The following is a 72,089-nucleotide window of genomic DNA, read 5'->3' on the forward strand; positions in this document are numbered from 1 at the left end:
TCCTGAAGTCCGAAAGCAGATCAGCACTTATGCCACAAGCTCTGAGAATTCCCCTGGTCTAGGATCAGAGCGTTTCAGCCATTTCTCGAAATGGTGCACACTCCAGCAAGCCATGACAAACCTTATTGCAAGAGCAAATCAATGCAAAGTAGGAAAGGGCCAGTAAAACTCCCACCCTAGATGCAACCAACCGAGCCACAGCTCTCATAATACAAACTGTTCAGTTAGACGTCTTTGTACCCAAAATCAACGTGTTGGAGAAGGAAAACAACAATGAACAAGAAAACCGAAAGCTGTTGTGACAAAGAAGGGCAGTGCTATGGAAATCCAGCCTCTACCGATTAGATCCCTTTGTCGACAAAGATGGTGTTCTTCGGGTTGGAGGATGCCTACATAGGTCAGATTTGGCATGGGAGGAAAGGCACCCAATAATCTTACTGAAGAAACACCATGTGTCCGAGCTATTGATCTGCCATTATCATAACAGTTCACCACCAAGGTCATCAGATTACACACGGGGCTCTGCGTCAAGCTGGTCACTATCCATATCGAAGTGCTACAAGCTATGGACACTAGCTCCTTCATTAATGCCCTTCGCTGCTTTTTCACCATCCGTGGGTCGGCCGCCCTGCTGAGGTATGACTGTGGGACAAATTTCACTGGAGGGAGAACCAAGTTTGGAGAAGCACTCAAAGAAATGAATCAAGAGAAGATAGAGCGATATGTAAAGAAACAAGGGTGTGAATGTAATGAAGATGCGGACATGTTATTTTTGGATGCACTGTTTAACCCCACACTTAAAATGCGACACAGACTCGATTTTCAGGCACTCAGTGACAGTGAGTGCGTAGAAATGTTCAGGTGTGTTAACAATACTTTAACTGTGAGGTTCATTTGCGGTTGGCATTTGCTCTATAAACTTATACATGGTGTTTTTATACTTATATACAAAAAAGTTTGAGAAGAATGACATAGAGCATCTATGCATGTTGTTACGCTTACCAAACAAGTACATGTGTAGACAAGGGACAACTGCGACTGGGTTAGAAGCTCTAATGATAATGTTAAGAAGGTTGAAATATCCTAATAGATGGTCTGAGCTTGTGCCTCTGTTTGGAAGAAGCGACTCTGAAATGAGCCTGATTTTCAACATGGTTAATATATAATAGTTACGTCATTTAAGAACTTCTAGTTATCGTCTTTTTTTTCCAGTTTTAGTATTTCACTTATTGTACAATTTTATTTCCAGATTGTAGAAGATATATATTTGAAGCACAGGCATTTGCTGGAGTCATTGAACCTTACCTGGTTAGATCTCCAACAATTCTCAGATGCAATTTATGCAAGAGGTGCCCCCCATCCAAACCTGCTTGGGATTCATTGATGATTCAATCAGAGGATTATGTTCAGTGGTCACAAAAGAGTACACTGCATAAAATTCCAAGTATAACGTCTTAAATTGTGCGCCATATCGACCTATTCATCCCAATATAGACAATTTTCTTTTTCAGTCAATTCATGCACCCAATAGCCTCATTTCTCATATGTATAGTCCCATCGAGGGTAAGCGGTAAGGGCAAGCGGTGTGTCTACAAAGTTAGAGCAACTGGAGGATGCTAGAGGCAGGGGGGAACGCTACATCATTTATGGTAATGCAACTGATGGTGTTACCAGATCCATCTTGGCTCCATTCTGTGGTGCCATTTTAACAGAAGATCAGAAGAAATTTAACAAAAGAATGAGCAAAGTTTGAGTAAGCATTGAGTGGGGTTTTGGGAAAATCTGCACTTACTTAGCATATATGGATTTCAAGAAAAATTTGAGGGTCCTCTTGCAACCTGAAGCCAAATACTACATAGTAGGTGCTCTTATGACAAATTGTCAACAAGCTTATATGGATCCCTATCAAGTACATTCTTCAAAGTTGATCCACCATGCCTGGAAACCTATTTACTAAATGAATAAGACATTGTAAAATTTCAAAAAAAAGCACTGTAAGTAACAATTATTATAACTTACTAATTATTGAACAACCTTGTTAAATAATATAATAAGAACAAATGTTAACAAATAAACTAGTCTGTTAAAGTTTACATCTTATTGTTTAACAATTCAAGCATCATACTTCTTCCATTTCCATCTTGAAATGCATTTTCCTTTCTTCAATATCTTCTTTAAATTTTCGTTTTGTGCTGCCTGTTTTGTTCTTCTCTTGAGGAGGATTGTCTTCCTCTTCTTCATCACAGGGCAGCAACATTTTGCGTATACTACTTCACCTGAATTTTAGTTGTGGTGTGCATAGACAAGATATTGTTTTTTCTTCATTTTAGCCATAACATTACACCACACAAGAAAATATCTCATCACCTTTTCGGACATTTGGCTTTAAATTGCCTTAGATAACCTGCTTTATATAATTTATATCCATTTTTTTGTGTTTTATTGCTCCAACAGGCTGTCCATCAGGTGTTTTGTCTCCATCTAATACCAAATGCTCTTCCAATTTTTTGTATGAAAATTGTATATTTTGTATATTTGTATATTTCACAGAGTGACAGAGCTGAAGCGGAAATCTTGTTTTGTTCCCGCCAAAGAAATATAAGGTATCTAAAGCAAACATTGTCTTGGCAGCCATGCTGAAAGCCGAACGATCGGCAAATAAATCACTGTGTAAATATGTCGCACAGATCTAGCAACAACAAATCAACAATTGTTGTTAAAATTGTGAGCAGTAAGTTATCTGTTAAGCTTACTTACCTTAAAACATTGGAAAATACCCTCCCCTTCGAATGATTTTGTGAGGCAAATGCCCGTAGCTTGTATAGTTCTATACGTATTTTCTCGCTCATTTTTTCTTCAATTTCACTCTACTTTTCACGAAATATAGTCTATAATATATAAAAGCCAATTTTGGTTTCAAAAATAGTAATGCTACAAAAAAAGTATATAAAAGAATCGTTCTTTCTCACAAGCAAAATGAACTCCTAGCGGCTGCCATTTCCCTTGCAAGTTAAAGGTTACCACATTTCCCATGATGCTTTGCTATAATGCAAATTGCCTATTGAATTTTATAAAGTCCTGTTTAAGAAAACCTTAATACCATTAGGAATTATGCCATAGATAGTTGCATCCAACAATTTCATGCATACATTAATTATATGCCAAGTTAAGATATTAAACATCGCCTACCGCAATGATTATTGTAGCCTCTTCTTGAGATACGAAAACAGACAAAATCAGGGTTGCCAGGTCTTCTGGGACAGGTAAAGCCAAACCAAATATTAAGATAAGCCAAAAGGAGTAAAACTCTTAATTATGGTGAGGGAATCATAGGACAATTTATACACGAATTTATATATTCGAAATGCTGCTTGAAATGCTCAACTTTGTTATTCTATCCATGAAACTACCAATTTACTTGTTTTTGACTTTGTCTAACTTATAATGGCCCAGTATATAGTGCAGAAAGTTCGTCTTCATAATTCAAAGCATTGGATTACTCATATTTATATTCCACGCTTCTAGGCAAAGTCTTTGACTATATCTATTGTTAGTGGTAATTACTTTAGAGTTCACCCTTGGCAGAGGACCTGTGTGACACCAAACACAAGATTTCATGGGAAAACTCTAAAGTAATTACCACTAACAATCCATACATGGTCATAATTATGCTCTGAATAGTATTCTATTTCCCAACACTCATCTTCTTGCTTAGCTGAAATAAGGTATGGGATGAATCACTGGTCAGTGTGACCTCAGACAAGCTGAGGCAGCTTGTCTGAGGTCGAGAAGCCTGAGCACGCCCACGTGAATTGAGGGTGGGTTCAGGGCGGGGCGTCTACCGGCTTGTACGCCAACCGTGCAACTGAGCAAGAAGACGGTATTTGTGATGCGAAGCCCTTTTATATTCTTCGGTGCATGTACTCCTCCCCTTTAAGACACTTATACTTGCAAATTCTGGGTTATTAAGCCTTATTTCCGCTTTGCATATCATTATGAGTGTTGTGAATAGTATTCTATTTCCCAACACTCATCTTCTTGCTTAGCTGAAATAAGTTATGGGATGAATCACTGGTCAGCCCACCTCCGACTACCTAAGTTCCACATGTCATACCGCCCACATACTCCCTTCCTCACAAATCAAATAACTCTATAGACACATCTATTATTTATCTACCCCTTTTTCTTACATATCTATCATTCTCTTATCGATCCTTTACATTTATATATATATATATTCTTACAAATTAATACTTACTAAGCTACAATTCTTATCCAATACTTATCCATTACTCACTGTTTTACTTATCCACGACTTATTCTTTCCTTATATATTACTTATCAGTTCTTGTGCAAATCTATCCACTTCTTATTGCTTTCACCGATTTATCCCCTTGGTGAGGAACATGCAAACAAAAGGAAGGACACGTACAACAGAAAAATGCTAATTATACCGTTCTAGTAGGCTATTTATCTGTCGGAAAGGCGGAAACAAACCGTCTTAATTGATTAATCTCCTGCCAATCCTGCGATGTTTCCATTGCGTCTGGTGATGCCAGCCTAGCTGATGCCCCAGATGGGTTTAAAACCTTTGCCAACTGCATATAATATAACACCGTATGCCGCCTTGACTAACCGACATGGTCCATGATCTCAGACAATTCCGCACCAGACAAAGCCAAAGTTATAGCACAGCCTGATCGAAAACCATGAAGAGTCTCGCCGTCATCGGCTTTCATCTCTCGCAGGTATAACTTGAGTCGGGCCTCTGCCGCTGAGGAAGTCAGAGGGGCATCTTTCACGCCCATATCAGGTGTAGTTGGTCGAAACAGGTAGCCGTTAGTCAAATCAATCCCCAATTGTCGTGCAAGATCAATGTAGGCTTCAATCCCTCGTATGGGACAAATAATCTCATTGGGATTCCTCCGTATGCCAAACACATTCTCATCACCATCGCGGAGGGTCTTACCCCAGACATGATTGAACAAGAACCCGTCATCGTTGGGAAAACGTAGAATTTCAGGAACTTTAACTTGCCCTAAATCGCCTGGGCGATCACCGCTGAAGAAAGCCGTCTTAAAATAGGCTTGGTCCCTCGAAATCCGAAAACGAGAAATAGCATCACTTGCATCTGTCAGTTGTCTGTCTAAATGAAGACACAACTGCGTTAATTTGTCAACAAAAAAGGGTGTGGCTTGTTTGGGAGTGACTCTCGCCTGGAGTTGTTCCGCCGTTACTAGTCGAAGATAATCCTTTAAGGCTTTATCCGCCGCCGGGTTACCTAGACCCAAACGTTTGTCCCACTCTCCGTCCCGGCCAAGGGAGTGGAAGATGGCGCGAAGTTTTCCAATATATGAATCCACGGTTTTGTATGACGGGCGCAAGGGACATTGACAGGCTTGCTTACCCTTCTGGCCCAGATATGGACAACCCTGACCATGAACTTGCGTTTTACCGTTAGCATCCTTGTAGATAAGGAACCGACATATGTCCCGTGGAGTAACTGTTGCTAATGTCACTTGTCCTGATAAGGCGGCGAGAAAAGTTTCTAATTCTGTTCGCAATGATTCCTTTTGTTTACAATAGCTGGTAGCCTGGTCATAGTGCAAAAGTTGGTGGAGCCGTTGATCGATGCTAATGAGGTCAATGTTGGCAGGTATTATGGTTATTGGTCTTTTAACCTTCCTCCTGTAACCACATCGTTGGCAAAAACGAAAATCGTGGTCATTAGCATGATTACACGTCGGGCAGCGAACAGATGGTATAAACAGTTTTGCGATTATGGGAAGGTCCTAAGACAAACAAAACACATAGTTTAGAACATAATTTACTATGATTTTTTTTTTTTTTTTTTTTCATAGGTTATTTTAATGACAACAACCAAACGACAAGAGAATCCACATGTTCAAAGCTCTAGTTCCGCTCAAACAACTAATTGCTATAATTGTATAGTTCATTTTTAAATGTCATATATGGCAAAAACTGTTACGACAATGTCATATCTTCTTTCACACTGAGAATTAATTAGCGGAGTAAGCAATTACATTACATTTCACGTTATAATTAGGGGAAAGTCAGAGAAAATGCCCACAAGTCGCCCGGAAGATTTAAATATGGCTGCCATCCCTTTCTTGAAGGTAAAAGCAGGGCATCCGACGCACCAGATGATGCTACTTTGTATTTTGCCGTCGAAAAATGACTCAACACCGGCCACCAATATTTCCGCGGATATACATCCAAGATGAGAACGGTACACGATTGGCGCTGTTGTTTAAGGAATTTCACCAGGGGACTTACCAGCACAAGAGGTGGGAAGACGTAAGGGCGACGCATTAATTCGACAAACTGCGACAAGTCTTGCGCAAATAAGTTCACCCCCATAGAGTTGGGGGACGGGTGCGGAGTAAAATGAGGCAGGGGATGTCCTACTTTATCCGTCATGACGTTGGAGTCCAGGGCCATCAAATCGAAGGTATGGCTCTCTGGTCCTCCAAATTCCCGTTGAACGTCGCGCCACAGTCGTGGTGTCAGCTTACAATCTAAGGGGGATAATCTGCGCGAGGGGTCATCTCCTGGATTGTCTTTGGATGAAACATATACCATTTGGAGCATGATATTCAGCCGGATGGTAGAAGAATAACTGCTTTAACACCCGGTTAAGAGTGGGGCTTTTACAGCCTTGATTGTACCATACGTTCTTCACAACTTGGTTATCAATTTGGAGATCTACTCTAGCATCACGAACGTAATCTTGAAAAGCATTGAGCACCTTATCGACTGCCAAAGCTTCTTTGGTTGCAATATCGAAAGCCATCTCATCCTGGGTCCAGTAATCAGAGGTTTGTTGTTGGATGGGGTATACAATTGTACCACCCCATCCCGACTGGGAAGCATCTGTTGCAAGACGTACTGAGACATGTCGCTCCTCGCGCCAGGGAAGAGGATCATCCCAATCTTTGAGGAATAACCAGTGAGCAATCTCCTCCCTTAACGCACCCCGTACCGGGACTGGCTTTAAAGTGCGTAAACCTTTCGAAATTGCCAGATTTATCTCGCGCGTAAACAGGCGAGCGGCAGGAACTGCTATGGAAAAGGAGACACACTTTCCGACAATGCGTTGAAGAGTCTTGACCGAGACAGTGTGCGAGTCAAGGGTTGTGTGTATGAGAAGAAAAAATTTCGTCTTTTTGCTCAGGAGAAGACGGAATACCTCATGAGCAGAATCCGTTCGAAATCCAAGGTAAGGTACTTCTTTCTGCGGTATCAAAATGGATTTACTTAAAGCCAGAAAATATCCCAGGCGCACCAGGTAGAAAGCCACAAGAAATATCGCTGATTCTGCCGCTGCGAAGTTACGCTCGTCGACAGTTTTCAAGTTGGCATAGTCTCCTTGCATTAACGACACTTGTAACTGCCCATTATGACGGTCATCAATATAAAGTAAACACGGAATACCAAGGGAACGAAAAAAAATTAGAAGCAAGAAGGCCAGTTGTATGGTAAACGTACGGTGAAATTTTCCACCCAAATGGTAACGTGTCATAAGTGAAATACCAACCGGCCCATTGGAAACCAAAAAAGGTACGGCTTTCCTGGGACAAAAGGAGGTGGTCGTATCCCGACTTATCGTCGAGAACAGTTTGATAGGAATCTTTAAATACGTAACGTGGCAAATCACTCAATTTATCCAGAGAAAATGGTTTGTCCTGCATCTACAGATTAAGGAAACGTGCGTCATGGCAGAGACGCGGTTTGCTCGGTTCAACAGTGAGAGGAAGCACTAGATGTGGTGGTTGGACCTCGCCGACCCGTCCAACTAAGGAGATTGCCCCATTTCTCAATCATTCCAGTAGTTTTTGATGAATAAAGTGCACAAAGGGTTTGCAACAAACATTATTTTTAAACACACGCTGTGGAGGGCGAATCGAGTCGAAATGCTCCCCCTTAAAATTTCCCTTAAAGTGTCTAAAATAAGGGAAAACAGATACTTTTTCTTTAATCCATAAGAGTACCTCCCGCTGTATTGATGATGGAGTATTACCCGCCATTTCGTGCCAAAATTCTAGATGTCGATGTAGTTCACCAGACTGGAAGTACGCTGGATCACGGAACGTTAGTTTCCGGACATTCCCAATTGTATGTCCCTGTTGGACTAAGTGGACTGTATGCAAGAGTTGCGTATTTGGCGCCCCCTCTCCACTGACAAGAACGGGCTCCCCGCTGACATCCACCCATCGTTTCGCAGATTGTGGAGTAATGTCAGTGAGTAGTTCATCAAAAGTATCAGATTTTTCCCATACCCAAAATTCAGCCTAAAACATAAGGGATAATACTGTATCTTCGGAAGGGAAAACCTTTTGATGGTCTTTATCGCCCAGCAACTGTAAGACTAATGACTGAAAAAGTTCGGTAGGTAAATCAAGTTTACTGCGTACGGTCTGGTATGCCAACCGGTAGTAGTCGCGTTTCTCATGCTGCCCATCCCGGGCAGTATTTTGCAGCGCTTCAAGCATATCAAGCGCCTCATACTTCTTGAACTCCGGGAGTGGATGCGAGGCGTAATCCAAAACTTTTCTCAGCATGTTCTCTAACGAAGGACGGAATAGCTGAATCACAGTTTGGTGAAGCTTTTCTAACTCATCTTTCATTTTCTATGGGAGGAGATAAAAGACATTAACCACATTGCTCCCATTTCGATACCCTGGGTATAAAATCCTGAAATCTCAATACTGCCCTGTATATACGAACCCATGCAATAACAATATTGTTCATCATGAGTCGCACATGAGACTGCATACTCCCACGTCTCATTAATATTAGACTTTGAAACTTCGAGCTTTCATGTTTCATTAATAACCAATTTGGGACATACGTGAGACCTGTGAAACTTCATGCTTTCATGTTTCATTAATGACCACTCTGGGGCATATGTTGGACCTGTGAAACTTCATGCTTTTACGTTTCATTATTGACCACTCTGGAGCATACGTTAGACATGTGGAACTTCATGCTTTCACGTTTCATTAATGACCCGGCATATGTTAGACCTGTGAAACTTCTTGCTTTCACGTTTCATTATTGACCACTCTGGAGCATACGTTAGACATGTGGAACTTCATGCTTTCACGTTTCATTAATGACCACTCTGAGGCATACGTTAGACCTGTGAAACTTCATGCTTTCACGTTTCATTAATGACCACTCTGGAGCATATGTTAGACATGAGAAACTTCATGCTTTCACGTTTCATTAATGACCACTCTGGGGCATATGTTAGACCTGTGAAACTTCATGCTTTCACGTTTCATTAATGACCACTCTGGGGCATATATAAGACATGTGAAACTTCATGCTTTCACGTTTCATTAATGACCACTCTGGGGCATATGTTAGACCTGTGAAACTTCATGCTTTCACGTTTCATTAATGACCACTCTGGAGCATATGTTAGACATGAGAAACTTCATGCTTTCACGTTTCATTAATGACCACTCTGGGGCATATGTTAGACCTGTGAAACTTCATGCTTTCACGTTTCATTAATGACCACTCTGGGGCATATATAGACATGTGAAACTTCATGCTTTCACGTTTCATTAATGACCACTCTGGGGCATATGTTAGACCTGTGAAACTTCATGCTTTCACATTTCATTAATGACCACTCTGGGGCATATATAAGACATGTGAAACTTCATGCTTTCACGTTTCATTAATGATCACTCTGGGCATATGTTAGACATGTGAAACTTCATGCTTTCACGTTTCATTAATGACCACTCTGGGGCATACGTTAGACCTGTGAAACTTCATGCTTTCACGTTTCATTAATGACGACTCTGGAGCATATGTTAGACATGTGAAACTTCATGCTTTCACGTTTCATTAATGACCACTCTGGGGCATATGTTAGACCTGTGAAACTTCATGCTTTCACGTTTCATTAATGACCACTCTGGGGCATATGTTAGACATGTGAAACTTCATGCTTTCACGTTTTATTAATGACCACTCTGGAGCATATGTTAGACCTGTGAAACTTCATGCTTTCACGTTTCATTAATGACCACTCTGGAGCATATGTTAGACCTGTGAAACTTCATGCTTTCACGTTTCATTAATGACCACTCTGGAGCATATGTTAGACCTGTGAAACTTCATGCTTTCACGTTTCATTAATGACCACTCTGGAGCATATGTTAGACCTGTGAAACTTCATGCTTTCACGTTTCATTAATGACCACTCTGGAGCATATGTTAGACCTGTGAAACTTCATGCTTTCACGTTTCATTAATGACCACTCTGGAGCATATGTTAGACCTGTGAAACTTCATGCTTTCACGTTTCATTAATGACCACTCTGGAGCATATGTTAGACATGTGAAACTTCATGCTTTCACGTTTCATGACTAATCAATGGTTTTCATAACCCTAGATTGGGAAACTGCATGCTTTCCGCCACGTTAATGATCAATTCTAAACTGTGAAACGGCATACTTTCACGCTTCATTACCCACCACGCTGGGGCATATTTTAAACATGTGAAACTGCATGCTTTCATATTGGCTTAATGCCTAAAATGGTGTCGTTATCCTACCCTAAACCGTGAAACTTCATGCTTTGACGTCGCCGTAATGAGCAGTAAGAATACGAAATAAGAAAGAAAAATACCTCCAGTTCGCTTTGGGGTTGCTGTATAGCAGGTTGGTCCACGGGCTGTACCTGCTGAACATTCTGCGGTATTTCGGCTAGAACTGGCATGGCGCCATCTTCGTGTCCACCGCCATCTGCATTTGGATATTGAATCTCTGGCCTATCTTCTGCCATAATTCTCGTGGGCGTGCGAAGGCTTCGAGGCAAGGGTTGCGTCTACCGGCTTGTACGCCAACCGTGCAACTGAGCAAGAAGACGGTCTTTGTGATGCGAAGCCCTTTTATATTCTTCGGTGCATGTACTCCTCCCCTTTAAGACACTTATACTTGCAAATTCTGGGTTATTAAGCCTTATTTCCGCTTTGCATATCATTATGAGTGTTGTGAATAGGGACGACAGTGCCTATTTGTTGCCAGAGGAATATAGCATCTTATTAGCAGGTGACATCATCTTCATCCCTTGGGTATTTAAGAAGCTTTGATTCCAGCTTTAAATCACCCCTGACGAAGACAGTAGACTGGCCTGTCAAAACGTAAGGTCCTGATTACAATTTGACCGGGCTTTGTAATCATTTATATAAACCAGAGTAGCGAGCCATAACAGGGTTAAAAGGAGTTATTAAAACTGTTTTTATCACAGGGTTGATTTGCCAAACTTTTTACACCCTATTTTTGTTCTAATTTCCAGCTTTTAGTGCTTATTTGCAGGAAGTTTGCATGAATGCACATTTGAATACCAAGTCACATTCGAATACCAAGTCATATTTGAATACCAAGTCACATTTGAATGCCAACTTACCTTTGAATGCCAACAATGAAGTTACAATGAATAAAGTTATATTAATTAATGAAGTTAATTAAGAAATTTTAGTGAAGTCCTTCTTAGTCATTGTAACCCAATAGGCAAAATAGCTTATCATGCTCTTCGAATTGAGTTTCAAATGAGAGGATCTCCCCACTTACATGCATTAGTATGGACTTCTGATTGTCCAAAACTTACTTCTCAGAGCAAGGATGCCTATGTAGCATTTATTGATGAGCATGTGCAAGCTAACCTTCCTAATAAACAAGATGAACTAGAGTTGCATGAGTTAGTCAAAACGTATCAAAAACATAACCATTTAAAAACCTGCAGAAAGTACAAAAACGTTCAATGTCATTTTAATTTTGGTCAGTTCTTTACCAAACCAACAATTATAGCTGAACCTCTCAATGAGAGTATGAATGAGGAAGCCAAATGCACTATACTTAATAGATGAAAAGAAATCCTAACATTAGTCAATAACATCAGTCAAAAACCAAATTGATGAAGTCTTGAATCCATCGTCAAAAGAAAACTATATTGCAACTGCTATCAAAAAAGATATATTAGATTCATTTGGTATAGCTGAAGGTGAATATTATTTATCATCTTAAACGACCAGTAGCTAGTTGTTTTATTAACAATTATTTTGTTGCTGGAATTGAGGGATTTGCAGCAAATGTTGACCTACAACCAGTTTTTAATCATTACAAATGCATAACATATGTATGCTCATATTTTACAAAGAATGAAACTGAATGTTCTCAGGCTAAATCATGTAACATGAAAATCAGAGATGGTTAAAAAAAATTGCTGCTGCTTTTCTTTCTACAAGAGAGGTTAGTTTACGAGAATGTGTATATAGATGTATGCCTGAACTGTGGTTGAGAAAAATATTCCCAAAGACTGTTTTTGTCAGTACAGATTTACCAGAGAAAAGAGTCCGTATGAATAAAACTCCAAGTGAGCTTGATGAACTTGATGATGACAGCACAGATATTTACAAATCCAACATAATTGAGCATTATAGCCTAAGACAAAAAGGAATTCCTGTTGTTGATAGATTATGTTTAGCACAATTTGCTGCATTCTGTTATGAGCATTATAGGACAGAGAATGTTGAAACAAAGGATTCTCAACTGATGTTTTAAATGATGACTTGCTTGAATCACATCACTCAAAGAAAGATACAGAACATTCTCTTCCACCCAAAATTAAATTAATAAACAGAAATGAAACTATGAAGTGTAGGAAGGTTTAAGCTATTATAAGATATCATACACCAAATAAAAGAAAAGAACCAGAGTTATATTTCCATTATTTGCTTATGCTGTATTTTCCTTGGAGAAACGAAACAAAGCTCCTAAGTTCCCATCAAACGTATACATCCAAATTTTATGAACCTGACGTTCAACCTATCGTGGAAGAAAACAAGATTCATTTGAAACCTGATGCTGATGCTATAACTGACGCACTAGAAGCAATGCGGAATAATCCTGACAAAACAATCCATTCCTATGATAGCAAAAATGATAAGGAAAATTCAGATCTCCAAGATGAACAACCAAATGATACAAATCCTAACGAGTCATTTAATGAACAGCGACCTGATGATCTTCACCTTACACAAATAAATCACTATTATGCTACAATTACTTACCACAATCAACCATCAGAAATTTCCCATGATCAACTGCGCAAATCAGTTAGATCCTTGAATGCAGAACAAAGGTGTGCATATAATATAGTTCTGTCTTGGTGCAGAACACTAATAAAAAACATGAACAGTTTAAAATCTGTTGAAATAAAACCTATATACCTCTTCCTTACTGGAGGTGGTAGCGCTGGCAAGCGTATTCAACACAACTTGGCATTAAATATGGTATAACAACTGCGTAAATAGACCAAAACACTTCTTGACGTTTTGACCTGAGGGCGACACCGCGGAAATTGGTAGACTTAGCCGTAATTCTCAATACTTAGACTTTAAATTCGGCAAGCTAAAAGATTTATAAATACTCAACAAAATATCTCTTGCACAAAAGATTTGAAGCTTGCACACGGCAAAAACAAATCATCTGAAAATGTCTGTAAATGTCTCAAAATGTCCATTTTACGGTGGCAGATGCATACGAAGAGCCTTCAAAAGTTTCCAAAACCGATATTGGAAGAAAAATTGAACTTGTTTTCAACTTATTTGATAGTATTTTCTTTGACAGCAGTTTCTGAATTCTAGGATTCAAATGTGAGCAACTGATGAGATATTTGACTTCCAACACCAATTTCTGCGGTGTCCCTGAGGGCCTTTGTAAGCAGAGTTAGTATGAAAATAAATAGGGGAGCATACATGTTTTGTATGGGGGCAAAACACATGATAAAAATGGGCAAACAGAAAACAAAAAATCAAAACAAATTGGAATACATTACATTGCCAAAGAGGTGCCTGATTGTGGGCTAAGAATAGCCCGCAATGAGGGAGGCCTCATTGCCTCACGACTTCCAGTCAAAATGTCTGGGGATGAGAAGTATTCCTCCCCACTTATTGACACTGCCTTATCTAAGGTTTCTGACATTTCCCGTTTAGACACCCTTACAGACTTTGTCTCTTACAGACTTTGTCTCTAGCACCCCTAGCAGTAATTGTACTTTCTTAGTTCTTACACATCATCCCTTCAATTTTGCTGTTAGGGATATCTTACTTAGGAATTTTCATATCCTGCAGAATGATCCCGAGACTTCTTCCATTTTCACTGATAACTCCCTCGTCTTTTTTCGGCACAACAAAAATATCCGAGACACAATGGTTCACAGCTCTCTACAGCTAAACTGTTCAGAGCCCAATGGCACATTCCCATGTTTCCATTAAAACATGCTCATTTACAGATTCCAGCACTGTTATTTCGGCTCCCAACTCAAATTTTTTCATCAGACACCATTTCACATGCCTCTCCTCCAACCTCATTTATTGCCTCTCATGCAACAAATGTGGTTTACTATATATCGGTGAAACTAAAAAATCTCTAAGGGTAAGGTTTGGTGAACACCGTAAGTTGTTTAACAACCACTATAACACCAAGCTGTTGCCAGACACTTTACCTCTGTACTTTACTACGTAATTGCTTCAGCCTACATAAGAAACAGATGTTTCAACCAACACTTAGAGAAGACACCATTTTAGTCGTTGACAGGTAAGCAACCAAATTTGAATAATATGCATGTATTCAGCTCGACATGCTATCCTATATTTAGGCAATGGCAATAACCTCAACTATCTTGATGAGTTGATGCCCGACAGAAAACCTTTGAATTCCAGTAAGGAAAACTCCTAAATGTAGAGAACAGTTCAGGGAAGTACGAATAATCTTGAAACAAACAGCAAGAATGCAACAAACAACACCTAAGTGGTTACTAAGGGAGATAGTTATCCAACAAGGGTCTGCAATAAGCCAAATTATTTCGATAAAAGCAAATAAGATGACACATTAGGTGAGAATGTTAATTACACTGTTGATTATTGCTATAGAGTTGCAAACATTCCAGTGTGCTATAAACAAGCACTTGAGTTGCCTGAGGCTAACAAATGGCAAAAAGCAATGGAAATTGAGATGAAAGTGTTGACAGATAATGACACTTTTGATTTAGTACTGCAAAGGATAGACAGGTAGTGGGGGCAAAGTGCATTTACACTATAAAACGAAATCAAGAGGGAGAGGAAACATATAAAGCTGATTTGTAGAGAAAGGGTATTCAGAAGTTTCAGATATAGATTAGAAAGAAACATTTGCACCAACTGCATGCATGAGTTCGATCCAAATGTTATTACGTGCTGTTCAAAACGACATTATTATCCACCAAATGGATGTGAAAACAGCATACCTTAATGTGCCAATTGATTGCAAAATATATATATAGAACAACCTGAAGGTTTTGAAAAGCAAAGTGATTCGGGTGAAACGTTAGTTTGTAAGCTGAGAAATCGCTATACGGTCTAAAACAAAGCGGCGAAACAAAGAAAGCAGGAAAAGGAACAACTCCAAAAAAAGAAAGAGAGAGAGGAAAAGTCTTGTGAGGACTACAACTGGAAACAGCTGTATGAGACAAGGCAAATAAAAGGATTGAGAGTTTCTGAGTTAGACAAGTACATAAAAAATACAAACTTACTATAATGAAGCTAAAGAAAAAGGATAAAGTAGCTCTTGTAGAGGCACATGTTGCAATGACACAGTTTAAAGAATTAACTGCCCTTTGTGAAAATCAGGAACTAGAACTACACAAGGACGATGAAGAGAAAAACGAAATTGTACTTTTGGAGTTAGGATCTGACAGTTCAGACGAGTCTGAAACTAGTGATGATGAAAATATTTATTGCGTATGCAGAGGACCTGATGATGGACGTTTCATGATATGCTGTGATGCGTGTGATGAATGGTACCATGGGGAATGTGTTGGTATGGACGAAAGTGAATGCAAGGACCACGCAGAAAGTGATGTACCATACATTTGTACACTTTGTAGGGCAAATTAGCAAATTTTTATAGCGTTTTTAAGCTTTTAAGACGAACAAAAGTTTTTTTTCCAAATGAGACAAACTGATATTTTATTTAAAATGTCGTTCACAATGTAGCATTCTCATATGTGCTGTCTTCATTGTCAGGTTCATTGGAACTTAACCCCTGGTCCATCTCTCTTGTGCTATCTTCATTATCAGCTACAGAGACTTTGTTGACTTCAGAGACATTGTCGTCTTCCAACGAGCTTGAAAAACTTAGTTCCTTGTCCATCTCAAATAGAAGGTCTTTCCCAAGTTCATTTGGCACTAGGTAAGGTCTACTAGAGTGCATTTTGCATGATGATCAAAATATTGCAAAATGTGAACAAAATGTTTAAGTTTTGACTTTGTGATGTCCAGGTACTCTTCTCTGTTGGATATAATTTCATAATCTGGAATAAAAACTCCCTTTGAAACATACATATTATGCACATCCTGGTCACATATTTCACTAAACAATTTTTCAACATTGTTCTTGAACCTGTCATCCACCCTCTTCTTATTTTTCTTTGAGTTTTTGAGTTTTTTCCTCTTAAAGGCACTGGCACTGTCAGAAGTAACTTGATTTAGGCCATATGTAACACGCTGAAAATGGGCAGCAGTTGCCTTGCAATCTTGTCCCAATTTAGTTATACTACCTAGAAGATTAGACAGCACCTCCAATAGTGGTAAATTTTTTACATGTTTAAACTCACTCCAGGGCTTCTTGAAATGCCTACCCTGTTCGTCAAACAAGGACTGGTCATCATACAGCATGTGTGGCATGAGGTAAATAACCCAATTCAATGTCTTTCCATAATGTACTACCAGAATCTGTATCCACCAAACAAATTTTCTCTACAGGTTCTGCATCTATTAAAGCATATTGAGATATACATATATTTTAATGTAAGTTACCACATAAACATTCATATACACAGAATTATACTATACATATATGACAGAGTAACACATGACTATTGGCCCATTTCATTTAATACCTGCACCACCCTGTTGCTGCCAATGCTGGGTATATAAAATGGCATGTACGGCCCAATTAAGCCAATTACTCCGGCTACCATAGGTACGCCAGAGTCTTAAAACACCAGCGGCCGGACATTTTGGGTGTCACAAATGCGACATACGTTCATGGAGTTAACTGCTTTTTTCCTCGAACGGTTCACAGCCTCACATCAAAATGGCCGTGGATTATAAAGGATTTAAATTTTGGTTTTTCCATCAAATACTGCGACTGTTTTCCTTGCATTAGCACTCGTAGTGCGTCGGGTTTTACACATAGGATTTTGGCACAATCAGTTGTTAGATCATTGGTGAATATTGTAGCTTAGCAGGTTGTATGTATCATATACAGTATCTTCGATTTTAATATACTGTATACAGGCTGTGCCTTTTTATTAACTTGATATTTTGCGGAAGATAAACGAACTGAACAAGCTTTAACAATGTGTGGAAATTTTACATTGGAACTCTAAGCCATTAAAACTCCACAAATGTCATGTATCATTGTTGTCTCCGTTTTATAGCTCATCTATTAAAATAATATTGGTAGCAACAGCTAAATTTTGCCCTCAAGAAAGAACAATGTTGCTCTCAGGCATCACAAACCCATGCCCGGTCTTGTTATTTTGACAGACGCATGTATATGGTACGCCCCTGTGCCGTAGCCAGAGTGTACGCCTGCCCAGGCGTCTTGTTTGTATATAAAACACTAATGGTTTTAAACTTAATACTTCAATCGTGAAATCAATTATAAATACTACTAAAAGTTCCGCTAGAATTGTTTACCTGTATTTATAGTTTTGCTCTCCTGGTCACTGTTTTTGTTCCTTGCCTTTGCCTTAAGAATTGCTTCCGCCAGCTTATCATAGTCTATCATGGAATCCACCATGTTTGAAAACTCTAAATCAGAGCCTACGTTCTTTTTGGCCTGGGGTTGAGACTGCAAAAATACGTATGTCGTTATTTAATTTATTATTTTTATTTTTAATAAATATTTATTTTATTTTGCCAAATTATAGTTTTTGTGTTGTTTGGATACATGTGTACAAAACTGTACCCCCCATTTTTTCTTGTTTGATAAAAATGTACCCCCCACTTTTTACTCATTTTCAAATTTTTACCCCCCTACTCTAATCACCAGCCCCCCCTTGGTCATAATTAACGAACAGTCCCTAATGAGACTGAATCTCAACCGCTAGCATAAGTAATGGAATCCCTAAACTATACTTAAGTTGTTACCGAACCCACATTCGTTTCTTCTGGTAGCTTACTATATCATGTGCATGTAAGACCAAATACTTTAAGAATACTGAACAATTCTGTTATAAGTGTTTATTACTCTGATCATGATGCTGTTGTCACTTCGCTACAGTACTGCACATACTAAATTTTTTGGCAATATTGTTTTATTTCCTGCCAACCAAGTGTTTGTATGAATGCTAACTTTTGCTCAATTGGAATTACCAATCTAAACATTAATGACTAATTCATTCAAAACATAAGCTAAAAAGTAAACTATGAACAAACAATAGAATAATATGTGTTTCTGTGCTGTACACGTCACACATACAATTTTATACATTTTTTTCAGTTGGGGGCATCCCGAAATCTTCCTAGCTTTCTCGTAAGGATGCCCAACCCCACCCACACTATCTCATGATGTGTGTCATATGACAGGGTCCGCCACTGTTTTAATCTGTGATTTTTAAATCAATTGTATTCAGAATAAATTGTTGGTTAACACACCTTTGGCATATTAGTAACAAATTTGAGCTGTTACTTGATAATCATTCCTCAAGGAAAAGCTATTTGTATCTGAAATGAAACAAGCTATCATAGTTACATAGTAATAATGGGATTTTTACATTGCAATGTACAGCACGACAACATATAGCGCAATGATGTGAAGGAAGTAATGAAAAAATACTTGGACACACACTGGGAAGTTTTTAACAATGGCAATACCTGCATGTCCCATTTATTTTTTGCACAATTCTCAATGAAGATTTAAAAATAAAATAGTCAACCACGTTAATGCCCATACCTCCTTTGAAAGATACCAGCAGCCTCTCTCTTTTTGCCGTCCAATTAACTCGACTCCATAATATGCGTTGGGGGTCCCTCTTGAGAAATTTCGGTTTTGAATTAAACACACTGGCTGGTATCACAAACATTAAATCAAATCCAAAATTTGTATATGTTAAATTCCCGAGCATTAAGGACACATGTGCAGTCAACAATAAGATGTGATAATTTTCCCAAATATGAATACATTGTACAGCAGCAGTACAATTACATAACATTACTTCACTATACAACAACATATAACACTACAACACCTCTCTTGCAAGTCTTAAAGATCATGGTGTTGACGAGTTCAAGCGTTACTTATTTTATGTCACTGGCTATATAAGACAGATAGGTCTTTTTGGCCGTTCAATAACCCGACCGGATCTAGTTGTCACCGGCAATTTAGTAGAAATTTTTGTTAACTGTTCGTTTGCTGGAGAAACTGCATTTGAGCTAGAGTCATCACTGGAACCTGGATTATTTGCTCTGACCCCTTCTGATTGCTGTGCTTGCCTAGTCTGTGGATGCCCTGGATCCGGACTGGATACTGTACCACTTGCCTCTGGATTGCTGTCCTTGTCAGAATTTGGAGTGCCTCTAATTAGATGGTCAACGTGACGGTTCCACACTCTCCCGCCTGACAGCTGAACACTATACGAGTGGATCGACTTCTGTTGTAGCACTTGGGCTGGCTGCCACCTTTCGAAGGATGTAAAGTCCTTGGCAAGGACATTGTCACAGGGCGCGAACTGTCGGGCCTTAGTGTGTTGATCAAAGTAACTTTTTATCTTTGATTGTTCGTGTGCTACTGTGCAAGTGAGGTCAGGCTTCACCAAGGACAGTCTGGTGCGGACTTCTCTTTGGAGGAAAAGCTTGGCAGGTGTTTCATGTGTGGTGGCATGTGGGGTGCTGCGATACGTTAGCAAAAAATTATACTGGTGCCTGTATCGATTTCCATCAAGAAAGGGTGACCTTGAACTTTGACAGATGTCATGATGGCCTGCTTATTTGAACCAAGCTTATATAGGTGTCCTCATTTTCAGGGCTTTCTTCGACTTGGTGTAGAGACTTTGGTGACTTACAAGCACAAGAAATGTGACCATGTTTGCCACATGAATGACAAGTAAGATTTCGGTACTTACAACTGAATCTACGATGGCCTCCTTCACCACAGCTTAGACATTTCTGCCTGTTATTATTCGGTGGTGGAGGTGGGGAAACGCGGGTGGCACTCGGTGGACTAATCTTGTGTACAGGATCTGTGGGTTTTTTTTGGTTAAGTTCAGCTACGTCTTTCTCAGCAGCCTCATGATTTAAAGCAACTTTGAGCGCTTGTTGAAAAGTATGCTCATCGGCCAACAACTTCTTTTGCAGGCTTGAGCTGCGTAAGCCACACAAAAAAGATCATGCAGAGCAGCAGGAAGGAATGTTCCAAAATCACAAGTGGAAGCTAGCTTCTTAAGATTCGCCGCAAATTCCGATACACTTTCCGATTCATTTTGCTTACAATTGTGAAATAGAAAACGTTCGGCAATTGTTAGTCTCTTCGGAGCAAAATGCAACTTTAGGATGGTCTTTAGGTTGTCAAAACTCTTGGAAGACGGTGAATGAGGAGAGCAAAGATCAAACAAGATATTGTACGCTTCAGCGCCCAAAACAGAGATCAAGATGGCGCGACGTTTATGCGAGTCTTCATCGTCCGGGGAAATGCCATTTGCTTTGAAATATTGTTCCAAACGTTCCAAATAACGATCAATCTTACCACTGCGGATGTCGAACTCTTCGATCTTGCCAAGGGTAGTCATAATTTATCCTCGTCGCCAAAACAAACATTGAAGTTTATGAGTTCACGGCAACTAGGTATATAATCCATCGTAATTATCGTGGTATTGTTTTTAGTAAATGAAAGTAATCACCACACAAAGATTAACTTTCACGACCCAACGTTTCGACACTTCGGTCTAGTGTCTTCATCAGGGGTGATCTGATGTTGAAACTCGGTTCCTTATATACTCTCAAAATGACGTCATCTATTAATCAGATGTAAATACTCTTTTGGCAAATAGCTTCCGTCATCCCTATTAAGGGCACAAAGACTCGCATTAATATGCCAGGCTTCCAAACAACGCCTTTGTCCATAACGATCATTAGTGGTAATGACTTTTGAATCGTTCCACCCAATGTTATGGTTAGTTTGACACACATGTTCCGCCAAGGCTGATTTTGAACTGTTTAAGTTCGATACAGCCTTTTGATGTTCTTTTAAACGTGTGCCGAACTGGCGTTTTGTTTGACCTAGATATTCTTTCTCGCATCGCAATCACCACATGGTATAGAGTATACAGCATGAGTTTTCTGTTTAGTCGCTACGCGATCCTTGGGTTTCGCGAAAATATGTCCCAATGTCTGAAAGGGTTTTAAGGCAACTTTTATACCACAATTATTCAGGATCCTCCTGATAGGTTCTGCAATTCCCTGAATGTATGGAACTATAGCAAAACCTGTTTTTGAGGAATCACCCTCTGAGGAATTGCATCTAGTCGAGACAGGGGATTTTAGACAATCATTTAAAAAGTTTTAAGGATAGTTGTTCTCTCTCAGTACACTGAGGACATAATCACGCTCGTTGTCCCTAGCAACGCGATTGGATGGTAACGATTCAGCTCTTTGAAACAAAGTTTTTGCAACAGACTTTTTATGACTTTTTGGATGGTGTGAGTAGAAGGATAGATATTTGTCCGTATGTGTAGGTTTACGGTAAACGTCAGTTTCTAACTGCCCTTCGATATTTCTATGAACATAAGTATCCAAAAAAGCCAACTTTCCCTCACTCTCGCGCTCTACAGTGAATTGAATTGATGGCTCAATAGAATTCAAATGTTTCAACAAATTATCTATCTCATTTTTGTTAACCGCGGAGATGACAGTATGATTTCATCAGTATGAGATCCAGCAGGAAGGTACAGGTGGTTTGCAATGTTGATTATCGATAATTTATCAGTCTGAATTAGCTGGAGATAGCACCAGTTCAAAGTTCGAATAAGACTATGTGGTTTGTTTGAAGTTCCATTGATCATATCAGTATGACAATCAGTTAACATCGAATGACATAATTCATCACTGATGTAAACGTATATTGCTTAGTAATATATAGCTACTGTACCAGGAAGATATGATTTTTTCCTCTGTCTTGTGAAAGTAGAACAACTTTGCTGTTGTTTAGCATTTGTTGGTGCATCGAACAGATTACAGTTACGGTGGACGAGGACGAAAATGTATGCAAAAAAGGACGAGGATTTCCGATATTTGTCTTGTGGCCTTCTCGTTTTCGAGTTAATTGGGCGTTAATCCACAAAGTTGGCAACACGGAACATCAACATTTTTAAAGCTTTTTTTGTGACTGTAGCTGATTCAGTTCTGTAAAAAGCAAAGACTCCCATTATCAAAAAGACAAAGACATGTAGCTCACATTTAATACTAATCTATTTTATACCTTTAGACAACAATAGTAACTCCAAATAAAGTAAGCATTTTGATCCAACGTTTCGACTTTACTTAGTCATCATCAGGAATGATGATGACTAAATAAAGTCGAAACGTTGAATCAAAATGCTTACTTTATTCGGAGTTACTATTGTTGTGTATTTTATGAAAATACTCAGTGGTTCATGCAAATATACCTTTAGATTAGTAGTGTTTTAGCTTCAACATCATTTGAATAATTTGAAAATATGTTACCGGAACCAAAAAAGGGAAATGGTAAAATTGGAAGGAAGCAGTAAAAAAATCGGAAAAAATAAATGCTTACCTTTTGTTAAATGGGAAACTCCTCTGACAATTGAAATCGTCTGGCGTTAGAGCACAGGCGGCCCAATAAATGATGTTGTGGTTAGACAGGTAAAAAATAAGAAGGGGTCCACTGGAGTGCATTGCCACTCAATGGGTTAAATAGAAGTAATTTTCTTTAATTCACAATGGCTCTTCCAATTAGGGCTATGTCACAACAACATCATATGCCAGTTACTGCGGGCCCTTTTGCCTAACACTGAGTGTAATTTCACAGAAAGGAATCCAGAGAAAATCCACAACTTTAACCAGAGTGTTGATTTTTATTCTTTTTACAAGAGACAAGTGCACTAACCTCTTTGTGAAATACATGTGCACTATCCACTTTGCCCCCAAAGGACTAGTTTAATAGATTAGCTTAACAGCTTAGTTTAATATCATTTAATAGCAAATTTGCTCATATAAAGTAGCCTGCCTAGCAAGCGTTCCCGCTTGGTTTACTAAATGTATATATGTGCACTAGGTCTAGAATGATGGAGCACCAGGTCATCTAAAATGCAAACAGGGAGGGATGGGAGAAGGGGGAGAGGAGAAGGGGAAGGGAAGAAGAAAGGGGTTAGGGAGGGGAAGGAAGAAAAGGAAGGAAACGCTTGCAGACAAACCCCCTGAAATTGAAAAACTCCCTCTATACGGTTGTCATGAATCCATCGAATCAGATCATTGGTGGAAGTAAATACGTTTAAGCCACGTGCGAGATCAAAGTTGACATTTCGTTTTCTACTTCGATGTGCGACATGGAAATAAGTTGATCATGAAATGAACCCTAATGACAACTGCAGGTTATGCAAATGCAACTTTTAAGGTCAAATTCGGTAACTCGAAACAAGCAAGCCACATATCTACCGAAAATCTAATCAAACCGTCGAATAGAAAAGGAAGCCAAGGAGAGATTTTAGCCGAGATCTGCAAGAATGTTGGATTTATATTGGTGAAATCTGAAGGTGACTCGTCTCGTGTTTGTAATCCATGTGCTCGCAAAATTCGAAATGTTGGTTCGCTGTACAGTTTTATTAAAAACTCTCTACAATCGTCTACACCTACAACAGCAGTATCAACTCCAGTGAAACCAGATCCAGCAAGGAAACGCTTCTTAACATCACCAGAAGGAAAGAGTCCTGCCACAAATCGGTTCGTGTTTTGTCACCTAACGTAAACAAAGAGAACAAACCTACGAGATCTAAGAAAACCCTTGCATTCGATAATCAACAAGACAACGTGGATCAAAACCTTAATATCGAAGATCTCCCTGAATGTGGACTGCAAGTTAAGGTTGTCTTGCGAACCGAGTCTGGCAACGTACTCGTGAGAATCCCCCGCGAAGAGGACTCGAAACGTTTGGTCCGACATATTTGCGAGAAGAAATGGCACGCTGTTGCAATGTTGTATTCAGAAGTTGTAGAAGCAGTCAGCAAAATCGCTGCAAATAAAACCGCAAATTATGTAAAGACTGAGAGTCTGTTGTTGGCAACAAAGCCTGACGAAATTATTGGGTTCTCTAGCAAGATATTCGTAGAAGAACTGCGAGTGTTTTGCCCAATGTTTTACAACATAGTTGTTCATGCTAGTGGCCTACAGTCGAACAATGTCAAAAGCACAGGCACCAACACAAATAATGTGGCCCTTGCATCTGCCATTATTTGCAAGCTAAGGAATCCGAAAGCGTCAGCCCTTCATCACAGGATTTCCACTGTACTATTTCATAGTGGGACCAAGCACGACGATCTTGTGAAATTGAATAAACTTAGTGTTTGTGTGTCCCCGAAACAAATGGTTCGTTCGCAGGTTGAGATGGGCAAGCAGCTTGAAGGAAAAGTTTGCGTTTGAAAAGCGCAAATAGAAGAGCAAAAAGGAGCTCAGTTGTTGCTCAAAGAAGTGCAAATGAAGCAGGCAACAAGAAAGGAGGAAGATGATATGGATATTGTATCACAAATAAAACTGGACGAAGAAACAGTGTCGAAATACAAGACTTTCAGTCAATGAGGACACACACATCTTCTTAAGGAAATTGCAACTGTACAGCGTGAAGAAGAGCTATCCACCTGTACAGATGAAGTTTTGGATGCTGTTGAGAGTAAACTGGATAAGAGCAACATGCCACTTTACAGGTAATACGAAATCAAATTAATGTACCCGGTATTGAGGTATTGCCTACATAATTTGTAATATTTTTTGTGTTTTTTATCAATACTTATAGTATAGTTGAGTCGGTTCACATTGATGTACAGCAGGATATATAAAATTTCTAACTTATTTGCCTTGCATAAATAATAAGTTAAACTTGTGCAGAAATATTGAGAAATCTCGAATGAAAGTGTTTGAAATTGATAGAATATTTTAGTGAACCCTCTCAACTATACTATAAGACGGTTATATACCTTATATTCCCTTGGTCACGTTATATAACCTATACTCAAATGTGAAATGTCTATGATCTTTCTTAACCCTTTCCCTCCTAGAGCTTTCCTCTGACGAGTAAAATAGTCTGGTGTTAGACATACTGTAGTAAAATATTTAAAGTGGGCGGTTTGGAGCGGCATAGTAAAGGGTTAATTGAGTATTTCTATGATTGTAGAATTGTGGGAGACAACATAGACCATGAAATCTATGTGCGTGTCCAGACCAAAAAGCACATGAATCGGTCTATCCATTGGACCCACCAGTTTGCTGTTCTGGATAGGGTACAAGTCCCCAATATGGAAGATACCAAAAGTCAAAGGCTTGTCAAAGATTTGCAGTTCCGGGAACTTCTTCCTGACGTGAAGGTTCAGACCAACTTGTTGAAGCGGTGGGCAGTGCTTGTTAGCAGAATTGTCACCAAGTACATGCAGTATTTTGGCTCTCTCAAGAAATGTACAATCCACCACATCAAACATAAGCATACACAAGAAATGGCACACCGTTCTGTTGTGGTGAGTAACTCATATTCTGAGACACATCTGCTGCTCAGTCCTATTGTTTAATAGATGAGGAGATTGGGTAAAATCATGTGACATGTTACTAAAATAAGTAAAAAGGTGAAAATTTGGTCTGGGTGAACAGTATCTGCTGCACAGCACTGGGGAGAATGAAAAGAGTTCTAATACAATATTCATTCTTTGCATCAAAAGTTGTTTAAAGTTATGTTCTCTCTCTGTTCTTATGTTCTGTCTCTTCTTTGTATAGTGTTGTTTAGGAATGGAATTCTTAAACCCCAACATAGCTGGAGACATGGCTCAGCTTATGCAACACAACCAGAAAAAGTATGTGCCAACGCTTGGTGACAGTCGAGAGCCATTGATTTGTGTACCAATGCATGGAGACCAGCTCTACGAAGAGAGATCTAGAAATGTGAAATGGTCATTCCGAGATGGTCTGGATCCGCTTGAGCAATTACACAGACTGGATACTGAGTTTGCCGACTGGCATGCCAAGTATACACTATATAAGGTATGCTATGTTACCATTTATGCTACCTAATAAATTTCAAGTTTAAAATGTTTCAAAAATTATTCAGGTTTTCCATGATTCAAGCCCACATTTCCAGGCACTGCAGAGGAGGGGGGAATAGCCCCCTCCCCAATAATTTTGCCAACATTAGTCATTTCCTAAATTTCCATCTTTTGTTCTCTTTTTTGCATTACTTTAATCAAATTAGTTGCAAAAAGTGCTTGTAGTGCCCCTCCTTGACTTATGATGCAATGAGTTACTGGGGGGACCTCCACCTATTCGCTCTGCGGTCCCTGATTTTGCTATAAATGCAAAAATAGCTCCCTAATATTGGACTGTTTTGAAATTCACTTAAATGTATTATTATTTAGTTTGAGTACAAATTGTTTGTGGATCATTCATCTGCTGGTGAGATTGGGACAAGCATGGCAAGCATCAATCGCACAGGCAAAACAAATGCAGCCAAAGGAGTAGAGAATCACTACAACGAATACAGTGAGTTCCACTCAAGAGAAACCGAAGCCCATATACTGGCATCATTCATGGAGCACATGGGGATGAAAAACTTAGATGGTATTACATTGAAATGGGCAATTATTACTTAGCTTCAATAAATTAACCACTCCTTCAGGGAATTTCAGTGATTTTAATACAATGCATGTATTTAATGCAATGCATTTATTTTACCACAGATTCCCCCAATGGTGTAACTCTACCTGACTCCGATGCTCCTGCACCCACAAAAGGAAAATGGCTGCTAGATGTTTGTGAGGAGCATGTTAAGAGATTTGTCTTCAATGCTGGTGAAATGACTGGCCTAGTTGAACAAACAGATCAACTCCAGCAAGAAGAGAGTGGCAGGTGGGTTTGCAGAGCTGAAGATTGTGATGCCTCATATAAATTGCATTCAGGAAGAGTGAGGTATTCAAAAATAAAAACAAAACATAAATAGAGCACGAATATAAGCATGTACAAGTATAATGTGGAATGGATTGGGTAAAAAGAGCAAATAAAGAAATTATTCACTTCAACCCCTCTGTTAGACTGTTAGTATTAACAGATTTGGGTGATAGTCCGTACCACTCCTTGGAAGTGTAATTACTGTGGTTTCAAAGTATCAAATGAATTTTTAATATAGACATGAAATTATAATTCATGGCCTATCCTCCTACAATGGTGTAGATGAGCATGATCCACTTGGGTATTACTACTGCAGAATAGGCTGTGGAGAAGTCTTCAAAAGCAAAACCACACGGAAAAGGTAACTTATTTATAAGATTTTACATATTTTTTGTTAAAACACTTTTCGCAACCAGCATCCAAAAATCCGGTGAATATGATGTAAAATAGTGGTTCAGGGCCAACCTAATAACCATCATTTCACTTCCACACTAGTTTAACTGTTTTTTATAAAAAATATTTGAAACCTAGTTTATCAAATCAATTTTCACAAACAATCTTGTCTCCCAACAGTGTACATACTGTAGACATATTGTAGCTATCAGATATATTTGCCTTGATTTTTATTTTTGTTAACAGACATGAAGTGGGCATACATAATGAGACTGTTCCACAAGAAGAGATCCCCCAGGAAGAAAAAGTCGTTGCTCAAGATTATTTGTACAATTACCATAGTGCCAAACTTACATTTGGATTAATTCTGATGGAGTTTGAAGATGCAATCAAAGAAGGTGATGATGGGGACAGGCTCTTTGATATTTACAAGGTTGCCCTTCTCTTGTTCAAGACCAATGGCAACTATAAGTATGCCTATGTTGTCCTCTTACATCTGGTGAAATGCATATGTTTCCTCCCAGAGAAACAGGCTTACAGTGCAAAGTGGAATAGATTTTTTAATGGGAATTGTAAGCAAGGAGGAAACATACCCCTAGATTTGAAAAAGGAGCAGCAAAATAGAGTACTGAAATCCATGTGGCGATCATTGGGACCAAATTTAGATGAAGTCAAAGCAGAAAGGGTTGCTAGAACTTTAGAGGCAGTTGAGAGTATTTACCAGTCTATTAACAATGATTGTAATACAAGTATCAGAGGCCACAGGACTTCTTCAAAGGACAGAGAGGCTGTGGTCCAAATCACGCATGACCTTGTAAGTCAGTCTGCCTTTATCAAGACAGATGGCCGAAAAGAACACCCTTCTTTTCCAGAGTTTAAAAGAAGCCTTTTTCACAACCTAGATTATCGTGACCTCCATAAATGGATAAAAGAACATGTGGAACTGTGGGGCACAGTCTATGAAAAATAATTCGGCATTCAAAATATATTGTTAACGTTAATCTTTAATTACAACTTAGGCCTTACTGTACGAGTGCACCAGATTTGGAATCCAGCCAGATTTGGGGAATATTCCGGCCACATTTGAAAATTGATAAAATGTGTGTTATTTTTTTTTTTTATGTCATTATTTCATTGCCATAGATAACATTACAACAACAAAATAGCAATTTTTTGGTTCATTCTTTCAATGATTGTTAATATGTTTGATTCAAGCTTGATTCTTAATTGATTCTATTTACATATTCTCTGGTAATTCAATTTAATTATCACTGTCATTGCTGTCATCGTTGCTATCACTGTCATAAAATTGGCATTCATCAAAATTAAACCCAGTGTCGGTGTCAAGACAAGGCATAAGGCTAAACAACTCTAGTGTTGCCTCTAGGTCAGGTATGTCTAAAAATATTAATGTATGTTTATTTATATATATTGTAATTTTATGATAATTAACTTGTGAAAGGATAAAAAGGGTCGCGGGGGAACATTAGAGGGATAGAATTCAAGATGGCGATCTTTAAAATGTAAATCTCAAGTAGCTAGACTTTGTTGGAAGTATAAGAAGAAAGAAATACAACATAAAATACATTTAATATCTCTTGTATGATCTCTAAAATGTGTACAGCATTTCTAACTGAAAATACAGGAAAATTAAAAAGAATATCGTCAATGGTAAATATGGATGAGCATTTGCTTACAACATCAGTTATCAATTGTTTTGAATAGCCATGACTTGATGTGTGGTCAATTGAAAATCCCTGTTTGTTCATGTCCATGGCAACCTCTTGCAAAGCCTCGGAGAGATCTTGACGATCAATGTCAGATACATCCCTGGTTCTTGGTGATGATTCTTTGGAAACCGTGGCATGCTTTTCAAATGGCCAGACCTCTGCATTACACAAATCGCCATCACATTGGCAACTTTTAAAACAAAATGAGCAGCAGTCATGAGCAGGGGACAATGGTTTTATGTTTTTAGCTAATGATTCATATGCAGCCACACAAAAACATCCTTCACTTCTTAAAAAATTCTTTACTTCTACTACACATGGTCCAATTTGCTGTCCATGGTAAAGGCATACCACATGTGACAATTGTCCATCTCCCCCAGCACGGCCAGCTTCTTGGTGGAAATCTAACAGTGATCTTGCTGCTCCCCATGTACAATATACCAGATATCCGGGAAATTAACTCCCATACACAATGCAGTAGTCGCAATGACTATTCTTTTCAGGCCACCATCTTTTTCCTTCAGCGAACTGGTTATGCGCTCCTTATTCCGTTCCCAGGAATTTAAACGATAAATTCCCAAAAAACAGTTCTCAGGATCCTTAATTTGCTGGTCATATGCACTGACATCAAGCTTGCAAATAGATAATTGGTTACCTTTATGATTTCATTAATAGTGTTACAGAACACAGGTGTTTTTGGTGTCTTTTTACCATGCTGCTTTACCAAATCTATAAGCCATTGTAACTTCCCCAACTGGTCTTCCTTTTTCACTTTCTGTACTGAGAATGTGAGGTTTGTCCGATTAGGACTCACATAAACAGTCAAAAAGTCTTTCTTCAATGCCAATGTTTCTTTAACAGTGGATCTTGTTTTTTCATCTGCAGTGCCAGTAAGTGCAGCAACTGGAGTGCCTATAGCAATCATATTTAAAAGATTATTTGTCCATGTCCACTCTAGACTGGCAACATAGTACACGACACTATTCACACTGTGGAACAACTTACCTTGTTTACACAATGAACGAAGAACTGCTAGTTTCCCAAAGCTTGCACGGAAAGCTGCGATACTTTTTTTCGACTTTTTCGTTGATCTACAAGTTATTACAACCAACAACATAGATCAGCTTAGTTAGAGGTACAGAGCTCAGCCCAGGTTTAGAGTTAGGTAATAAATACTACGTTTGGGGACAAGGGAGTTGCTAGTATTAGTATTCATAATAAAGTAATAAATGCCCAAAATCTATAACTTGTGTATTGAGTCTGCTCCAAGCCTGCTTTCTTTGCAATATATAAAAAAAATAATTACCTTACCTCTTGCCAGTCCAAGTTTCGACCGTGTGGCATTCATCTACAACTAAGGCTGCATAGTTCTTGTGAAGGAGCTTACTCGAGCTCGCACTTCAAAACTTTGGTAAACTCTTTGTCTAAAACTTCCTTGGCTGATGCAAATACAAGCTGGAACTTCCCACTAGCAACATCTTCAAGAGATTCGGATAAAGAGGTGGCTGTAATTCCCATAGATATGGCTTCCTTGATTTGATCGCTGGATATACTTTTCAGCGGGCAGACAACAACAATGATACATCCTTGCTTCATTAATGCCAACAGCTGAAAAATCAGACTTTTCCCGAATCCAGTGGGAAGAACAGCGAGTAAATCGCCTCCTGTATACAGCTGCTTTAACGAAGATTTTTGTTCTTCACGTAGCACTTGGGAGAATCCGCGGTCTGCTAGATATTGTAATGCTTTCTCTAACTCACTCTCAAAGTTGCCATATTTTGCCGATGAATAGCACTCTGCCGGAAGTGGGCGTGACGTGGATATGACTGGACAGCCAATCAGACGCCCCATTTTCAAATTCGGGGGGTTTGTCTGCAAGCGTTTCCTTCCCTTCCCCCTCTTCCCTTCCCTTCACTCCCCTCCCTTCCCCCTTTCCCCTTCCCTTCACTTCCCTTCCCATAACCACATTTAGTAAACATTCTCAATCACTACACCTGTAGTGTTCATATACTTTTAGTAAACCACACGGACCTAGTGCACATATATACATTTAGTAAACCAAGCAGAAACGCTTGCTACACGCAGGCTACATATAAAGTGACATCTGAATTGCTTCTAGGTATAGTCGAGAGCTCGTCAGTTGTGAGAAGTTGATAAGACGACAATGCTTTGATAGGCGTCGATTGGAAGAAGCATTTTTGTTGTATGCTGTTTTAAAGACTCACTTTACTTATAATTTGGAAGTTGATCATATTGAGTATGATAGAAATTTGTTGGTGGAAAAAGTGGTTGACACATTTCTGGAAAAATTTCTGGAGAAATGGAGTGGTAAGAAGTGGTTAGGAGAGATTGATTTATGAGAGTTTTGCAACTCTCATCAACTCTCATGACCGATCAAACGCGCCCAAACTCTCGTCAACTCTAATCAAAATTTGAACCAGTTGAGAGTCGATGAGAGTTGATGAGAGTGCACAAGAGTGGTTAGGAGAGATTGATTTAAGCCCTGGTCAAACGAGAATGATAGTTGAGAAGCGAGAGTTCGCACGAGAGTTTTCCAAACTCTTGATGCAATGGTCAAACGAGAATGAGAGTTGATTAGAGTTGAGAACGAGAGTTGATTACCGCGCGCATTAATTTCGTCATTACTCCACTTCGTTTTGCTATTTTTTTGTTTCTGCGCGTTGTTTTCAAAAGATTTCTTTTTTTTTTGCAAAAAAAATGCAATTGAACCAGTTGAGAGTCGATGAGAGTTGATGAGAGTGCACAAGAGTGTATCAGAGTTCGCGGTCAAACGCAAGCGAGAGTTGCAACTCTCAACTCTCATCAACTATCATTCTCGTTTGACCAGGGCTTAACATTCACCAGTAATTTGGACAAATATAGCACATACTGTAGCCTGTTACTAGTGTGAATACAGCCATTTCAAAGGTTGTCCTCTCAAAACTTTATATGTTAAACTCTCAGCACACAAGGAGTGTCAGTTATTACATACAGTACCCCCTTCTTTAAACTTATAAAATGTTTATCATAAGGGATCTATGTACTGTTCGTTACTGTTTTTGAGGTTTATATTTTATGTTTATACTTAGTGTTTTAAGAGGACAACCGTAATTGAAATAGCTGTATATGATTCAATCAAATACCGGTATACCAGGTCACAGAAAGAGGTGTTCTGCTTTTCTGACTTATTGCAATTAAATGTTATTGGTGATAGAAAAACCATCAAAATTGACAGGAATTGCTAATAAAATTGGGAATTCGTCATTTGTTTTGATAGCCATCAACCAAAAGGACCAAAAATTGAACAAAGTTGCAAAATTTTTTCGTGCAGTATTTTTTTCACATTACAAATTATTTTTTTAAGTTTGTAATTTAAAATATTGCTAGGATATAGTAAAAGAATCATACATCTAGATTATTTTTTCCATTATTATTTTAGAGTAAAATATTCAAACAACAGTTGCAGAATACACACATCACACTTTGAGGATGTTTTGTAAATTTTAAGAAAACCATTACTTTCATTCTCTCACTTCAGACAGATACATCATATTTTCTTAATTTCTTACACTGGCACCCTATCATGTTTGGAATTATTAAGTTGTTTTAGTTGTTTTAGTTGTTTATCATCTACACATTGATCTTCATGCAATGGTAAAGCGTAAATTTTCTTAGTAAGAGTTTATCAATGTTAGCATTATGGGTTTATTAAGAGTTTATCAATGTTAGCAATGTTCTCATGTACTTAGTGACAAGTTTCCAATCAATGTTTTTTAAATTGATGAATTAGCATTTTTAACGTTACCCTTTAAACATACTAAGTAGATGTGTCCAGCTAAGTTCTGTAGCTGATAAGTAAACTGCCATGACCACCTTGATTCATCATTATACTTTGCAGGGTACAATAAAACTGTTTCTTATCTACGCAATATTGCACTTCGAGACCCCTTACCTCATATTTGAATATACTATAGTGCAAAACATAATATGGCTTGTTTTCTTAATTATTTTGTAGGACACAGATGCAATGTAAAAGGTTGTGGGAATGTCATTGTTTTAGATGGAAACATGAAAAAAATGCACGAAAAGTTTGTAGTTGCAACAGTGTTGGAGAACTAGTATTTGAGGGTATTGGCAATGTTGTTATAGGTACATAAGTAAAAATGCCAATAGCAAAGTTTATTGATATAACAATAGGTCAATAAACTTGGCTATCAATGAGGAATTGCCCATTTTCAAGCAAAACATCAGTATGTACGTAAATGGCCTTCTATTCACTTTACGATTTGTTCTGCACAAACATTATAGCCAGACAATTTTCTCACATGAATAGTAATAGTTATTACAACTACACAAAGAAAGTTGTTAATTAATTAGATTATATTTCAAACACAGAAGCTCAATATAACAATGCTTTATTCTTCCAACTCGCAAAACAGCTGATGAATACTAAGTCCCAATATAAGAAAATACAATGTCATAGCTAGGTAACCTAGCCGTAATCTCTTCAGTTCTTCATCAAGCTCCATTGCATGTTTGTGGGTTTTTTATCGCTCCGGAAAATTTGAGTAATTTTTAATATTTCAGCGAGATTTTATTACGCGTTCATGGCTTACGTAGCCGAGGACCAGCCTCTCATTGAGGACGGGGAAATATTAGACCCGAAAGATCAAACTCTGTGGGTATCGAGAGGGATTAATACGGTGTCAGCAGCACCGAGGAAAAGAAATTCTGACAACTGCATGACAGTTCAGAACAAAAAGAGAAGATGCGAAAAGCGATCTTCAAAATCGGCCTCAAAAAAATCAAAGACCTCAAAAAAACATTGCTGTAAGTCACAGACTTATGATTCTTCGAGCAGCTGACCTAGCTCATCCTCAATTTCGCCTTCATCGAGCAGCGACTCAAGCTCTTCGGACGTTGAAGAGTCGAGCCTGTTGGAGCCAAATGCTTCGACTTTGTCGGTTGCCGAGCCAATCATTGAGTTTGCAGTGGCAGCTGTGTTCCAGGGGTTATCTAAATCTGCCAGGTAAGCGATGGTAGGAGAAATCCCAGTGCCTTTCCACCCGGACTTGCGTCCAAAAAAGGTTCACGCTTTCGTCAAAAAATATTTGAAGCACAAGGGCGCAAACTTTAATACTGCCATGGATTGCCGTCAGTTGAACATGGAGGGCCGGATTCTTGACCCGATCGGCCCTCTTTCTCAGCTTTGGCAAACAGCCATTGCAGCTGCCGGGAAAGACTCCGGAGTAGACCCTGACCTTGTTATTGAAGCTTGTCGGTAGGCACTCTCCTTGATCGGTAATGCATCGGATTGTGCCTTAGTAGATCGAAGAAAAGGCCTTTGGCGAAAGTTTCGTCTGATTGCTTAGACCTAGTCGATGATCCGGAACTTTTTGTCCCTGGTTCCGCTGAACTTTTCGGGAAAAAGTTTAAGAAAGCCAATTCTCAAGGATTTAACTGTCAAAAAAGATGGACAGTTTGATGATTGGCGGTCGCCATGGCAACAGAAAAACAGTTATAAACAGTTCAAGTTCAAGCCTTTTCTTTCAGGCCAGAGCAGCGGGGGGGGGGGAGGGAAATCCAGCTTCCTAAGTCTGGAAAAACAGCACTAACAGGTACAGTTCTAAACTGTTTTGTAAAACAACTAAGAATACAAAAGGAATCCCGTCCGAAATCGGTTTTGCCTGTTCAACTGTCGATTTCGAGTCGTTTAAAGATAGATTTTCAGTCAGTAAGCTTGCCATGGGCCTTGGCGGGGCGACTTTGATTTTTTCTGCCCAATTGGCAAAAAATTAGACTGGACCCCGCCCTCTTGGACACAGTTCGAGGTCACTAACTCGAGCTGACCTCGCCTCCAGTTCAGAGCAGGGTAAGGGCTCCTCCTCTCTCACACACAGAATCAGAGAAAATCGAAATTACCGCCCTTTTGGGCAAAGGAGCCCTGACCAAGGTGGAACCGCTTTCTGGCCAGTTTCTAAACAATATTCTCTTGGTCCCGAAGCGGGACGGCAAACCTCAGCCGGTGATCAATCTAAAAGATTTGAACGCTTACATTCAATATGATCATTTCAAAATGGAAGGCACTCACCTTCTGCACGATCTGCTTCAGCCTCAAGATTGGCTGGGAAAGATCGACCTAAAGGATACTTACTTCGTGATTGCAATTTGGAAAGATCACCGGAGGTATCTTTGCTTTGTGTGGAATTTACATGCCTGCCCTTCAGGCTCACGGCTGCTTCATGCCTGTTTAAAAAGGTGATGAAGCCAGTTGTCCCTCTTCTTTGCCGAGTGGGGATGTGCCTGATAATATATCTCGACGATCTTTATGAATCAGTCCAACGAAGGCCTACAGCTAGACATGGCTACGGCGCAGTACCTCTTAGAGAATTTGGGTTTTGTGATAAACTTAGAGAAGTCCTGCTTCACGCCCACTCAGACATTGGAGTTTCTAGGTTTTCTGCTAGACACTCGGGATATGACTCTCCACCTGCCCGATTACAAGGTGAAAGATTAAACACAATAAATTATGTACTTAATTTTATGCATCATTTTGACCATGTATAAAATCGTTATAATTAATTTGTTAGGTTGGATGGTGTAATGGAAAAATTTCATAGGTAAAAGAAAGCAATCTGCCACCAGAAGTAAGAAATATGGGATGCAAAAATATTGTGAAGACCATTGAGATGGTTCAATTTGGGAGAAAGTTGCATTTTCTTGTGAAAAGTGACAAATCAACCGAAACAAATGGATCTGTGGGCAGGTATAGTTAATGTTTACTTACAGTATATTATGGAAACATTTAGTTACTGTACAAACATGCATAGTTTTAGTCGTGAAATGTACCTATTTGCATGTTTTCTTAGGAATAAATATCATACATATAAGGAGAGCATTGGTCATTAAAAATATTTTGGCACAATTCGTGCATATTTTCAACAAGAGTTGAAACACCATTAATAACCTGGACTTAAAAAGTCATGCTGGTTGACCCGGTTGAATATCTTGAATATCTATTTGTGATCGAGAAGAAATTTCAACCAGGATTGCAAAAGAACAATAAATTATATAATTGTGTTTGTGTGGCTTTTTTGTGTGTTCCATCTTTAGTGGAAAAATGTTTTGCATTACTGAAAGATGCAAGGTGGAAGTTAAATTTCAAACTCAACTCGAGCATCATATGATCAAATACCAATTTACTTTTGGTTTATACAGACTGGGTTGAAATTTAACTTGGCTGAAAAGTGTCAATGTAATAGGCGTTATATAATTGCACAAATTCAGTATTGATTGGAAATTAAGTTTCCGCTATCTTGCACCTGGTCGTTATGACAAGCAAGTGTATTCAGGTAGCTAAGTAACAAACTGGAAACTTGTGGAATATGCTAATTTACTATATAGTGCTGGGTTTGGCATCCACTACGAGGAAGATGACTTTGTTACAGAAGGGAAAACAAAGCGGAATTTAGCATGTGGCACTTCTAAAGAGAAATACAAGGCTAAGAATTTAAAAAGAGCTGGTGAGTGTTGTAGTTTTACCTTATAATTATTTTTACTGAAGTAAGGTCATGCTATGTTGTATTTTGAATGAAATATAACAGTATATTATACACACTCAGGGCCAGGGGTGTTACATGGTGTGTGTATGTGTGTGTGGTATAAACGGCTTGGTTATACTGTACATTTTATCACGTTTAATGCGTAGTGGAGTTATAGTAAGGTTGTGATGAGAAAAATATTTGAAAAGAAATGTACTCGTACACAAAACAGGACTTTTTACCTCGTTTTTCATGCAGAAGCCATTTCAGTTATACCCTATTGTTAAAACTCAAAATTTAATCAGTAGAGTATTAAACAATGCAGGGGAGCCTGTGAATGATATTCTTTAGCAATAATGTGACATGACATAGATAATAGGATGTCTAAACGTGTCCTTAGGCTTATAATATTATTATTTCCTGTTGTTCCGTACGAAACATAGCTCGTCCACCAGAGAACGCCATCCCCTCCTGTCCTGGGCCTTCTGCTCGAGCTGTCTCCACGTCAGGCCAGCGGCCTTCACTTCGGCTTTCGTTGAGCGCTGCCAGGTGGTCTTCGGCCGGCCTCGTTTGCGCTTCCCTTGGGGTGTCCACCGTAGCCCTCTTTGTGTGACATTGTCTGTAGGTTTCCTCAGCGTGTGTCCGAGCCAACGCCACTTGCATCTCTTGATTTGTTGCTCGATTGGCTCCTGGCATGTTATTCTCCACAGCTCTTCATTACTCAACCTGTCGTACCACCGCACTCCAAGCATCTGGCGGAGGCAGCGGTTCACAAAGACTTGTAATTTGAACATCGACGACTTCAGCACTCTCCAAGTTTCACTGCCGTATAGGAGGACACTTTTCAGATTGGAGTTGAAGATACTGAGTTTCGTGTTGAGGGACAGCTTCGTTGATTGCCAGATGGGTCGAAGGGTATTGAAGGCTCCTGCAGCTTTTCCTATCTGAATGCGGATGTCCTGATCAGTTCCACCCTCTGTAGACACAGTACTGTCCAGGTAGGCAAAGTCTTGAACTTCCTCAATGGTGTCCTGCCGAATGGTGAATGTAGCTTAGCTTGTGTGATTGAGTCTCAATTGTTTTTTTTCATATTGATCTTCAGTCCAGTCTTCCTGGCTTCTTCGTCAAGCTTGAGAAGCTTCTGGTTCATGTCTGTGTGGCGTTGCGAAATAAAGGCAATGTCATCTGCATAGTCAATATCCTCAAGCTGCTCCGTCAATGACCATTGTAGCTCTCTCTTCTTGTCTTTTGTGGTCTCGCGCGTGATCCAATCAATTACAATCAAGAATAGAAAAGGTGATAGATAACAAGCACCCTTGTCGAACTCTGGTTGTGATGGTGAAGGGTTCAGTCAAAGAGCCATTGTGGACCACTCAACATGTCGATGGTTCAAAAGCCTTACATTGCATGTGTTATTATAAAATATAGTACTTATTTTTGTGTAATTATTATGTCTCTACCTATAGGTTGTCTAACATTTCAGTGGCCATGTGGTATTGTAATTAACATCGCTGAAATGTTTAACTGCATATTAAAAAGTCAGGTTTACGGACATTTAGATAAAATTATGGTGAAAGAGAACATGTCTGGAGTGGATAAGTGGATTCACGATTACTGTTATTCTGGTTGGCTTGAATAAAAGTCTAAAAACTTGTCAGTGTATCAACTTGCAGGGTAAAACTGTATATCTTGATCAATTAGAAACTATATGCTATGACGATGCCTGCCATCTTCTACAATATGCACAAAATCCGAAGAGAAAAGCCTTGTCGAATACAAGTGAACGAATCTCAAACATGAAGATTGTTGTGGATAAATTTCATTTTAAAAATCATGTGGATAGTTGGTGTAAAATGCACTATATAGTATACTGCACATGCTGGCTAGACAAGACGGTGTGATATGAGTGCACCTTATCTGAAAACAAACTCGTTATTTTACAGCAAAGGAAGTGAGCAAATTTATATGGTATTTGAAACGTACATATACTGTAATTTTAAACCTTTTAGTCCAATAAAATTTTGCGAACTCGAAGAACGAAAAGAAACAAATTGAATTATCTTTTATCATGATGAGGAATATTCGCTATTTTTGGGTTGTATGATAGGGGTTTATCATTCGCATCCGAGTTTGTGAAGCGATTACGATTAGCTGCTCATGTTTAAAATAGTGCTTAATGCTATACTGTTAGTACTCTTGCAGAGTTTGTGCAAGGAAAAATTAAAAGTAATGTGATGATTATTGCTCATAAATAATGGCCTATATGTTAGCTTTTTGTGTATGTTAGTACCATAAGACCACCGTACTTTACTATTTTTTTTTAGGTCAACACTGAAGTATGCAAGCCGACATTTCACTGGTTTTCTTTATTTAGCAGGATGACTAAACATATGAACAGATGGCGATTTTTGTTTTTTGTGGTATATATTATGGACAGTCATAATAAAATAACAGAAGGCAGTTAAACTAAATTATTTTTCTGGAAGTACAGGGGTTTAGGGTTACTATTAACCAAGGTGACCTTAATATAAATTTATATACTATTGTATTATATATTTAAATGTAAAAAAATATTTTGTACTTCTGACATAGTTACTAAATCAAGAAGCTTTAATTGTAAGTAAACATATGCTTAATAAGTTGCTTGTAAGTCTGCATAAAGCACGTAATACTTGTTTGTGGAAACACCATGTGAACTTATTACTCCCATTTAGTGATAACTAATGCGGTGTTTCCACAAACAAAAGTATTTCTTACCTTTTTCATATATTGTATATTTTTCTTGCAATATATGACAATTATAATATATTTTCCTATTTGTTATATTCGTTTTCTAAAGTTCTGATTGTAGATAAACACTTTTGTACTATATCATATGTTACTTAGAATGCTCATTATATAATAAAATTTGTGCTGCATGGTTAACACAGACTCTTTGAAGTTAGATAACATGATTAATAATCTTGAATTTTAGTTTACAAACATGACGAGTATTATAAATGAAAATAAATTGCTTTCTGCGTATTGTGTAATGGTTTTCGGGGGTGGCTGTTGCACATGCGCGCTAACCACTATGCTGTTGAAAAAGTGTCGGTGGTGGACTTTATGTGCGTGTCTGTATCCTCGGCAATCGTCGGATATACGAAAAACAACAAATGAGTATACTGTATTACCTCCGGAAATATTTGTCTGTTGTTTTGTTTATTCGAAAGGCTGATGATCATTTTTAAGATACTATTCTGACCAATTTTTAAAGTCAAGGTATTAGTAAAGTCAAAGTTGCATTATTTCTTGTAAAATTAGTTATTTCAGTCACTTATTTCTCCCCTGTGGTTGAGCAATTTTGATCACAACCGGATTATGCGAGCGTACACAAATCTTATTTATATACGAGGCACAATAAAATTTGAGACTTGCTTGAGTGACTTCTTGTCAGCCTGTCAGGCGTTCTACCTGTAATGATGTGTTTCAAAAAAAGATCAAATAAACCGGAGCCATTGTTGCTCGCACTGTTCGTCAGACAGGTGCTTATTTGAAGTTATTGAATAAAATTCAATGTAGCCATTGAATTTTAAACACTGAAATTATTAAACACTGCTTTCCCACTTGCATCTACTTTAAGTACTGACGAAAAAACTGCTGATGATGGCCATTATAGTGTTCAGTGGGTGCAAATTATCATTGAGACATTAATTACAAACAGCAAAAATTATATTTGGTGTTACAATACTTTAAGCAAATTTAAGACTATATGCACTATACATATGCAGCTTAGGAAAAATTAAATTTATAGTATAGTGAAACGGTATGTTGAGCTGATGAATTGACCATAATGAAAAAGATGGCAGATGTACATTCAACTATAATGCATTGCGGTGGAAAATTGTTTAAAAAGCGAATTGGCATTTTTTGAAGAACAAGTATAGTTCCGTAAGAAGAGAAACTAAAATGAATATTTCAAATATTAATGGCATTATTGCCGATTTCAAGTAACGTTTCAAAACATGGGTCCTAAGTTTGTTGCAAGCTTGCCAAATATGTTTCTATGTTTTAAAATTAAGCGAGAACGTCGCAACAAAGTTCAAAGTTAAATTTCAAGGTTTGAACTTAGCTTGTAAACGAATGTTGTACTCATAAGCAATTAAATGAAATGAGAACAAGACATTATTACTATGATAATATTATACCTTAAGATATTACTCGACTGTGATTGGTTGAATTCAGTGCAATTAATCTCACACAACAGTTGTCAGTTTTTCAAAGAGCTCAGATAGCACCCGTCCTTCGGATTTGTGCTATTTTGATGCTTTTTGAAAAACTTTGATTGCGCATGTTATATCCAATTTGCACTCGCAACCATGTTACTACATATATATATAAAACTGTTAGTGATCTTGGGAGTTACACATCTTTAATGCAAATGACCAATGATAAAGTTGTTTTTACAGAGAGAAATTAGAACAGATGTGCAGTAGTTATCAGTATTTATTAATAGGTAAATATATGGAATTATAATTGTGGATGCTGAATTAAACTTATTACCAAGTGTTTCTTCACTGTCTTGTATAGTTTGTCTCTCTTCCGGTGATAGTTCAAGATCAGCAAAGCGACTGTAAATCGGTGTGGGAAAATACCATCAAATCCTTGATGTAAATCCCTTGGCGTTGTTTTGGGCATTGTTAATAATCGGTAATGTTGACTGAGGTTGTGTAAATCCAAGCAGTTGAAGGGATGTCTGATTCATGTTGAACTACCCATATAAATTAATCACCCATAAATCCCTGCATAGTTTAATAACATGAGGTTTCACACAACCTTAATATACCAGGCCAGAGTAGTTGGCAATGATGGCATTTGTGTCCAACATTAAAGCCAAAAAAAAAAAAGCTTTAATATTATCATGACCATACGGATAATATTATCATGTAATTTCGGACAGAAAGGCTTAGGGGTCTAAGAACCAAGGGTGGGTAGTAGCGAAGTAGTTGTAATTCGCTACTGTAGCGAACTACAATTTTCAAGTAGCCAGTAGTTTTTGAGTACTTTTTTAAAACAGTAGTTGTAGTTATAGCGAACTACATTTTGCCTAAAAGTAGCCAAGTAGTTGACTACTTTTCATAGCAAATCGCTATTTGCTACTTTTAAAATTGCCGTGACTTGATAGAACAGAAAAAGAGATATGTCAACTCGCACAAATAAAATATGCGGTGCACTGTGTAATATTAATTTATATTTGCGATTTCCTACTTCCAACTTTCCACACTTTGGTCGCGGTGTACAGTATAGTAGATTGTTATTTGAACGCAATATTATTTTTCCCGCAATATTATTTTGTCCCGAGATACTGTTGACACTTTCCAACTGCTATCCAACGTACAACTGCTATGACTATAAGCGAGCTTGAGGCTAATAAGAATTTATCAAGGATTTACTATAAATACATGCATGCAGTAACCTCTTGCCGGTTTTTAATGCGATAACATAATTTCCAAAAATGGGTAAAAATCAATTTAATTCAAAAAATATATAAATAATAAAAATACAAACTATGTTACAAATTTACAATAATACAAAATTTATAGAATAATAAAAATAACAATTTACATATAATTTAAAACAATTTAAAAATTTAATCAATAACAATAGGCCCGTTTACATTACAGTCAATTTATCGGCACAGCACGGCTAAAATTGGTACCCGTGCCCAATTTCATTAGTGCTCAGGCTACGAAAGCAAAGGCCGAGCACAGATGAAATGGGCACCCATTTTAGCCGTGCCATTAATAAATCGAGTGTAGTGTAAACGAGACTAATATAACATGAGAACAACAAGAGCTACGTTGACATACAGTGATTTATGAGCAGCTAGTTGAAAACAATATTATCTCGTTTTTAATGTACAGATAGCTCGGGAGTTGTGTACGGAAAGGGGGAGTTGTGTACTGCTATAAGGTATGGAAATAATCAAAATTATATAACAAATGATAGCAGTATTGTCTTATATTATATATTAAAATTCCTTCAGAGTTCAGCTGAAGGCCATGCACGTTGCACGCCTGGCCTTAGCACCATGCTATATTACTATAAATACACGCTGTTGTGCATAATACTGTATATTATCTTTCTTTTATACAGCGTATAGTTATAACTTATAAATGCTACCCTACATGATAAATGATAGAGGTGTAGAATTTAACATAAAGCGAATAAGCGGTGTTGAAATTTGCATTATGTAAATATCTGCGATGTGTATTATAATATTCCAGTCTATTTATAGCATATTGTTATTAGCATTGTGTAAACTGTAAGGGATTATAGTGATATTGTATGGCAATACTAAAGTATTTTATGGAACACTACAGGGTGTATAAAAAAAAATGTCCCAAATGTAAAATTTTCGTTTTTCAGGATATTTTGCAGAATTTGGCAAATTTTTTTGTTCCTAGAGATAGTTAAGGCTTATCTGGTATACTTAGGCCAAGTTTGGTTTTTCATTAACAAAATTATGTTACCGGGGGGGTGGTTCCTTTCCACTGATATTGAGAGGGCTTGCGCGCGAAAATGTGAAGCTGTAATTGAGATATTATTTAGCTGTCTAAAAGTAGGAAAGCTTTTTAATAAACTGTCAAAGTTTCAGGAAAAATAATGCAAACTGGGAGCAACGCGCGACCCCTAAAAGTGACAAATATTTCATTGCGCGCAGTGGATTAAATGCATGGTTGATTTTACCGTGACCGATCTCATGCAAGGCTGTGCAAATTAATAAATTAAAGCAAGAAACTGAACAAGAAGACGAAGCGATTTAATAACAAGATTTTATTCTGATGTTAATCCTCAACATTTCTACCATTTCTTTCTAAGCAAACTGCGGCTCGTCTGAGCATGGTAAACACTGAACGGCGAACCACATTTGTCTGTCCTGCCTCAAATTATCCATTTCGTTCGAAATTCTTTCTTGCAAATCGCCTACGCTACCTCCGGCAAATCTAGGCGAATGGACAGACAAATGGTTCGCTGTTCAGTGTTTAGTATGCTCAGACAAGCCGCAGTTTGCTTAGAATGAAATGGTGGACATGCTGAGGATTAACATCACGAATAAATCGCTTTGTTTTTGTGTTCAGTTTCTCGCTTTAATTTATTCATTTGCCCACCTTGTATGAGATCGGTCACGCTAAAATCAACGATGCATTAATCCACTGCGCGCAATGAAATATGTCATCTTTAGGGCTCGCGCGTTGCTCCCAGTATGCATTATTTTTCCTGAAACTTAAAGTTATAAAAAGCTTTCCTACTTTTAGACAGCTAAATAATATCTCAATTTCAGCTTCACATTTTCGCGCGCAAGCCCTCTCATTATCAGTGGAGAGGAACCACACCCCGGGTAACATAATTTTGTTAATGAAAAACCAAACTTGGCCTAAGTATACCAGATAAGTCTTCACTATCTCTAGGAACAAAAAAATTTGCCAAATTCTGCAAAATATCCTAAAAAACGAAAATTTTACATTTGGAACATTTTTTTTTATACACCCTGTATATAAATATTACTTTTGATTTTGCTTGATTATCTCGAGTGAGTATATTCGATCACTAGTTTAACTGTTTAAGCAAAATAATCATAAATATATCAATGATATCCACTTAATTTTGTGGTAATTCATGAGCCAAGCTCTGCCTCGCCTGTACTAGATAATAAATGGGTAAATCTGACATGTTTTGCAATTTTTTAGGTCAGAAGCTTCAGGGAATTGCCTCTATACAGGGTGTATAAAAAAAAATGTCCCAAATGTAAAATTTCCGTTTTGCAGGATATTTTATAAGATTTGGCAAATTTTTGTGTTCCTACAGATAGTTAAGACTTATCTGGTATACCTAGGCCAAATTTGGTTTTTCAGTAACAAAATTATGTTACCGGGGGGGTGGTTCCTTTCCACCGATATTGAGAGGGCTTGCGCGCGAAAATGTGAAGCTGTAATTGAGATATTATTTAGCTGTCTAAAAGTAGGAAAGCTTTTTAATAAACTGTCAAAGTTTCAGGAAAAATAATGCAAACTGGGAGCAACGCGCGACCCCTAAAAGTGACAAATATTTCATTGCGCACAGTGGATTAAATGCATGGTTGATTTTAGCGTGACCGATCTCATGCAAGGCTGGGCAAATGAATAAATTAAAGCGAGAAACTGAACAAGAAGACGAAACGATTGAATAATAAGATTCTTATTCTTGATGTTAATCCTCAACATTTCCACCATTTCTTTCTAAGCAAACTGCGGCTCGTCTGAGCATGGTAAACACTGAACAGCGAACCACATTTGTCTGTCCTGCCTCAAATTATCCATTTCGTTCGAAATTCTTTCTTGCAAATCGCCTACGCTACCACCGGCAAATCTAGGCGAATGGACAGACAAATGGCTCGCTGTTCAGTGTTTAGTATGCTCAGACAAGCAGCAGTTGGCTTAGAATGAAATGGTGGACATGCTGAGGATTAACATCACGAATAAATCGCTTTGTTTTTGTGTTCAGTTTCTCGCTTTAATTTATTCATTTGCCCAGCCTTACATGAGATTGGTCACGCTAAAATCAACGATGCATTTAATCCACTGCGCGCAATGAAATATTTGTCACCTTTAGGGGTCGCGCGTTGCTCCTAGTATGCATTATTTTTCCTGAAACTTTGACAGTTTATCAAAAAGCTTTCCTACTTTTAGACAGCTAAATAATATCGCAATTTCAGCTTCACATTTTCGCGCGCAAGCCCTCTCAATATCAGTGGAAAGGAACCACCCCCCCGGTAACATAATTTTGTTAATGAAAAACCAAACTTGGCCTAGGTATACCAGATAAGTCTTATCTATCTTTGGGAACACAAAAATTTGCCAAATTCTGCAAAATATCCTGAAAAACGGAAATTTTACATTTGGGACATTTTTTTTGATACACCCTGTAGTTCTGTGTCATTGGTTCTGGCAGGTGACAACAGTTTGGTATCCATTTTAAGGAAGCTTACTTCCATTGAACTTTTTATGAACGCCGATTATTATGCCCAACACCCTATATTTTCTGACAAAGTTGAAAAGCATGCTGAATTCAACAACAGTTTGAATAATCTTTTGCCTTTTTCTGTGTCACAGGAGTGTTTAGATTCAGGTTTGAGGACAGTGGCCCTTGTTAAAAAGGAAGCTTTTTGTAACTGCTATGATAGAAAGTGGTCATCTTTTCTTTGTATTTTAGGCCTTTCTTCTGTTGTAGGAAAATGTATTCAAACACACTTCCCAGATTCTGGAGAGATACGCCATAAGTTGATGTTTAATTCCATAATTCATCCAAGGATTGTTGTAAAATTACCTTCAGATGCTCTCCATATTTTATTTTGCTATGATGGTATTGTAAAATCTGGTGAAAGTTTTCAGGCTAACCACTTTGCCCCTCTATTTTTTTATTCTAGCAAAATTAAAAGGAAATTTTCAACTGATGTTAAATCCATGCCACCAAAAAAGCTGAAATTAGCCAAAACGTCTGTTGGAGATATTTCAAAGTTTTTTTTGAAACAAGAAAAGTCATTGGTGAGTGTTCGTACTGATACTAGGGCACCTAATGAAAGTTTTTCTTCCAAAGCAGCACTTGAGTCTGAGGTTACAGGTGACTCTACAAAACCATTGCAGGCCTCTGATACTCAGGTAAAGAAGATTAGCAATTTTGATATTGCCACTTATAAACAAAAGATTAAGGGATTAAGTACTGCTGATATCTGTACTCTATTAGTGGTTTTTAGGCCACACAAGTATTATGTCTTTCCTTCTTTGAGTGAGAAAAATAAAAGAAGTTTTAAATACCAGTGGCTTGATATGTTCCCCTGGCTATGTTATTCGCCTTCAGAAGATGGTGCATATTGTTTATCCTGTGTCCTTTTTGGAGACTGTTTTCCTAGTAAAACTCCTCGAATTACAAGATTATTTTCTACACCTTTTCGTCATTGGTGGAATGATGCTGTATCTACTTTCAAGCGACATGCTGGTAACAATGTTGGAGGGGATATGGGACTGCATGCATGTACTTATCCAATGCTAACTTCTTTACTTTCTCAAATGTCAGGTGTTACACAGCCTATTGAAAACATCATGGATGCTAATGTGAAACAGGAAATTGAGCAGAACAGGAAAATTCTTAGGCCAATTGTAGATTCTGTTTTATTTTGTGGTAGGCTTGGCATTGGTCTTCGAGGCCATCGTGATGACTCAAAGTATCATCCTGAGGTTGGATATTATTCTACCAATGGTAATGTTGGTAATTTTATTGAATCTCTCAATTTTAGAGTGAGGGCTGGTGACAGTGCTTTAGAAAATCATCTTCGTGGCTGTGGCAAAAATAGAAGCTATATATCTAAGACAAGCCAGAACAAAATTATCAAATGTATTGGACAGGTGATATCTGAAGGTATCATCAATGAGATTAAGGAAAGTAGGTTTTTTATTGCCGATGAAGCTGCTGATTCTTCTAGAAAAGAACAGTTATCACTTGTTTTGAGATTTGTTGATGCTGATATGAATGTTAGAGAGGAATTCATTTGTTTTTTGCATTGTAAATGGGAGCTAAGTGGTCAAAATCTTGCCAAACTTATTCTAGAAGCCTTAGATGATCTAACATTGCCAATTGATAATTGCAGGGGACAAGGTTATGATGGAGCAGGGGCTGTTGCTGGACATATTAATGGTTTGGCAGCCCATATTTTAAGAGTTAACCCAAAAGCTCTTTATACACATTGTTATAGCCATCGTTTAAATTTATCTGTTTGTGACCCCCTTTCTATACTAGATGTTAACAAGATGCTTATACATGTTGGCCAAGTTGCTAATTTTATTAACATTTCCCAGAGACGTAGTATGCCTTTTGCTGATCACATTGAAGACTCTGGGCTCAACACAAAGAAGAAAAGACTTTGTAAGTCTTGGTAAAACTAGATGGGTTGAGCGGGTTGAAAGTCTTGATACTTTCCAAGAAATTTTTATGCCACTAATTGATACACTACAGGACATGGTTAACAATGTTAGCGGTGATTATAAGCCCTCTGTTTCTGCTGAAGCATCATCTTTCCTAACACTTATTTCTAAGTTTGATTTTACAGTTGCTTTAGTTATTACTTGAAATGTCCTTGATGCCACCCTTCCTGTTACCCAGTAGTTGCAGGGGAAAAGTATTGATATCATGGATGGGTTTCATTTGATAACCACATTAAAGAATGATGTTACCAACATGAGGACAAACATTGACTTTTACCATAATACTTGGTATGATTTAGCATTAAAGTTGGCTGAAGAAGTCAAAGTCCAAGAAGGGAAACAAAGGGTTGTTGGAAGGCAAACTACCCAATCAAACCCCCCTAGCCAATCTTTTTCAGAACATTACAAGCTAACCATTACTATTCCGTTATTAGACCATCTTCAAACCTCTTTGAATGCTAGATTTGATTTGGATAGTGTGAATGCTTACAAAGGTTTAAGTATTGTACCTGCCAAGATGATGTCACTGAGCAAGAAAGGGGTTGATTGGAAAGAGCAGTTTAAGATTGTTGCAACTTTCTATCATGATGACATGCCAAATCCCCTCGCTTTGGATGCTGAGTTAAGACAGTGGTTTACCTACTGGGAAACACATCCCGGACCTCTTCCAGATAACGTTGTTTCAACTTTGAAATGTGTTCGTTTTCAAGGATTTGAGAATATTAAAGTTATCCTCCGTATTTTAGCCACACTGCCAATTACTTCTTGTGAATGTGAGCGATCAATTTCCGCCCTGAGAAATCTCAAAACCTACCAAAGAAGCACTATGGTGGAAGATCGATTGAATGGCTTGGCACTGATGGGAATTCACAGTGAAGTTGTTCCTGATGTTGAAAGAGTGATTGATAAGTTTGCTGTGGGGAATACTCGCTTAAAATTCACTTAATATACCTTAATCGCCCATTATACATACACATAACTAAGAATTCGTCATTTGCCACCGTAGATAACAATTATATAAAAAAATTTCACGCCACTGTCCTCATGAAACATTTAACAAGATATATATTATATAACACATTTTAACAGTTATATAGAACAGTTTTTTGCACGCCACCGTCCTTATGAAACATTTAACAAGATATATATTATATAATACATTTTGACAGTTATATAAAACCTTTTTTTTGCACGCCGCCGTCCTTATGAAACATTTAACAAGATATATATTATATAACACATTTTAACAGTTATATTAAACCTTTTTTTTGCACGCCACCGTCCTCATGAAACATTTAACAAGATATATACTATATAACAAATTATAACAGTTATATAGAACCGTTTTTTGCACGCCACCGTCCTCATGAAACATCTAACAAGATATATATTATATAACACATTTTAACAGTTATATATAGAACCGTTTTTTGCACGCCACCGTCCTCATGAAACATCTAACAAGATATATATTATATAACACATTTTAACAGTTGTATAAAACCTTTTTTTGCACGCCACCGTCCTCATGAAACATTTAACAAATAACAAGATATATATTATATAACAAATTTTAACAATTGTATAGAACCGTTTTTTTGCACGCCACCGTCCTCATGAAACATTTAATAAGATATATAATATATAACAAATTATAACAGTTATATAGAACCGTTTTTTTGCACGCCACTGTCCTCATGAAACATTTAACAAATAACAAGATATATATTATATAACAAATTTTAACAATTGTATAGAACCGTTTTTTTGCACGCCACTGTCCTCATGAAACATTTAATAAGATATATACTATATAACAAATTATAACAGTTATATAGAACCGTTTTTTTGCACGCCACTGTATGCTTGTTAAAAAGGGACAAAACATCAAGATGCGATAGATACATATCAAGTGTCATATATGTATACCAAGATGCGGTATATACATACCAAGATTTAAATATATATATCAAGATTTAAATATATATATCAAGATTTAAATATATATATCAAGATTTAAATATATATATCAAGATTTAAATATATATATCAAGATTTAAATATATATATCAAGATTTAAATATATATATCAAGATTCATATATTTATATCAACACTTAACTATAATATCTAGATTCGTAAATTTGTATCAAGATACGTTATTTTTATTTTATATCAAGATTTATATATGCTTTAATGAAGTACTCCCTAGCCCGTTTAGTGTTACCGCTGACCAAATATTTATAAAAACTAAAAAGAGAAGGTGAACAAAAGTAGCATGGCGCATTTTGTCGACAATCTTGGACAGTTTTTCGAAGAGTTTTTAAGATGTGTGCGAGAAGGAATCACAGGACTAAGTGCAGAATATGAAGAAAATCGCGTGGACAGCCTGTTATGCCGCCTTAGCGAGTTTGAAAGAACCCTCGGGTTATTATCAAGTCGTGTTGCCACTCTTGGGGTTGGTGGCAGATCACCTGATCAGTTATTGGAAGATTTGGAACGGCTCATAACTTCTGTGCGTCTTCTAAAAACAAGGTATCAAGCCAGACATGTTGAATCAGTGGCGTCTCCTGATATGGAAGCAATACACCTGCCACAACACAGCTGTTCTACTCAGCATTTAGGGCATGCTTGTCGGCCAAGACTTGCCGTTGACAAAACTGTTGTTCAACAACTGCGTGAAGAATCAATGAAATGGGTGGACATTGCAAAAATTATTGGAATTTCATCCAAAACATTGACTCGCCGACGCAGGGAATTTGATATGCCTATTGGTGCTGATGCATATACATGTATTGAAGATGGCGAATTAGATGAGCATGTTCGAGGAATTTTAAGAATAAATCCTGAAGCAGGTATATTCTGTGACTACACACGTAAAAATCTCACATCTTTTACGTGTTGTATATGGTATATTGCATATGATTTCCACATGGGAGGTTCACTTTTCAGGAAAAGAAAAAAATTTCCTTAAAATTTTTAACTTATTGTTGACCAAGTTCCTTGTGGAGTATACTTTCTGTCTGTGATGTACAGTAAACATTAATTTTGTCTTGATTGCCTTACACACAAACATTTTCCTTGTTGAAAAGCTTGCAAGAACAGCTTTTGAACAAGGTACTCACTTTGTTAAGGAAAACCAGCTCGTTTGTACTATACGAAATGGTGCAAAGTAAGAGACAAGACATTTACAGTATATAACATAGAGATTTTCAAAATACTGTTACAACTGTTACATCTTCTTACCATATTTTCCTTATTATTTTTAGGACTTGGTTTAGTTGAAGGAGGACTCAGAGCAAAAAAATTAATGATTCAGCAGAAACGTGTACGGGAATCTATTGCTAGAGTTAACCCAGTTATCTCAGCAGTCAGAAGACACAATTTCAAGATTGTCAGGCGAAAATATTCTGTACCTTGTCCAAATGCCCTCTGGCATATTGATGGTGATCATAAATTAATTGAACCTTACAGAATTGTCATTCATGGTGGCATCGATGGGTTCTCTCGGCTAATTGTATTTCTAAGGGCTTCTACAAATAACAAGGCTAGTACTGTTCTTGAACTGTTTCAAGAAGCTGTTCGTCGTTACAACCTACCATCCCGTGTTCGTTCAGATCAGGGCTTGGAGAATGTTGAGGTTGCTAAGTTTATGTTACGTGAAAGAGGCCTAAACAGAGGTAGTATAATAACTGGCAAGTCAGTTCACAATCAAAGAATAGAACGTTTGTGGAGGGAGGTCAATCGGACTGTAGTAAGCAAGTTTAAGAACGTATTCATGTACCTAGAAACAAGTGGATTATTTAATCCCTTGAGTGAAATTCACCTATTTTGTCTGCAGTATGTGTACCTGCCAGAAATTAACAACTCATTAGAAGAACTCACGAGAGAGTGGAACTATCATGGCCTTACTACTGAGAGCAAAAAAACGCCCAGGCAATTGTGGATTGCTGGAATGTTGTCCAATAGTGCCACCAATTACAGGGCTGTTGGAGATGTTTTGGGAGATGTTCAGCCAGATATGTCTGACTATGGAATAGATGAGGAAGGTGACATACCAGAACTTCAAACTTCCAACAATGTGGTTGTTCCAGAATCTTCTATAGAAAACACTGAAGAAGTGGATACTGATTTGCAACATATCCTTGAGGCAGCAAATGGCGATGAATATTGCATTCAAAAATACCTTTCGGTTCTTGATTATATGGAACATCTTTATGGTAATCAAGAAAATGAATTTGAAAACAATGTTTAGCTAAACTTTGGATAAATTTTATTTGGGTAAAGCTTTGCACAATATAATATAATTAACATGGCTCTTTTAGTTTTTTCAGGAGGGTAATAATTAGGGGATGTCTAAATGATCCTGCTTATTCAAGATTTTAAAACAAAGCATGAAATGATGACGAAAAACAAGTTTTTCACTTTTTAATTTGAGCACAATTCTCCTGGAGTCCATGTTCTTGCAGTTTTCCGCTGAAATTGTTTCAGAAACTTTATCTGTGTATCAAAACCGATTAACAAATCTGAACATCTAAAGATATTTTATGCTATAAAAATAGTCTTCTGACGTGTATAAAATGTCGCAAAAGTTAATAAACTTTAAACTAAGCCGTTACTGTTTACGTAGTGATTAATAATGTGGAACAACCGAATCCACAACAACTTTCATGCACAACCAAACCCACGAGCGTTTTTCAAACCAAACAGCATTGCATTCTTGAAGCTTTCGTAATCAACATGCACAACAGGCAGCTTAAGGATACACGCGCACGTGTTAGCTTTGGGGAACTTGGATAGCTTTCCATCCTTTTCAGGTTCGTGCAAAAAATGAAGTTCACCGATTAAGCCTTGAGCAGGAAGAATTTTACAACCAGATGCAAAAAAAAAAACCTCCGATAAGCTTATTTGCGTTTGATCTTCTTCTGCGTCTTGTAGAAAATCGTTCCAATGCGAGAGGATAAGACTTTCGGCATTTCTTCTATTTGAACCTTCTTCTGAAAGCACCAATTTGAAGATAGACTGTACTGTCGTAACGGTTAGAGGTTGAGATCTGTAACAGAATACTTCTCTGAACAACTTTGGGTATTTCAACATGGCTTCTAGTACACCTAAGGTTTTCAACCCCTCCTTGAAACTTGAGTATGCTGGTTGGCTTCTCCCCAACACATACCAGTTGATAGTGCGCTGAACTACCTTCTCAACGTCGGCCTTGCTTCTGATCATTTGAAATGTGCCAGCCATATCAAATACGGTATCTAACTTTTCGTCATCAATTATTCGCCGAGCGTCATCTACTACAGAAGCTTGTAATAACTTTCCAAGCGATGCTCGTAATTCAACATCAGGAATATCATCAAGTGTTGCACTTAGGTTAAGCGTTCCCGTTGCATTTATTACCGCATCATAGCATGCACTTGATAGACAATTGGCACCGGGACCACCATGTACCAACGACATCGCGAAGATTTGCCCGGTCATGAAGTACTCTCGTTCTTCCAAGCAGATTGCGTTCAATGAAAGGAACTTCGTCGTTGTTTCTCCGAAGAAAAGTCGCGAATTAACCAGCCATTCTGTAATTAGGGTGAAGAATTCCCTTGCTGGCCCTCCCAGGTCTACCGCGCCTTCTGACCGGCCAATATCGTCCGTAAACTTTACGGAAAGCTTATTTTCAGGACTAAATGACTTCCTATTAAGCGCTCTTTTCGTTCCCTCCCATATATGATTTCGACTTAGGTTAAACATCGAGACTTGATCATAAGAGGTTGCTTTTCCAAGATCTGTCAGTACTTCTTTTAATGTAATGCTCTCTTCAATGTTGTCGTCAATGTCATCGGCATTAGTCTCCACTATATCTTTCAAAACGAGAGGATCATCGTCAAGCACGTCGGAATTTATTTCGTCGAAAAGCAAGGTGGCGTAAATTTCATCCAAATCACAGGCAGTCTTATCAGATGGTTTATTGCCTGCTTGGCTACAATAATCGTAAAGAGAAAAGAATCCGTAAATTATATGATAGATCACATAGAAAACGAATACTTTCTTAAGTCCAGAATTATTTTGGCTAAATTCGTAATTAATTATGTAAGATTTATAGAATCAACTCAGTGGGATTGGAAATAATTTGCCTCAAACAATATAAATATTGGACAATAATTCTATATACATGTTTCAGACATCCGCACTAGATTTATATATTTTTGTATAAACACCGTGGGCCACAGCACTGTCGTATTTACAGTAGTAGCTCTCAAATCCAAAAAATATACACGCTAGCTAAACGAGGTATATAGCTACTTCTGCATAAACTTTTATAATAATAAAACAAGCTTGTGTTATGACAATCGTTATGACGGACTACACATTACATTATATCAATACCATGGCTGAGATGTATATTCCACTTGGTGAAATTACATTTACGTGAAAAAATTAGAATTTCATATCCTCTCTGAAACATAGAAATTCACAATCTTCTGTAATGATGTGTTTAAGATGCATGGTTAATTGAAGGAAGTGAAACTGTTATACTTATATTATATGATATGTTGAATAATCGGTTGTCTATTTTTAGTCTTAACTTTAAATCTTATGCCAGTACATGTTGCTTCACCCTGCACATACCTAACTGTAGGTGAAGAGGTACTATTGGAAGTGCCAATTACATCACAATCCTAGGTAAATAAAGATCACAACATAAGGCATTGCTATTGGGACCTTCCAACACAATAATCACTTTGGTCACAATGGTTTAAGGGACATTCCAAATACAAATTAACAAATTATGTACAGTAGTTTAAAAAGTACTTATATACGTTAAGAATTAGTATCAATGAAACAGTTAAAGCTCAATATGAATTTTCTGCTGTGAAAGTAACTTCATAAATGAAACTTACACTGTGTTTGCATGCATTTATTATACTAAATACATTGTTATTACATAAGTTATTTATATTTTGCCACAAAAAAACTTACAATGGTGATTTCATCTCCAGCAACATCATTCTCAGGTGACTGACTGCCACTTGTAAGCCTTTCTTCTGCATTGAAGTGTACACACTTTCTTTTCTCACTTACACTTAGAGTTGACTGTTTGGATCTTTTTATTCCAGAAAACTGGCTACGACTACTAGAGATTTGACTACTGGTAGCTTCATCTTCCATTCCAGTCTCAGATGCTCCATCTGACTCAAGCATTTCATCAAGTGCCCACACCTTCAACATTGTGCATGCCCGTATATAAATAGGCCCTTGCTTGCACATGCTGTAGATATTTTCTCCTGAAGGCTCCTTATTGGCATATAGATTTAAGGGGCAAATATTTTGGCCAATGCTTTTTACATATTCAAAGGCAACAAATTCACCCTGTTCATCCACTAATTTTTGCACAAAAGCACCACCAATCTACAAGAACAAATTAAGATAGTAACATATGGAAAAGAATTAAAGTAAAGAACAAATTAACATATGGGAAAGAATTAAAGTAAAATGAAATAAGACAAAGGAATGGATGTAGTACTAGTAAGACATGATGTTGCAATGTGATTTATTTTAATATTACACATATACAAGAACTTCAGCAAAAAGACAATGGAGAAACTGATAAAAATATTGTATGACTATGAATCTATGTTTCATGCTCTTGGGCTATTACACTTAACACCACCACCCCCCTGGTCGAGGACCTCGATTTCCAAAGGGTAAATAAGTCATATTTTCTAGATAGGTAATCAACAAAAAAGGTTGTTTCCAGAAGGATTAAAGTATGGAAAAGCTTTTCAAGAGGGGTTAAAGATTCTTCCAGGGGTAGAATCTTAGGTTTTTTTGCATTCCAGAGGGGTAAAAATCCTGAAAACACGAGGTCCTCGACGGGGGGGGAGTTTATATAATAAATGTAATAGCCCAATTTGTATGACAATTTCATTGATTAAACAAAAATACCTTCAGCCGTAGTTGGTTCTCATTCCATGATTTATCTAAGGGAAATCCATCAACAATCAGGCCAAGCTCTTGAAGTTTCCGCTTATGCTCATAGCGGGGGACTTGCGTGTAGGTCGGATATGGGAGCAAAATTAACTCCTTCCTAATATTAACTGCCTCTTTGGCCTTTGTAGACTTTGTAGTCTTTACTTTGCCTTTTCCCTTTCCTCTCGTTACCCCACTGTGTCCGTAGTTGACCTGTGGATTGAATCTAGGCCTCGTGTTCGTAAAAGTTCTAATGTCTGCTTTCGGCAGTTGCGGTCTTTGCTCACTTCCACGGCGTGGTAAACTATTAAATCTTTGCGCAAGTTCGTCTTCAACTGAGGCATTTGTAGAACGATTCTCCGGACTCGGCCTTTCTTCACTTACTGACTGCACTGAGTCATAAACCCTTCTAACAATTTCTGTTAGAGTTGACTCATTTAGTTCTACGGTATTATCTAAATTACCAGATGGGTTTGCAGAAGATGATTGCCTGCCCGCCATATTTACATACACGCGCACGAGACAGTATTTTGACAGTATTTCACTGGTCCACGTTGAACATATATTTGGTCAGCGGTGACACTGAGCGGGCTATGGAGTACTTCATTAAAGCATATATGAATCTTGATATATATATTTAAATCTTGATACATATATTCAAATCTTGATATATATATTTAAATCTTGATATATATATTTAAATCTTGATATATATATTTAAATCTTGATATATATATTTAAATCTTGATATATATATTTAAATCTTGATATATATATTTAAATCTTGATATATATCTTTAAATCTTGATATATATATTTAAATCTTGATATATATCTTTAAATCTTGATATAATATTGAATCTTGATTATATTTTAAATTTTTGATATATATATTTAAATCTTGGTATGTATATACCGCATCTTGGTATACATATATGACACTTGATATGTATCTATCGCATCTTGATGTTTTGTCCCTTTTTAACAAGCATACCACTGTCCTCATGAAGCATTTAACAAGATATATACTATATAACAAATTTTAACAATTATACAGAACTGTTTTTTTGCATGTCACTGTCCTCATGAAACATGCTCCATGCTCTACGTATATCTCGTAGGGTCTGAAATATAACAAATTATAACAGTTATATAGAACCGTTTTTTTGCACGCCACTGTCCTCATGAAACATTTAACAAATAACAAGATATATATTATATAACAAATTATAACAGTTATACAGAACCGTTTTTTTGCACGCCACCGTCCTCATGAAACATTTAAAGTATCTATATAACAAATTATAACAGTTATATAGAACCGTTTTTTTGCACGCCACTGTCCTCATGAAGCATTTAACAAGATATATACTATATAACAAATTTTAACAATTATACAGAACTGTTTTTTTGCATGCCACTGTCCTCATGAAACATTTAATAAGATATATATTATATAACACATTTTAACAATTATATAGAACCGTTTTTTGCACGCCACCGTCCTCATGAAACATTTAACAAGATATATAACGATTATATTTATTTATATAAATCTTTTCTGCTATCTTTTCTTATAACTAAAACTTTCCATTAGGATTGTCATGAAACATTTAACAAAACTTTTACAAGCAGTTAACAATTATATCGAACACCAGCACCTTTACATTAATACCATTATTACCATCATTACAATAACAAATATTTAAACATGCATATAATTATGTTTCAACACTCCGTGACTAGTTGGGGGGTAAAGGGTTAGAATCGACCGGGATGGTGTGAAACCTGAGCAATTTCACATCCACGAAATGTCCCAAATGGTCACCCATTTCTAACCAAACTCCTTTGCAACCGGCAGAGGTGTGAAGGCGAGTGTCTGGCGCCTTAACCAGACTGCTTATTAGTTGGGGGGTAAAGGGTTAGAATCGACCGGGATGGTGTGAAACCTGAGCAATTTCACATCCACAAAATGTCCCAAATGGTCACCCTTTTTTAACCAAACTCCTTTGCAACCGGCAGAGGTGTGAAGGTGAGTGTCTGGCGCCTTAACCAGACTGGCTGTCCATGTCGGAATCACGTAATGACATTGTTACTGATCACTTTAAAAAAGTCATAAGTAAAAGTGGAATGTGTTTCCTAGGCATGCTGATGAGCCCTGATATGGGGCGAAACAGTCAAAATTTGCTTTCTTGCAGCGATTCAAAAAAATGTCGAAAATTTGAAATCTGGACTCATGTTTGAAAAATCCTAGATCCGCCCCTGTCTAACTTGTCCATGTAACACTAAAAAGACAAAATGTCATATTGAGCATCCTCATAATGCAATATTTGTTGAGTAGCATCCAATGATAAAAACCGGAAACAATTGTTGTGGATATAATGAATCATACAGTACCTCTGCCTGCCCCCCGAAACCGCCCAGGGCGTGGGTCATTATCTAAAATAAAAAAAATAAAACAAATTTGGTTGACATATTGCATAAATCCATGTAATGATAGAAGGCAAGTTTTTTAATTTTAGAGTTTTAAATTGATGACGAAAAACTTGAACATGCATCATCATCACTAATTAATACATAAACTAAATGATATTGAACAAAGTAGCTGATTTATACCATCAAGGTTTGCATTAACTTGCAAGGCTTGAGAATTGAAAATATAATAAGTTAGCTTATTTCAATATATATCAAGATGCAATTGCTTCACTATACATTTATAATCATAAAACGTTAAACAATATAGGCAGTATATACAAAATTTCAAAGAACATATCATTTTTGTTCATATTCAATAAGCGCATACCAGGCCTTTCTTGAGGTGGAGGGTTCACTAGATTAAATGAAAGTATTTCAGTTGTGCAGGGGAAAGTATGCATCAATAAGTCACATCAGTCATGAAACTTACTGGGTTGCTCATTTGGCCCCTGGCCCAGGTCAGGGACTGCTTCAAGTATTTGTATAGTGAAGGAAAATTTGCATGTGTTATCCTTTTAGTGCTATGTGAAAAGACATACAAATTACCTAACTGTGACAAAAATAATATTTCAACTAGTTTTTTTAATCATATTTACCATCATCATTATCAATATGAATGTCTAAAATCCAACAAATAATTGTTAAATTGGATTTTTGAACATTGGAAATGATCAACGACATTTTAATCAGTTGCTAATTTGTACATTCAGAGTGAAAGTTATATAAATATGTGCCTATATACATACCAAGTATGAGTTCATCCTCATTCTCCACTAAAATAGTTGGTAAAGTAGATGTATTATTACAATAATTGCACTACCAACATCATGAAAAAAGTGCTTTGTTGAAATAATTTTGCATCTTACTTCGTCTCCTTTAGATCTTTAGAGTATATATAGAAATGCCATCAACATAAAAAAAATATTGAGCAAAAAAAGTATGTAAAAACAACAGCACCATATAGCGTACTCGAGGCAAAAATCATAAAATACAAATATTAGTTTTGAAAAAAATATATCTGTTGTAATATAAACAAACTTACATGTTTTAGCTTTTTTTCAAAACTTCTTTTAATCTAAAATATAAGAAAAAATATAATATTTTCATTATTTCTTGAAGGTAAAGCGCATCAGCCATCAGCGTTGCAAAAATTGGTAAATTTATAAATGCTTTAAAAAAGTTTTCGCAGTTTCTTCCAAAAATGTTTCTCCTTAAATTTGTAAATTAAAATGTCAACAAGCGAGAAGTGTAGTATAATTTATTGGGCAAACTTCGAAATGTTCAATATTTTATAAAGTTTTATTATTATGAATATGTTTTACCGCAGTCCAAACAGTAGGGACCTTAACTTAAGCATGTAGGACGGGAACAGGACAACGGCAGCTATCAATACAATGCTTCATTGAAAAGAAATTAATTATTAAATACCTAAGGGAGTTTTAGACCTGATCTACGTTCTGTTTACAACGGCAAAACGTCGTTTACTATATCCTATGTAGAACGTCTGCATTTCAGGACCCATAGAGCGCTACCTCGAATTAGGCTCTATAGAATTGTCCCTAAAAGTAAGGGGCCACGTCCATATTCATGTTGCCACGCATAACGTTGAATTGACGTTTTGCTTCGAAATAGGGATAACATCGACCGTGGCATGCAGATATACACTCATATAAAATCCCCACATTTATATAGAATACTTCGTGGTATGGTACTGTACTTCTATTTATAAATTTTTACGACTAAGAGTTGTTTGTGTTGTTGAGTCAGTGTTTAAATTTTAACATACGAACGAGCGAGTGAGTATACAATACAAAGAATGAGTCATATATACACTGTAGAGGGTCTTGCTTTCCACGTTGTTGTTCTGTTTTAATATTACCTCTCATTACTCCGAATACATCAACACATCGTCATAATTTATTAATTTTCCCATCTTGCTTGGCTTTCGTTCTCCATTCAATCCGCGGCTAGCCCAAGAAAGAGTTGCCAGTAAATTCTCCCCATTGTGATTTAAAACACACTTTCTTAGTTCAAGTATACGGTTTTTATTCAGCACATTTATTCATAACTCTTGTTTTACATAATATGATAAAACAAACTTCTATACGGCCAGGAAAGAATTTAACTTAGAGGCTATTTTACATACTGTAGCAACAGACGAATCAGGCCGATGTATAATGTATTAAAAAATGTGTTAATCAGAGTAAGATGTTAACATTTAATATCAAATATGTAATGATTTTGTGATACCATATGTCTGATTATTTGCATGACTGACAAATAAACTCTAGGTTATCTAGTACATCGTCTGTAAGTTCGTGAAGATCTACGCAGTAATCATGGTACCATAAATCGCATGCATCACACTGCACCCACCGTAATCGTCTTGCGTTTACTGAGTGGACTTTACATTCCTCGGATGCACAGGGCTCATCAACTTTGCTCTTCTCTTGTGCAGTCTTACTGGTGACCTGTCTTAACATGTCAGATATTGATGATTGGTGCTTCTTCGGTTTGGGTGCCCTGGTTTCTGTTGCCAAAAGGTTTAATTTATCTCTGGCTCGATGCTTCTCTTTTGATTGATGTCGACTGAGAGCTGGTTGGGATCTGAAGCTTTTTCCACATCCTTCAAATTGACAATAGATCAGTCGACCGTTATTGGCTGTTGCCTTTTGGCGGCGATGGAACATTTTTTGGTGCCTCTCTTTTTCGGTTTTTGATTTGAAAGAAAAGGCTGGGCAGTGCTGGCAGGTACTGAGAGCCTTCTCATCAGCACTGGGTTGCCCAGTATCACCAAACCGCTGCTTCTCATTGGCTGCTTCCTGCAGGAAGGTGTTGAAGTGGCCCTGGTATACTGGGTTGTGGGATGGTGATGGAAACTTTCTCTCGTCCCAAAAAATCTTCAGCGGCTTTACATTGAAATTCCTTACAGCAGGATTTGTCGTTGCACTTGGTGAATACAATTTCGTTAAGATGGCGATCCATGTGGCTATGCATTTCTTTGAACTCATCAACAATGTCCTAGTATTTGTGTAACGATCTCAAAGGACACTTGAGGCAGACTTGGAGGCGATTGTAGTCATCTAAGAGCTGGTCCTCATTCACTGGAATTGGTTTAGTCTCCACTGGAAATCCATCAAAAGTGAGACCGCGCCAATGTTCTTTAGCCATTGCATTCATAGCCTGATCGAAGACAACTTTTTCTTTCTGTTGTAAGGTTTCATTGTCCAAAGAGCTCTTCAAAGCTGGGGCAACTGTATCTTCGCCATCCAATGGGGAAAAAACTACACTTGCCAGTTTGTTGCTCGCAGGGGACCACAATTGTTCGATCGGATTGAAAGCAGAGTAACAAGCTGCGTAAGTCATGACATCTAGTATATCAGCATCAAGCTTCTTAAAAAGCCTGCAATAAAATAATGCATTAGCAAGATGCGAAGGGTTGAAGCCTGGCCCTCCATCAGCGAGAAACATGAAAATTGATTTTTCCTCTTTTGCACATTCGAGAATGTTATACAGATCTGTAACATGTGTTGCCGCAGTCTGATAACGGGGCAATGTATTTGGGAACTGATGGCTTCAGATATTGCATCAAGATTATTAAGTAATTTTAGATTTTCTAAAATTTCTGAAATATTCTTCACGTTAACTTTCAAACCATAATGATTGTTGTTTTCATTTAGTTCATATGATACTAACTCCTTAAGATCTTCCTCACTTAGTTTCATGTTCAATTGTATTTTACACTGCTCTACCAAAACAGACCAAAAACTATTAGCAACTGCTCCGACGGTAACTCCATCTATGGTTAAATCCGCTGCATTGTTGGTCACGGTGGTATCATAAACGCTCTCAGAGAGGAAACCGGAAGAAGCGCCGACGGTAACAACATCGTCATTAACATTGTTCCCTTTGCTTTGTAAGGACATATAGCCTGACACCGACAGCAGATAGTTTGGTACAGGGAAATCATTATCACCAAGGTTTGGCGTGTCAGACGATGGAAATACATGACGTACCTGACCTTAACTTTCGCCATGTCGTGCATACTTATAATGGAGACATCGGAATCAAATAATGTACAAAACTCCCTATGATGTTTATTCCTGGCAAACAAGTAATGGCTGTCAGGATGGTACTCGCGATAGCTGTTTTTCTTGGTGCCAACTCTCACATCAATTAGGGCTTTGTATCTGTGACTAGCGATATTGCCTTTGTTAGGCGAACAAAACAACCGTCTTGTTGTGGCCAATGATATTCCATGCTGCTTTAGACCAGGTACGTTATCTATTAGATGTTTGCGAATATCAGCCACTGATACGCCAGAACTTGTCCCGACATCACTGCGACGACGACTTTGGGCAGCAAAGCCATTCTGTTTCATGAAATCTGCAGTCATGTTGATTATATCAGGGAACTTTTTCACGATTGGGGGTTGCCCACGACAAGCTTGAGGAGTTGCTGGGGACAATTTTTCACCTGCATTTTCATTTTCGTTTTCATCCTCGACTGGTTCTGGAGACTCGGGGTCTTGATCATCGTTGATGTCTTTTGGATCTTCGGAAGACAACAATAGCGCTTCTATGGCTCCAGGCGTATATATAAACTCATGGAGGTTTGACAAAGGCTGTTGAGAGATTCGCGAATTTTCCATGTCTACTATCTTATCGAATGTCTCTTGCCAAGTCAAATGAGCGTTATTATAACAAAAACACTTGTGCAGTTCACCTGGTTTGCGTTTTAGAATGTCTGGCCTACATTCCTCTTGTTGCTTTATGCGGCAGCGAAGATCAGTTAAAAATATGTTGTCTGAAATTTTTAGATTAATTTCCCCAATATTACACAACAGCTCTTTGATTGCACATAATTTTTGAAAATACGTTTGGCTCAGAAGAGATGCGCCCATTGATGGTAACGTTTTGATCTCCAGGCATTTTTTTAGCAAAGCTACAAGTTCACTGCATAACTTAATCACTTCATTTAATTTTGTTTTCAAAGAAGAGCTCCTTTTCCTTTGACTTAACTCGCCGTACGATTTTCACAATGGCGAAAAGTAATTCCACGAATATGACAGAGAAGCAATGGTCTTCATTAGACACTCGTCTGCGATAATGTCATCGGTGAAGAACGATGCATGATCTGTAAACCCTAGTTCTACCATTAGAGACTTTGTCAGCTCATATTCCTGCGATTGTAGGTACTGGTCTCGACCAGAAAGCTCTGAAGGGAAGTTTGGGACTACAAGTACAGACTCGGCGCCATCTGAAGGTGGTACAAATGTGAAGGTTGACGATAGTGGAGTGCTAGGAGTAGTTGTATCAGGCTTTGTTATCAGGGGATTGGTAGCAGAGGTTGTAAATAATTTGTTTGTAATGGTACGTTGAACAAAACTAGAACGTAGTATTTTGGCTGGAGCAGGACAGTTTTTCAAATATGTGTTCACAGCATCTGGGTTGTCTTTAATGCTATCCCATTCCTTTAAAACTGCGTGGAGAAAGTCTTGTTTCCTCCCATATTTTTCAAAATTTTCCTCCCATTTTTTGTTAACGAACCGCTCATAATCATTTTTCGGATTTTTCCGCAGAGCAGACGCTCTTTTTCCGAATAATGTTAGCTGTTTTGACATTATCCCTTTATTAAATAGAAAATTAGAATAAAAATAAATTGAAGACAATTTATGACAAAGTCTTTCTATTTCATTGACGGTCAAAAGGGTATAAACCTTTGGTGTTTGAACAGCAAAAAACATGTTTTTAAAGTTATTTTTCGAACCATGGAAAGTATACACAGTATAAAAAAGTCAATAGAATACTACGGAACATGCACTGCAAATTTAAAAGCCAATACTTACCAGAAAGTGGATCTCCTCTCTCAAAAACTTGCTTTCGGAAAAATTAAATCCTCGAAAAAAAATTTTCGGAAAATTGTGCGCCTGCGATGCACACATTGCTGACATGAGAGACTTCATGAAAGCTGAATGATGGAATGACTGCCTTCGAGTGAGCCGTATATTATGTACTTATAAATAAAATATAAATCTTCAATAGTATTACCGCATTTTATTACTTTTGTGGTTTATATTTAAACCTTGCCACATCATAACGTCGAGAGTCCAACGTAAAAACCCACCCACCCACTCAAAACATTGATTCGACGTTATGCGTGGCAACATGAATATGGACGTGGCCCCTAGACACGATGTTTTCAATGTCTTATATCTCATTAAACTGGTACCGCTGATAAATATACAGCAACGTTTTACCATAACATATATTTAAAAGGAGTATTCCAACCACGTCGTAGTCGTGTTGCCGTCCTACATGCTTAAGGTCCCAAGTGACACAGAAACAAAACAATATTTTCGCGCGCTTATATTGTATCTTGTTTATATTGTAGCTTACCTGATTGATGTTCAAATGTTTTTTAGTAAAACGAACAAACTTTAATAAAGTAAATATCTGTACATGTCAACAGCCACCCTCAAAAACATAATACGTGAGATTATGTCTAGTAACAGGCAATGACACATGTTTACATGACAAATTGCCCTTCTCAAAAACACAATAATAGAGGAAAGGTTTGCAATACTTGCTTTAGGGCACTAATTAAATACGTCTTACCTGTGCCAGCAGTACCACTTACAATCATACAAAGTGGATTGCATTCATCATTAGATATGGATGCAGTGATAATGTCAAATGCCAGCCGCTGTTTGTCATTCAAGGTCCCTGGGTCAACCACCACTTGTTGGTCACCTGTGTGATACTGCATACCTTGCTCCTCTGCATCCTTTCTGTTTAGAAATCCACCCAGCAGATTCTCTTAACAAATCCCCAGGCACACCTCTTGCTGCTTAGAACCAATCCACTGCTTTGTTATTTGCCATTTGATTTCCTGCATCCTCATAATGTTGGTTGAGTCTACATAACAACATCCAATCCTCAATTTGCTCTTCCTCAGTAGGTTGACCCTGTTCGTCATCGCTATCATCACTACTTTCATCAGTTCCATATGTTTCATCTGTCTGTGCAGCATGGACCATCTCTGTTTCAATAGAATACCCAAATACATTGTCTCTAGCGAAATCTGTCTGAAGAAATGAAGCATATGTGTTAATAAACGTATCATCAGTTTCCTCCATATTGTCCCATGCATTTGATGACTTACCTTCCCATGGTTTAAACTTAATGAGTTGATACTTGCAGTATTTTCCAAAGGTAGGGGATTGGCTGTAACCTTTGGAAATGTCCTGACAATATAAAGATTCACTCGTTTTGTCAACTCACCTGACTCTTGTGAACTGAGATGCATACTGCATCAAATTCAACTGAGATAACCCCCTATACCTACTCTCCACTTTTGTCCGCTCTCCATAATGTTGAAGAACAGAATTCTGAAGTACTTCCTCTTGTGGATTTCCTGCATCAAGGATCACTTTTCTGCTGTTTTCTAAAAAAACAGTAATAGAACTATATGTACAGCCTACCAAAGGCAAACTGAGTAACATATGGGCAGTCTCCTGAGCAGCCATGTCCCTATCACCAGCAACTTGGATCATTGCTTTCTTGATTGCAGAAGACACTTGGTCATCATTCTGTAATGAAGATACAGACAACTTCAGTATGTCAGAAGCAGATTTTGATCGTGGTTCTCCTTTTGCTGCATACTTGGCCATGCATCTTGCACATGCCTTTTTATCTACAATTACCTGCAAATCCACATTGGCCCGCCAATTCTCAAGCATGACCCTGTTGTGTGAATTCAGGCTCTTGTCATTTCTCTTGGTTTGTAACTCAGAGTGTACAGATTTATTTTTCTAACCTCAAACCTCATAAATCAGTGCAGTCTCCTCTTGTAATGGTTTTGGGAACCCAAATCTGCACTCTGCAGGCAGGTCAACCCTCTTTTTTTTTAGGCAATACGCTGGACTGAAACTGGTGTGCCTCTCTACTGAATTTACTAACCTGTGATAATCAACATCATGATTATCAACTGATGTGGCTTTCACAGCAGAAGGGTGTGGATCTGGTACTGTCCAGTTCTCATCAGGCAGATCATCATTAACTGTGGTCACAAGCCAGTTAACATCACTTTAAAAGGGATAAAAAGTAACATGGTTATAATACCTAATTTATATATATTTCTCCATAATGTAAATACTTTGTTTACACTCTCAATTCCTTAGCAATAGGAAGTATCAATTTCTAAAGAAAATATACAGAATTTTTTTTTTTGTGAATTTATGTGGAAGCTGTATTTTGCAAATTGCAAAATTTGCAACATTGCAGCATTAGTAGGCAAAAACTAAGTGTTTCTCTAATAATCTCTAGTAATAGGATCTCTAATAATGCACATGCAACTTATTGCACCCTCATTACTTTGCAACAGTCTTTGCAAGTCTGGCCAATGGCTATCAGCTGCACTAAAAGTGAAAAAAAAGGTAGGGCAACCTTTTTGTTCAATCAGGGCTAATAGTTCTTGCAGTCGCTGATACCAATACTGATTTGTTCCTTGAGTTTTTGAAACATATCGTTGCAAATGATTTACCATTTGATTTGCACTCATTGAGTTCACCATTGTCTTCAGCTCCTCCATAGTCATGCTTGCATCAGCTGGATGTTGCCGCAAGTAAATGTTAGCTTGTGACAACAACTGATGTCTCTGCTTCATATTCAGTGCCCAGTATGGGAACCGAGGATGAGAGGCAAACCTCCATTCAAACTTACCATTTGGTAGCCTCTCTGCAAACTTCATCAGGTGTTTGAATGCCTCTGCCAAACTGACCTCATGTTGCCTGACTCTGTTTGTTGGGTCACCCTTCCTATAGGGAAATAGTGTTGGAAATGCCATGCTTACCAAACCATCTGTTTTAAATTCATTAACAGCATTACCTTCTGTAGATGGCCAGTCCAAAGGGTCAACCTCATTTACTGCATCTTGGATAGCTGCACCATCCTTTCTTTGTCTTTGACGCATAGGAATAAATGATGTACTGCCATTTCCTAAAACTAATTCTTCAACTGTTGCATTAACACTCATTACAGGTTCTTGCTGGGGGGTTCATTTTCAACATGAACTGAAAGTTCATTGTCATCAATAACATACCTTAGCTCTTCAGGGACACCATTCTCTGGTAGGCTTTGGATAACATCCCTGTCAATCTCAATGTCTTTGAAAAATGGATTGTTTGTTTTCAACCACAATATAGCTTCCAGCACTCTGTGTCGACGAACTGTAAAATCTTTATGTGTTTCATCACCACCCTGTCTAGCACAATCATAACAGGCAAGTCAGCTACTTGTGCAGGCAACCTATTCAAAAAACTTTGAATATCCTGTGGTAAGTTTAGTACATGACCTTTGTAGCCCCTTTGCCCACCATGTTTTCTGTAGACTTGCATGATGGGGCAAACCCTTGAAATCAGCATTTCCTCTACCTGTGTCAAACCTCTCAATTGCTCAGGAACAATACCTGGGTGCATGTCATTGCCAGCACTGAAATTCTTTGGGGACTTCTTGTCTCTTTTGCACCGGTAACAAACTGCTGCCAAGTTTTGCCTTGTTGGCCAGGCCTCTTTACAAATTGTACACTGCCAATGCTCTAAATGCTCTTAATCTAAATGAAAACTGTGCATTTCATTCTGAACAAACTCCTGCTCATGCAACCAACCACCTTCATGCAAATATGGTCTGAACTACTTATAGCATCGTCATTTGTACCATTCTCATTACACAGTCTTACCTGATCGTTTTCTGACTGTACCTGCTGACGTATTGACCTTGTCTCATAGGATCTTCTCGCTCATTTCCTCACATTTTCAAGCCTTTCTGCTTGCTTTTGGACACTTTCACGTCGCCTTCTCTCTCTTGTGTTAGCTCTATTTTCTTCCCTTTGCATCTCAGTTTCTTCACTTGTACTTGCTTCTTTTCTCTGCTTATAAGCAGCCCTACGCTTCGCCAAGTGATTCTCCTTTTCTTCTGACGTTTCTCGTGGCAAAAGTAGTCGTGCATTCTCCCTTCGTCTCTTGAGTACCTTGCTGGAGCTCGCTTCAATTCTATGCTTATGAGAAGCCCTTCGCTTTGCCAAAGAACATCCTTTCTCTTCCGACGTGTAAATTTCATTAAATTGACAATGAGAAATTGTTCGAAGTGCAATACTTCATGTTGTATCAACATTGTTTTCTGTGTCTGCACCAATCAAAAATCAAATTTATTTTGCGCGCTTTTTATCCACACAGCTATATACTATATATACAGGTTTTTGCAGCTAGGAAGGCATTAAATACAATGCTAAAAAGGTTTTTAGAGTGGCACTTTATTAATTATTTTTGACTTTATTAAATATTTAATGGTATATCTTCTATATAATTTTTTTCAAAGCAGGAAGATGGTCGATAACGGAAAGGAAAACAATATTGATATCGGTACGTGAATGATTGTTGTATTTGAATTTCGGGTTTAGCTCAAAATCTTTTTACTGAACCATGAGATTTCGTAGATAAATTGTCCTTTCAGAATATGGTATATTTCGTGCTGGCATTTAAATAAATTATCAAGGCCGACATTAATTATTTCACACTTTAAGTCTTTATGTTGCGTTTTCGCTGCAGGGCAAGATGATGAGGAAGAAATAGACAAGCAAATTGAGGACATGAAGGTACTTTTTTACGCACTTTCATGACAATTTTAATATCATTATTTAATGATAATCCGCATTTTTTTAAAAATAGGAGGCTTGTCGGACTCCGAAGGCGAACTATCATGAAAGTCTGAAAGTAAAAGCGGTAAAACACCACGGTGCGATGAAGTAAATTTTATCTTTCTATTTTCTAGTTGAGAAGGGGCAAAAAACAACGAAGGTATTTGAGTTTTATATACTTTGACATTTTATCTTTTCTTGCTTTGTTACTTACCAAGAGAGAGAGAGAAACCTACCGAGATTGAAAATAAACAAGAAGTAATGAACATGTAATAAAATGAAAGATTGTCTTTCTATTTTCTAGATGAGAGCAGGCAAAAAGCAACGTTCAAAGGTATTATTTTCTATATATTTTGACATTTTACATTTTAATAAAACAATACCTTTTATATATGGGTGTCTTTCTTTAAGTTCATTTGCATTCGATTTGGCACCTGAAAAGTTCAACGACTGAAACGGGTCTTAAGATGCATAAAACTATTTAACCTATAGAGCCTATGTAACAACCTTTTCCTTTAGGCGAGTGTCATAATTGTGGACATAGAGGTCACAAGGCTTGGCAATGCAAAGAAAGAAAGAAAGAAAGAAGAAATTTATTGTACCATAAATATAATATTTACAAGAATTAGTGATATTGTAATAATTAATGGTACATAGATGCCTGTAATAACCAAATGAGGGCTAAAAAACACAGGCACCTATTGTGTGATAGTATTAAATTGCAAACCAAAGAAAGAAAATGACGAAATATATCTAATCTAAAGCACTGCAAAGTAACTTGGGCAGACTAATAAACCAAAATGCATGCAATCAATACTCTTCTACTAGGGTTGACAAAATAGATCTCCTAAATTCAGCCATTGAGCTACTTTTTAGGGATTTATCCAAATTATTCCATGTCAAAGGTCCTTTGTATTTAATATTAGAAAGACCGTAATCTGTTCTTATTTTTGGAAGAAGGTAAGATAATTTCGTAGAATGTCTAGTATTGTAGTTGTGAAATTCATTAACTTTTTTGAAAAAACAGTCAAAGGATGAAGGCAAAGCCTTATTGTGAAATTTATGCATGAAAATATTAATATGAAAATCGACTAAATCCACAAGTTTAATTATTTTTGTGTCACGAAACAAGGGCGACGAGTGGTCATCGAATTTTGAGAACGTCATAATTCTAATAGCTTTCTTTTGCAGAATTATTAAGGGTTTAAGCACTGTTTGAGATGCAGAACCCCAAGCAATTAATGCATAATTTAGATAAGGATAAATGCAAGAATGGTATGTTTTTATTATTTTTATATTTTAGTATATACAACGATTATTTTGAACAAGTGTCTTTTCTCCTTCATAGAAGGCAAGAGAAGTACAGAATTCAGAGGTATTGAAACTTTGCTTACCATGACTAGGTTGTTTTTATTGTGGATATTTCCACAGTTCTAACCTAGCTAACAAATTTTCATTTCCAGGAAAATGTCATAATTGTGGCCTAACTGGCCATAAAGCAAGGGAATGTAAACAATGTACGTTTTCCTCTTTAGTTTATCTTGAATAAATATCCATTCACCTAAATGAAGCAATAATAACATATTTGTATTTAGACTCGACAAAACAGCATGACATATAAGTCTTTTCAAGTACATTGATATTGAGGTCAGTTCCCACCTGGCACAACTGGACCAAGCTTTCTTGATCTATGTTAATATTAGTTACAAGTTAATATTATTTATGCTTGTTATGGGCTATTGATCACAACCCCTAATGAATAAATCTCCTTCCTTTGTAGAGAGAAAATGTTTAAAATGTGGCAGACTGGGCCATATTGCACATCAGTGCAAAAACCAAAAAATAGGTCCGCAGTTCGGACATGCACCCGCTGATTCATTATAGGAGAGTTTCACTGACGCCAGCTCGCGAGCAATCACTGACATGTAGATAATATATACAGATCAGCAGTGGTCAATTAGAAGGGCCGCGTCAGCAAATACGTTAGTTAATAATTTGCTGACGTTAAACCTACTACCACCAAGTCACAGAGTGGATATGTAACCATGTGCCTCGCTTGCCACTATTAAAATGTCACATGCTTTGATTCATTTCGTTGTTTTTTGATTTATTTTCATCATATGAATGAAAGTGTGTGGGGGTGTTGCAAATAATAGTATACACTGCAAAAGCTTTGTCAGTGTCACCACTCAAGGCCACCGAGAGGGGAGGGAGTGGGAGCAGCTTGCCTCGGGTCGTACTTACATAAGGCTCACTAAAAATTTACTTGTTAAGTAAAATATGGTTGTAAAAGGAACATAGAGACAAAAAGTGGGTTGTAACGCCCATGAGGGTCTTAAAAAAACTATAAATCTCATCGGGATCAGGGTCCAATTTGAGTTCTGAAACAAGTCTTTTGACATCTATTCTATTTACGAGTTCACTTCGTCTTTAATCGCTATTCAACCACCACATAAGGCTGAGGCCACATCTTATTATAGTTCAACGATCATCTAGGTCAGTATAGAAGTTCCATAGAGCTCTTTGATGCGATTTTCATGCGGTAATATATAGATCAGTGGTGTCGTGACGTCGCACACTGGAGCACACAGTGGATTGTCATTTTGGAGTATGAAATCAAACAAGACGCTTGCTCAGGCGTTCACTCGGGGTACAGTTATCTCGTTTGAGCTTGTAAGTTTGTAACGCCTAATTTTTGGCGTGAAAATAACAGGTATATGACGTTATCTGATGTTTTTTACCGTTTGCGTAATTTTGCCGTTTGCGGTTAGATGTTTGTCAATCGATGATAAACGCCAATCTAAATTTCTTTTGAAAGCGATTGTTTTTATGGTACCTGGCCTAATGCTTATCTCAATTGAATAGTACATATTCAGGTTACAAATTGAAAAACTTTAATTAACATTAACATTTTTAACAATATCTTGAATCAAATTGAAACAATAACTAAGTAATACAGGATAATTATCCTGATTTGCCAAATTATCCCAAGCTTAAGGTTTTAAAAACAGTTTAACTGGTCTTTTTTACGAAAAATGTTCATTTGTGG

General features: G+C 37.6%; 4 protein-coding genes and 1 pseudogene across 4 annotated transcripts; 3 read left to right on the top strand and 2 right to left on the bottom strand.

Annotated features, from left to right (window-relative positions):
- Positions 1–15,620: 15,620 nt before the first annotated feature.
- Positions 15,621–15,980, top strand: LOC114531830 (CXXC-type zinc finger protein 1-like). The gene has a single exon (XM_028553444.1). The coding sequence runs from the start codon at positions 15,621–15,623 to the stop codon at positions 15,978–15,980; it is 360 nt and encodes a 119-aa protein (XP_028409245.1).
- A 9,632-nt stretch (positions 15,981–25,612) lies between these two features.
- On the top strand, positions 25,613–27,297 carry LOC114531831. Its single transcript, XM_028553445.1, has 4 exons — positions 25,613–25,828; positions 26,082–26,345; positions 26,717–26,918; positions 27,038–27,297. The coding sequence occupies exons 1-4, from the start codon at positions 25,613–25,615 to the stop codon at positions 27,295–27,297; spliced, it is 942 nt and encodes a 313-aa protein (XP_028409246.1).
- A 1,602-nt stretch (positions 27,298–28,899) lies between these two features.
- LOC114531833 lies at positions 28,900–30,964 on the bottom strand (annotated as a pseudogene).
- Positions 30,965–50,516: 19,552 nt separating this feature from the next.
- LOC114531821 lies at positions 50,517–52,514 on the top strand. The gene is made up of 2 exons (XM_028553437.1): positions 50,517–50,760; positions 51,175–52,514. The coding sequence occupies exons 1-2, from the start codon at positions 50,595–50,597 to the stop codon at positions 52,158–52,160; spliced, it is 1,152 nt and encodes a 383-aa protein (XP_028409238.1). The 5' UTR covers positions 50,517–50,594; the 3' UTR covers positions 52,161–52,514.
- Positions 52,515–52,886: 372 nt separating this feature from the next.
- LOC114531834 lies at positions 52,887–56,371 on the bottom strand. The gene is made up of 5 exons (XM_028553446.1): positions 55,847–56,371; positions 54,881–55,309; positions 54,530–54,579; positions 53,102–53,879; positions 52,887–52,958 (listed from the first exon to the last, which is right to left on the bottom strand). The coding sequence occupies exons 1-5, from the start codon at positions 56,369–56,371 to the stop codon at positions 52,887–52,889; spliced, it is 1,854 nt and encodes a 617-aa protein (XP_028409247.1).
- Between the last annotated feature and the right edge of the window lie 15,718 nt (positions 56,372–72,089).

This window comes from Dendronephthya gigantea, unplaced genomic scaffold, assembly GCF_004324835.1.
Source record: "Dendronephthya gigantea isolate DGI-Jeju-01 unplaced genomic scaffold, DenGig_1.0 000075F, whole genome shotgun sequence".
Taxonomy (NCBI): domain Eukaryota; kingdom Metazoa; phylum Cnidaria; class Anthozoa; order Malacalcyonacea; family Nephtheidae; genus Dendronephthya; species Dendronephthya gigantea.

Bases quoted from the DNA above. Each gene is read 5' to 3' on its own strand.
- LOC114531831 (XM_028553445.1), top strand. From the start codon at position 25,613: ATGGAAGATACCAAAAGTCAAAGGCTTGTCAAAGATTTGCAGTTCCGG. The intron at 26,346-26,716 runs GTATGCTATGTT...ATTATTATTTAG, and splicing joins CCAAGTATACACTATATAAG to TTTGAGTACAAATTGTTTGT. The intron at 26,919-27,037 runs GTATTACATTGA...ATTTTACCACAG, and splicing joins GGGGATGAAAAACTTAGATG to ATTCCCCCAATGGTGTAACT.
- LOC114531834 (XM_028553446.1), bottom strand. From the start codon at position 56,371: ATGGCGGGCAGGCAATCATCTTCTGCAAACCCATCTGGTAATTTAGAT. The intron at 53,880-54,529 runs GTATGTGCAGGG...CGATTATTGTAG, and splicing joins ACCTCTTCACCTACAGTTAG to CCAAGCAGGCAATAAACCAT. The intron at 52,959-53,101 runs GTAGTTCAGCGC...ATTCTGTTACAG, and splicing joins GCAAGGCCGACGTTGAGAAG to ATCTCAACCTCTAACCGTTA.
- LOC114531821 (XM_028553437.1), top strand. From the start codon at position 50,595: ATGAAATGGGTGGACATTGCAAAAATTATTGGAATTTCATCCAAAACA. The intron at 50,761-51,174 runs GTATATTCTGTG...TATTATTTTTAG, and splicing joins AAGAATAAATCCTGAAGCAG to GACTTGGTTTAGTTGAAGGA.
- LOC114531830 (XM_028553444.1), top strand. From the start codon at position 15,621: ATGAAGCTAAAGAAAAAGGATAAAGTAGCTCTTGTAGAGGCACATGTT.